Source organism: Notechis scutatus, chromosome 1 (assembly GCF_049901735.1).
Source record: "Notechis scutatus isolate UNSWTSFEM ecotype Mainland chromosome 1, rNotScu1.2, whole genome shotgun sequence".
Lineage (NCBI taxonomy): Eukaryota > Metazoa > Chordata > Lepidosauria > Squamata > Elapidae > Notechis > Notechis scutatus.
Genome location: NC_142009.1, coordinates 20,574,098 through 20,642,692, shown reverse-complemented (window position 1 = coordinate 20,642,692; position 68,595 = coordinate 20,574,098). Strand labels below are relative to the sequence as shown.

General features: G+C 41.5%; 2 protein-coding genes and 1 long non-coding RNA gene across 7 annotated transcripts in view; 2 read left to right on the top strand and 1 right to left on the bottom strand.

Moving 5' to 3' along the window:
- Positions 1-8,202: 8,202 nt before the first annotated feature.
- On the top strand, positions 8,203-39,648 carry DTX2 (deltex E3 ubiquitin ligase 2). Of its 4 annotated transcripts, none has more exons than XM_026672434.2 (10): positions 8,203-8,315; positions 13,521-13,903; positions 16,630-17,248; positions 21,825-21,883; positions 26,600-26,731; positions 33,204-33,274; positions 34,786-34,944; positions 35,895-36,056; positions 37,051-37,140; positions 39,169-39,648. In XM_026672434.2, the coding sequence occupies exons 2-10, from the start codon at positions 13,624-13,626 to the stop codon at positions 39,391-39,393; spliced, it is 1,797 nt and encodes a 598-aa protein (XP_026528219.2). In that variant the 5' UTR covers positions 8,203-8,315; positions 13,521-13,623; the 3' UTR covers positions 39,394-39,648. The 4 variants fall into 4 exon arrangements, with proteins under 4 accessions (XP_026528219.2, XP_026528220.2, XP_087814081.1 ...); XM_087957943.1 differs by having other exon boundaries at positions 8,241-8,362; XM_026672435.2 differs by lacking the exon at positions 26,600-26,731.
- Positions 39,649-47,664: 8,016 nt separating this feature from the next.
- On the top strand, positions 47,665-64,201 carry LOC113415108 (uroplakin-3b-like). The gene is made up of 6 exons (XM_026672350.2): positions 47,665-48,173; positions 50,994-51,143; positions 53,340-53,562; positions 58,322-58,398; positions 60,391-60,520; positions 63,697-64,201. Exons 1-6 carry the CDS (start codon positions 48,119-48,121, stop codon positions 63,857-63,859), a joined length of 798 nt encoding a protein of 265 aa, XP_026528135.1. The 5' UTR covers positions 47,665-48,118; the 3' UTR covers positions 63,860-64,201.
- Positions 50,722-68,595, bottom strand: part of LOC148132691 (uncharacterized) — a 17,927-nt gene continuing 53 nt past the window's right edge. The window contains exons 1-4 of one of the 2 annotated variants that reach the window (XR_015748083.1): positions 68,125-68,595; positions 65,671-65,711; positions 55,462-55,619; positions 50,722-50,893 (exon numbers count right to left, since the gene is read on the bottom strand). The exon at positions 68,125-68,595 is cut by the window's right edge and continues 53 nt beyond it. This is a non-coding gene — a long non-coding RNA (uncharacterized LOC148132691). The remainder of the gene's footprint in view (positions 50,894-55,461; positions 55,620-65,670; positions 65,712-68,124) is intronic. The other variant, XR_015748081.1, reaches the window with a different exon arrangement.

Sequence of the window (68,595 nt, the reverse complement as noted above, 5' to 3'; positions counted from 1 at the left end):
TAATCCTAACATCTGATCTTTAATAGGCCACTCCAAAGATATTTTTTCAAGTGAAAGATAGGGTGATAACAATGCTATTGATTTATACATCACTGAACATCTAAGAACATGTTTAATGTCTATGGAGATTCTCAGTCATCCAGGTCATACTTGTCCCAAAGGTGCTTTTTCAAAAGGCAACTGGACTTTGTTATTGTTTTTTATTGTTTATTTTAAAATAAAGTCCAGTTGCCTTTTGAAAAAGCACCTTTGAGATAAGAACATGTTTCTGTGAAGAGACTCCCTTTTCTTTGTTGGACTGAATCTGTTGCAATGAATTTGTTATTTAATCTGTAGACCCACATTTTGGTGAATCACACAATTACAGTTTTTGGTTATGAACAGAAAGCTTAGCAAAACCAATTTCTAGTTCAAGCTATGTCACCTGATAGAGGAGGGTGCTCCTGAATAATTACAGATCCATGTGTATCTGTTTTCATATAAGTTGACTACATAATTAACAGGTAAATGACATAACTCTAGAATTTCTGGATGATTGTGACTATTCTGATTTTTAGTTCCTTAGTTTCAGACTACATTTTAACTTGCTGTGTGTCTTTTTGGTTCATGGCTGGCAGATGCTAAAATTGTGATAGCACATCATAAGCTTTCTTTGTTTTTGCCTCAGTGTGTTGCGTGAACTTTGATAATCTGCTAATAAATAATTTAGTTTGTTGTGTGAAAACCCAGTCAACTATGTCTTATTAAGTCAATCTAGGTTTAAGTGACAGAGTGTGATTCTCTAGGGAATGGTTCTATTGGCTGAGTTTTGACCCTTCTGCAATTTTTAAAATCCTCTAAATCATGGAACTCTAAACAGCTTTATGGGGTTTAGGTGAATTACTAATCCAATCCTGAGTAGGTAATTTGAAAGGAGCATATGTGTGTATGTTTACATATATGTATAGGTACACACATACCATACATACATCATACACCCACATATAAGGATTTCAAAACCCATCTAGCAGAAATTCAACCCCAATCATTACTGTTCACAGGTAATGAGGATGGTAAGAATGTTAGCTGTAATGTAATTAAGCATTTAAGCATAATTCACAATTAAGCATTCAATCTTTCTGTTCCATTTCAAAATGCAATCAGAGGGTTAAATGCTCAATTATCCCTATCAGAAAAGGGAGGAATCCTAACTGTTTAAACAAATAGATTTGGTCTACGTTACAACTAATCAAATACAAGTATACATAAACATCTAGAGATGATCTCACCTTCAAGATTCATACTGGTAGATCCAGCCCTTCAGTTTTGCCTCAGAAGGTTTGACTCCAGATTTCTCACTATTTTTGTTACCTTTCTATAGTTAGTCAGCTGGTTAAGCCTTAAATGGTTTTAAATGTATGAAAATTCAACACATACCCATTTAACATTCTTGGAAAATTGAATTGAGAACCTGATTCCAAGAATTCCAATAAACATTCCTAAACTATACTGATATTCAACTATTAGAAAATGAGAATTGCTTTGTTGGGATCAAATGCAATACAGGATAAATTGATAAGATTGACCTGTTAAATGTCACCTCCAGCGACAAATTATTTCACAAGTGAACAATGTTTTCCTATGATGAAATGCAACCAGTGTATTTTCAATACTTATTTGCAATTATTATGTTTAAAATATTTTTAGAAAAGTAAAATATAGTCCAAGATTATGGAAAATTAATACTCATGCTAAATATTGCATATCAGTTCTATTCCTTTTATGTCCAACTCTAGCAGTAGAGATACCTTGTACTCAGGACATGCAGAACAGCTACTTTTTCTTATATTATATAAGGTAGTATTTCCACAAATGTACATTTTGAAAGAAAAATTTGTAAAGGTCACCTACCTGTTTGCTATTCTGTTTTCCACTGTCGAAACATCAGGGTTATATCCCAAAATCTATGAAGATTGAAGGAAAAGGGAAAAAAGCAACTCATAAAAATATATTCTTGAAGGGCAGTCTGTATGCCAAAGAAACCAACCCCTTTTTTTTGTCCTTTTTCTTTCCTTGCAAATTCTGAAGAAGCATGGAGAAAAAAGTCTCATCTATTGATCGCTTGGTTCCAGTCTCTCTTGTGGAAAAGCAGGTTAATTAAGGCTTAAAATTAAATTGTATGGCAATCATTTTCTTTATGCAGGAAGCCATCTTCATTTTAGTTTTTTCAGAAAAAGGCCATAACCATAAGCAAAGAGGCAGTGATTGGGAAATATTTCAGCAGAGACATCTCTAAAGGTACATAATTCTCTGATGAATGGGTCAAATTTCCAGAGAGGGCAAAAGAAATGCAAGAGGTGTTTTCTCAAAGCTATTGATAGAAAGTGAATGCCAGATTAGAAATTCTTTGGAGAAAAATATGGTGCTGATGGTACTGTTGCTATTTTGGGCGGAGGCATCTTTTTTAAACAGGAAGAAAATCTAAATTGGGAGGAAGTTGTTAATGATCATTTGGCTGCAACCAGCTTGGCTGAAATTTCTTGCATACCAATCTCATGCCAGTAAAAAAAAAAAGAGAGAGAGAGATCTCCTATTTTCATTTGGGAGTTTATTTTGTTTCACTTAGACTGCCTGCCTCTATGACGGGTAACATAGAAAGAGACTATGAAATTTGGAGCCAACAAGGATTTAAACATTGCAATAGTGGTGAATAGGATCTAATTTTCTGTAATCTATTTTTTATTATGTAACTGTTGATTAATACCTACTCTAACTTTGACTTACAACTACAATTGGGACCAGAATTTCTGTTGCTAAGAATTTCTGTTTGTTATTAAGTGGGTTGTTGCATCCAATTTTACGATCATTTTTGCTATAGTTGTTAAGTGAATCATACAATTGTTAAGCAAATCTGGCTTCCCTCATTGACTTTGCTTGTTGGAAGCTGGCTGGGAAAGCACCAAATCACACAGGACACCTGAAAACCAATTGGGAACCAGTGCAGGGCCTACAGCACAGGTGTAATGTGCTCATGCTATCCTGTGGAAATTAACATGCAGTTTGCTGTACTTTGCACCAATGGCTAAAATCAGCTGGGAGACCATGCTTAGAACTCTTTAAAGCAGTGGTCGGCAATCCATGGCTTATGGATCACATCTGGTCTGCCATCTAAAATCATCCGGTCTATAATCCCCAAAAGAAATATATTCATCCAGTCTGTTGCTTCCTCAGTGGTTATTCTGAATTCACCAACCACCTCAGCATCAGCAAAAGTCCTCTGCCTAGCACTAAGACATGAAATGGAGCAGGAGGACAAAATGGCAGCAGTAGCATGGCCTCCATTTCCTTTGCAGGAAAAGGTTGCCAACCCAACTGCCACTTTAGAAGATCTTGCACTCAATGCAGTTTTGGGACACGTGGCCTTCACGTGGCCTTCACAGTGTTGGCACCTCAATTAAAGGCAGGAGAAACCTACCTAGTGGAGAACAAAAAATAGGAACTGTTGAAAGAAATATCCTTCTGGGTTCAGTTCCAAGTGGGGAAAAAGACACTGGAAACATGGAGGCTGTTTGGAAGGTTTAACATGGCCTGGAGTGAAAAGGAAGAGACCAAGAAAGAAGGGACTGAGGTGCTGAGAGTGTCTGGTTTTATATCCTCTGTTGGGATTTGAATTTGAGCTTGTATTCTGATTGGTTGTCAGCCCCCCATGGGGCCATGCAGGGGCAACTCTGTAGGCTGTCCTGAGTTCCAGGCTTGGTTGAGCCTTGCTGTATGATTATGCCCTTAAAAGGGCTTTTGCCAATTGCTATAGCTTTATCTGGAGATTTTTGTTATGTAAAGTATTCTGGCCCAGGCCTTAATGGCCCACCCATTAACAAAGGTAGGGGTGAGTTTCTGCTTCTGAGGTGAGTTTCTGCTTCTGAGTTTCTACTCTTTTTAGAGGAAATATTCTGCCTTTTTAATATTTCCTAGGCTATTTCAATTTTCTAGGAGAGGGGTGGGTGCTAAGTTCCTACAGAACAAAAAACCCAGTATCTCCCTATAAAAGAGTCAGTTGGACAGAAGCCAATACCTCCCTTCTAAACATGCTTCGTTCCTACAGCAGAGCTATTATTAAGGGGTCAGAAATGTTCCAGAAGCCATGTTTTCCATGCTTTCCTTGTTATTGTAAAATAATTATCTCTAGCAGTGGCTGCCATAATGTCATCCATGAACCAGATTAGCATAGAATTAGACCATTCTAGCCATTCAACTTTATGGTCTGTCCCAGTTTTACATCAGGGTGAAAAAAGTTAAGAAGAGAGACATTCTAAATAAAAGCGTTTTTCAAGAAATACTTCCTGCGGCTCCTGGGTAGGCGAAGTGGCTTTTCTTAACCAGAATGGACGTCAGGGGGAGTTGATAAATTCCTGCTTAAATTTTACTTTCTTTTTTTCTGCTCGTGAAATCCTGAATATTTCCTCTGGTGTTGGAATAGCTGCCAGTTACATGACATTGCAAAAAAGTCAAAATACACTTCTAGTTTGTTAATAAGGTTAGCCTTTCTCCGCCACTAACGCCCCCTCTCCCAATACTTGTGGCATTTTTCCTTGCCAAGTGTAGTCTACGTGCAGTTTCTGATGCTCCTGTAAGCCATATTAAAAAATGAAAAAGGGTATGTGAAGGAGTTTCAGGATGAAGAGAAATTGCCTTGCATCAAAGGGAATAATTGCTCCATCAAGCAGGCATCATCTGCCCTGACTGCCCACTACCAGTGGGGTCCACAGAGGGAGGAAAGGCAAGGCAAATGATAGCTATTTAACTCTGGTATGAGCTTCATGTTTATGCATGCATGAATAAAAGGGTTGGAGCTTGTCTTGTAATGGCACAATGTGACTTTTAATTTTTTTTATAAAAATGGTGGATTCTGCAGACATCTGTGATTACTGTTACCCAGGTATCAGATGGTTATCTTTTTTTCCTGTTCTAATCTGAAAACTGAACCTAGGACTTTCTGCACATCAAGCGTATTCTCCATCACATTATCTTAATAGCTCTGTACTATAGGAATGAAGCATGTTTATGTTAAATATGCATGACGCTGTATTTACATGTGTTACGTGATATGCAAAGTGGAGTCTGATGTCAGACTCCACTCATTGGTTCAGCCACTGGCGGGAAGATTTGAATCCTATCAGTGGCTGAAGTGTTGGACAGCACCGGCTATAAAAGCTGGCGCCTACCACGTTTGTTGGCTTTTTGATTCTGGGTTTAAAATAAAGAGTTTCTTCGCACTCCTGAGTCCTGCTCCTTCCTCATCCGCACTCATGTAACAGTTTAGAAGGTAGGTATTGGCTACTGCCCAACTGACTTTTATTGGGGGGTTGTTCCTAGTTTTTTTTCTCTCCACTAGATAGGTTTTTCCTGCCTTCAATTGAGGTGCCAACACTGCAAAGGCCATGTGTCCCAAAACTGCACTGAGTGCAAGATCTTCTAAAACGGCAGTTGGGTTGGCAACCTTTTTCTGCATAGGTCAATGGAAGTCATGCTACTGCTGCCATTTTGTCCTCCTTCTCCACTTCATGGCTTAGTGCTAGGCAGAAGACTTGTTCTGCTCATACTGTGGTTAGTGAATCTAGTAGGTGAATAACTTTATACCTCAATCTGTTTATTCCAACACTGAATACAACAGAGAATATAAAACACAATTAATATAAGAAGGGTGTGATAATTTGAATTTATCTCCCTTCTCCCCAATCTTTAGAGCTGCTACAGGCTGCTGCTACTGTAGTTTAAACCAATATCGGCTTTCAATAGAAGAGAATATATGTAGCTCATGGTTGAACTTACATATGTCAGTATCAACACTGCCAGGGCAACCTATTGTATATCATCAGGGAGCACATCCAACACCTACTAACACTGACGATGATATAGTATCTAGTCAGGTAATGAAATATCTGCAAGTTTAATAGAGCACCAAGGACTCCACAGTATCAGTCTTTGCAACTTTATGGCTCATGTCTTCCTATGCTTTTTATTGGAACCAACAATTGGAAAGGTGGAATGTAGCTCAAATAAATGCATAATAGATTAAATAAATTATGTTCAGAGATTATAATGCATTTGACAAAATATTGAGAACAAATGGTTAATTTACTTTAAATCTCAGTGCTAATTGATGAAAATTAAATTCTCCCAGTGCACAAGTTTGTATCACATTAGGATAGCTGTCAGTTCAAGAGACAGTGAAATCTTTAAACATTTCTAAAAACATTTATTAGCTTCTTGTGCACTGGTAGGTGGCCCTCAGTCTGCTAATGCTTTTAATTGCACAATACAAGTACTGCATAGTTTCAGACTAAGCTGCTTAAAAGAGCAATTAAAGGGGTTTAGCATAGGAATATATTGGAGAAATTGATTTTGTTTTATTGTCTATCACAGGGGTCTCCAACCCCTACTGGCCCACCACCCTCTACCCCACTAATGGCTGGTTCAGAAGTGGGTCACACAAGCTGCTGGCCGGCACATTGCACGCATGCAGCTTGATTCACATGAACGCCGGGCCAGCATGCACAGCTCAACTTGCACAAGCAGTGTGCCAGGGTGTGCACACACACACACACACATGCCCGCCCACCAGTTGCAAGGGCCAGTTCCCCTCTCCCCTCTCATCTGGCCACCAAGTCATAAATATTGGAGACCGTTAATGTACCACAGCATTCTCAAACAAAAAATAATTCATATGAAAAAAAAAGAAATATTTATTTCTAGGGGAGAAATGTAACTCTTCCAGGCTTTAAAAGAATTGTAAAACAATTCTTTTGTTTCATAGATTTTTTTTACCATTATTTGATGAAGAAGCCATTCCCCCCCCCCCCCTTTATAGATAGTCCTCAGCTTACGAGCATTTGAAGTTACAACAGCACTGAAAAAAGTGACCTATGATTATTTTTCACACTGATGACTGTTGCGCCCCCCCATGGTCATGTGATCAAAATTCATACTCTCAACACATGGTACGTATTTATGACAGTTGCACTGTCCTGAAGTCATGTGTTTGCCTTTTGCCACCTTCTGACTGGTTAAGCCAAATTCACTTAACCATGTTACTAACTTAATAATTGCACTGATTGACTTAACTGTGGTACAAAAAAAGGGGCAAAAACGGGGCAAAAATCACTTAACCAGGGGTGGGATATGACAGGGTTAACTTCCAGTTTGGGATTTACGAGCTTCCCTGCATGCTGTGAGCCGCGTGTAAATCGTCATCAGCATGCTGTGTGCAGAGACGCAGCCTTTGAAACAGCCCTCTTTTCCTGCTTTTTTAACTGCAGCTGTGCCTCACTCAGCAGCTGAAGTTGAAAAATCAGGAAATAAAGATCAGGTAAGAGCCCGGGTGGGCAGGTGTGCAAAAACATCAGCAGACATAGGACCAGTTCTATGTCTGCTGCTCTTCAGAACTACCTGTTCTACAGAGGTGGACAGAACTGGTAGAAACCCACCCCTGCATTTAACCATCTTGGTTGGCAATGGTAATTTTGCGCTCAATTGTGGTCATAAGTTGAAAACTACCCCTATTGTAAAATTGCAAATCAGGATAAATTGTATTATTTCAATACAGATCTCCATGCAGTAATGTTTATATGATTAAAAATTATTTTTTGTTACTTAAAAGGCTTAACAGTATTGAAAATAAAAAGAGGGATGTAAAAATTTCTATCAATATGAATTGCCATTTGGGATGTTAGCTTTACCAGTATGATTTAAACTTCCATCCAAAAATAGAAGGTATATTACACAACCCATTAAAGTTTGAACTACAAGCAATCTGGCACTTTGTTGCTGGAAATAGCCTTGGTTAATTTGGAAAGCTAAGTATGGTTAGCATCTGAATTGGGAGCTATGATATCAAGGCTATAGGCTGGTCTTGGAAGAAATAAAATCACCTCAAACTTCTTCCACAACTGCCAAGAAAACTACTGCATAATTATAAAATCACTAGGAGGCGATTTGGTTTGAAATAAGCTTATCAACTCAGTAGAGTATAAATTTGTTAAGAGAGAAAAAGGCACAGTCGATACACCAACCCCGAGTCTATTATGCCACTACCCAAGATGCACCGCGGCAAGAAGTCCGCACCGATTCCTCGGAGGGGAATAGGCGGGACCCGTGACTTTGAAAGACTACATTTCCCGTGAAGCTCCACGCCACGTCCCCAAGCATGGGCGTAGAGCAGGAAGCGGAGGACAAGGCTGACGCGTGCGCACTTCCGTCACCTGGAGGAGGCGATGCGGGACTTGTTAAGAAGTCGCCGCTTTTTCCCTTCTGGAGTGTTTTCCCGGTAGCCACTTCAGGTGAGGCCTCGGCTGGTGGGGTTGATGGCGGATTTCTTTCCAAGGAGGTGAGGGTAGAAGAAGTTTCCGAATTCTCTGCCGAAGAAGGATCTTGGAGAAGGCTTTTCAATCTCCTTTTCAGTGGAGGTGCAAGGAAGGGGGGCTGCTTGGGCTCGTATGTTGCCTTACTTCCAAGAAACGGGGCGGGGAGAGAGAAAGGGGTCCCTGATCCTTTACCCCCTTTTTTTTCTCTCGCTCATATTTTGACAGTCACCCCATAGTACCTTAAAGTCAGCGTTTCTCAACCTTGACAAACTTGGGAGACGAGTGAACTTCAGTTCCCAGATTTCCCCAGCCAGCATGGTTGAAAGATTGAAAGAGGGAATGAATGTCACGTTGGGGTGTTTTTTTCATGATGGAGGGGGAGTTGAAGTGTAACTTTTAAGTCACCCCATCTTCAGCATGTGATGAAATGTGTATGCTTTTGTACACCACTGCCTTTCTCGAGAAAGCATAAGACAGTAAGTAGGGTGTTGGCTTCCTTCCTTCCTTTTTGCCCCTGTCTCTGGGATAATCCAGGCTGAGCATGACAGGAGCAACCAGGAACCTTAGTTTAAGAAGAAAGAAGAAAATTCTCTGTAGTGGAAATGTATAGCTAGATCAAGTTTCCTAGTTGCCAGTCATCACATTCACACTGTTATCTCCGGCCAAAAGAGGGGTGGCATGATGATGATTATATTTTTATCCTATCCATCTATCTACAGTTATCATGCATCGTTTATTATAATGAGTGGTCCTTTATTATGTCCTTTAGGTTAATTACTTAGTTTCTGGGGTTTGCTCTTGAATTTTCCTTTGTAAAACAAAATAATAAACAATTAGTTTTATCTTTATGTGCCTGTTTTAGATTTGCCCCCTTAAAAAAGGCATATTAGTCATATTTGTCTTTTTTGTCTTTATGAATTCAATTTATCAAGGGGGGGGGGGGGGGGGGGGGGGGGGGGGGGTGGGGGGGGGGGGTGTGGGGGGGGGGGGGGGGGGGGGGGGGGGGGGGGGGGGGGGGGGGGGAAGGGGAGGAGGAAAAGGGGAGGGGGGAGGAATTTATGGGGGGGGGGGGGGGGGTGGGGGGGGATTGTTTTTTTATAGTTTTTTTCGTTTTTTGTTTATCCCAAAACACTAACACCCCCTTTTCATATTTGTCTTTTTTTTTCTAAGAAAATGTCACTGCATACATTATGTGTGAGTGTGTGTGAACTCAAGGCAGCAAGACATAGCTAATATGCCTGCCTTCTCTTTTCCCCACAACCCTATGTAGTGGGTTGGACAGTCTCTTGAGCCAAAAGGAACTACTGTGTATTTGGTAATTTGACCTCTTTTGAACTCAGATCTGTTGGAGGATAAACCATTTTCCTTCCCAGGAAGGAAGCTGAATTTGTGTAAGAATGGATATCTTTTCTGTTTAGTGAAAGATGATTAAGCTTTTGGTCATAATAAGCATGTGGTATCTTGTCGGGTAACGTGCCATATCTTTGATTGTTTTCTGTAAATTATTACAAGACTATTTGATTTTATTTAAACATGCAAATGTGTACCCTATCTGGTAATTAAAAGTATGTCAGATTTTCTCTCCTAAAGTAAAGAGTGTATTTGTATATATGAGATAACCTCAATGCTTGGAGGTATTATTTGCTGCTGAAGATTATGAATTTGCCCAAAGTGGCTTTTCTTGATAGTTACAGGCCACTGGACAGTCTTCCCTCTGAACCATTAGGGTGGTTCAAATTTGATGGTAATTGTTTTATCATCAGCTTTTTAGCCTGTGCTAAAAATGCTAAGATAGGGAATTCTCTTCATTCCCCTGTTTATGTTCATATAAAAATGTAGATGTTGATAATGATGTGTAAGAGATGGGAAAGAAGAAGTGATAGATACCATGCCAACATTTTCCCAGTTCCTTCTTCTCCAATGTATGTCCTTTGTATTGTAATCTCCAGTCAACATGAAAGATGGGATACAGGGCAATGTGCATGTTTCTCTTGAAGGCTTCAGGACTAATTTCCAAAAAGTAATGGATCATAAAAATGGTAATAATGGATAGAATCTGTTGCCCAGGTTATTCATAAAGTACAGTAAATAATCAAATACTCCCTGACTTATACTGCTAGGTATCCCTGTGGAAAATCCTAAATGATTGTTGTTTTAATTAACTGATTTGGGTACTTAGTGTGAATCATTTGATGAACTCGTAGTGAACCATTAACCCACCGAGTCATACAGTGTGCTAAGAAATGGTTTGTGTAATAATGGTTCTTAAACCAAAAGCAACTGTCATATACTACAGTAATATGTGCTTAACTAAAACTACTCAGATCATACTATGGCTTAGGACAATATGACAATCTTGGATAAATGTTGATGTTTTTCATAGATTTAAAAATGGCATACAGTTATCCCTCAGCCATTGGTTTATGTATCCAAACTGTCATAATTTATAAAGTTGTTACAGCATTAATCCATAAGGCATAGTAATACTGAATTACCTTGGAGCAAGTAAGGTGAGGATTACTGTGTCCTCACCTAGTTTGCAATAACCAGGCATTGCCTCTAGGCAACCAAATGAGGAAACTAAAATGCAGTATTTTTTTCTGCTTTGTAGTGATCTGTTTGTAAGTTAGTCATGATTTATTTGTTTATGCTCATGAGGTAGTCCAAATTAGGCTAAGATCACACAACACACTGACTATGAGAGCAATTAATCAACAGAACAATTTGCCTCCTGGAATTATAGGTGCTCCGAGAATAAACTGGACAACCATTTGACTGGGCTGATATAAGGCTTCTGGATTAGAAGATCCTGGAGGTCCCTTCCAGCCCTATGATTCTATAATATGTTTTATTTTGTATTGATTTAGTGTATTGTGCACGTTACATATTTTTGAGCAGATCAATATTTTTAGAGTTGCTTTTTGAATGCTGCTATAGAGGAAAGCAAACAAACTTAAGTATTTGAACATGCAATATAGATTGTTTGCTCAGTTTGTTTGTTGGAGATAACTGAATACAGTGCCCATTCTGGGTATAATGGACCAAGAGAGATTTTTATGTAAATAACTGAGCTATAATTCTTTCAAATGTCTGTATGCTGTAAAATCTGGGAGTTGAAAGATTATTAAGAAAATGCAAACTAAAAGGTTTCAGTCCATGGGGGGAACGATGCACATAACTAGGTATGATACATTGTGATATACATGATGAATATGATGTGGCAGTTTTACTGCCAGTTCTTTAGAATATTAAAAAGTGTTCCTGGATTTTCTCAGATTAAATTAAATTAGTGCTGGTTGCATTTGAATCTTTCAGAAGTGGCCCTGTATTACGTTGCTTTTGCACCACTAAAGACTACAATGAAAAAGAATTACACGTAGTTTTCAAGTTACGATCATTCCTTTAGCAGCCATTCAAAGTTCTGAAGGTGCTGAAAAAAAGTGACAACCTGTCCTGGCACTTATGACCATTGCAGCATCCCCATTACCTGATCATGATCCAGATGCTTGGCAACCATTGCATGTTTATGACAGTTGCAATACCCCACGGTCATGTGGTTTCCATTTGTGACCTTCCCAGCTGGCTTTTGACAAGTAAAGTCATTGGGGAAACTGGCAGAGAGGGTTGCAGATCACAGTCATGTGATGTCTTGCTTAGCAACCACAGTGATTTGCTTAACCACCATGGCAAGAGTTGTAAAATTGGGAGTGGTCATGTGATGCCTCATTTAATGACCACACCACTTAACAATTTTTTTCTGGTCTCTTATGGTTGTAAGCCAAGGACCTATTTACATCAGTGTACTAGGAATGGGGAGCAGGGAACCTGCCCCTCTACATGTGTTGCTGAAATGCAACTTTAATCATCCTCCCCTCTACCGGAATGGCTAATGGTAAAGGTTGCTGGAAGTTGTATTTCAAGAATGTCCAGAAGGTCAAAGTTTTTTTTCCATCATTCTTTATATCTTGTATAAGCTGTTTGAGGCAGAGCCTGTCTTGCTCTAAGCTGTCACAGATCCTGTATTATGCTAAATAAAGTTAGTAATAGCATTTATTACAACTATTTAAAAATTGCTTTGCTGCGTGCTGAGATCTTCAAAGTATTGTACAGTTGAGAGTAACATTTTTCTCCTCCCCCAACATCAACATCTGGCATACCTGTAGGTAGTCCTCAACTTATGACTGTAATTGAACCCAGAATTACAGTTGTAAATTGTGCCAGTTATTAAATGGGTCACCATGTGACCTAATTTTATGACTTTTTCCCCAGTACTTGTTAAATGAACCCGTTGTCTGCAATGGGTGCTTTTTTCCCAAAGAAATCAGAAGTAAATCCTGGTTTCTGGGGAAAAGAAAACCACGAATCATGATCAGGTGACCCTGAGATGCTGCAGATGTCTGCAAATGCCAGACAGTTGCTGAACACCTGAAATATAATCCCATGACCATTGGGGGGGAGGGTGGCCATCAAAATGTTGGGTCGTAAGTAGCTGGAGGGAGGTCTATTGTAACTTTGAACAGTTGGTAAATAACCTCAACATAAGCCGAGGACTACCTGATTTGCTGCCAATTAGTCCAACTCTTTGTTTTCCAGATTGTTGGGCTCTGTTTGGTATAGAGCCTGGTCCCTCTAGCAGGATATACCAAATCCAACTCAACCCTATTTCTGCTTGGTCTAATATATTGTGCAAATCCAGCCGTTGGATCCAACCATAGGATAAATCTCGTAGTGCTAGGGATAGCTATTTATTTTAATAACTGTGGCAGCAAAGACATCACTTTCCAGTTCTCTCTCACTGCTACTTAGTCACCTTTCTCCCCAGCGGTGATTTGTCTGCTTAATGTTCCAGGAATAGAATAATGGGCTTAAATTACAGGAATGGTGATTATGGTTGAGTGATAGGAAAACTTTCTAGCTTTAAGTACAATTCATGCAGCGGAACTAGGATCAGATTTCTAGAGAAGTAGAAAGTACATTCAAGCAGACATTGTAGAGACAGCTCTAAGACCTAGAGAGATCATTTGTATTAACAGACTGTAGCTCAGAAATTAAAGGGCTAAATAGAATCTGTCTCGGAAGAAGTGATATTACATCCGACTTTTGCACTGTAGGTCAGCTGCTAACAGCTGAGAAACAATGGTTGATATCTCATGATTAACGTCCTTTCTCTTTCCACCACAGGTCTGTCAAGGTATTGTTGCTGAAGATGACAGTTTGGATTCTGGATTAACACCACTTCCAAATTCCTGTCCACTTTCTGTAAGTGGGCAAAACCTATTCAAAAATGGCAACTTTGCCAAGTACATCTGCTGCGCCTCCACCATCCCTCTCGGATCCAGGAGTGGCTGTGTGGGAGTGGCAGGATGAGTTTGGCAGGTGGAGGCCATACCGAAGTAGCGTGTGCAGTTACATTGAGCAGTCTTTCCAAGTTCTCATGGTAAAAGGCCGGCGATCACTGGGAACTTGGCCTGTGAATGGCAGCATACCCTTGGGACAAGCTGATTCAACTCTGGCTCCCTACATAATTGACCTACCGAGTCTCACCCAGTTCCGGCAAGATACAGGTAAAAAGCAGCTGCATTATCTCCTTATGGATATAGCTTAATAGTGGACACATCCATCATGATGTAGAGCAGTGTTTCTCAATGGTGACTAAGGAATTCTGGGAGCCCATACAATAAAGTTGCTTGGTTAAGAATAACTTTGGTAGAGCATTCTCTTCTAGGCACAGTCTGAAGTACTGAGAAAGAGCTGTAAACCTGGATTAAATCTCATTTATTAGGTTGCCAACGTTTTCTTGGCCTCGGGTTTTATTATGAAATATAGGAGAATGGTATCTCCCACAAAACAATTCTAGCTTTATAAAGTAATAAGGGCAGACTTTGTTTGTTTACCCAGCCGACTAAGCCATAATGGGGTTTGTTTGCTTTTGACTTAGAGTATTGTATGTGCTGAGTAAATTACGGCTTGTGAAACAAATATTGGCTGATGTGTGGTGTGTGAACCCATTCTTGTTCTCAGATAGCTGTCTTCTGAATATATCAGTGCTAGTATTTTAAATAATGCAAAATAGCTGACAGCCAACAGCTACCTTCAGGATATCAATGATGGATACCAATGATAACTAATCATAAAAGAGTCTGTAGTTCTTTTAAAATGTGGGCATTCCATTTTTTGCAGAATCCTTCCTCCCTCCTCCCACATAATAGAATGAGTTCTGTGTGATTTTTATGCAGCCCATTAACCTCTACAGCACATCAGATGGATTTTATAAAAATAAAGCAACCATCTGCAAATCATCTGAAATATGCCCTGTGAAAAAGACAACTCGGGACTCTTCACGGGAAGTGAGAGAAAAATGGCAGGAAACCACCTTTCCTGAGACAGCAGGAAGCAGCAGCTTATCTAGAAATGGGCTGTAAGCATTTAAAGTCTCATCTGAGAGCAGTGAAGATAATGGCTACATGAAGGAAATGAGGAATGTTGGTGGCGTCTGTCTGTGTCCCTCCTGCCTGTTCATTGCACCAGTTGATGCCATTCCCATCCCCACTGGAGTGGCTTATACATGTAGTCCTCAACTTACGTTCATTCATTTAGCGACTGTTTGAAGTTATAACAGCATTGAAAAAAATGATTTATACCAATTTTCACACTTATGACCCTTACAGCACACCAGTGGTCACATGATAACAATTCTTGGCAATTGGCATGTATTTATGACGATTGTGTTGTCCTGGGGTCACATGACCAACTTTTGTGACCTTCTGCCGACCAAAGTAATGGGGGAAACCAGATTCACTCAACAACCCTGATACTAACTTAACATCCGCACTGATTCACTTCACAATTGTGCCAAGAAAGGTTGTAAAATGGAGCAAAACTCACTTAACAACTGTCTTGTTTGGCAGTGGAAATTTTTGGCTCAACAGCGGTTATAAGTTGAGGACAAACCATATAAGAAAAATGGCTTTGTTCTTTATGCTGAATAATGTAATTATTTGTGACAGACTTTGGTGCCTTTGGGGGCACATTTCAGTCAGTCTTCACTTCTGGCAATCGCCTGGGCAAGTCCGTGCATTTTTCTTGGCAACATTTCAGGTTTGACTTGCCACTGCTTGCTTTTTAAGGCTAGGAGAGATTGACTGGTCCAAGCTGTCTTCGTGCTTCCTATGGGACTAGAATTCACGGTCTCACAGTTTCTGTCCTGATGCCTTAACCACGTCACCAAACTGGTTTAATTTATGACAGTATTTAATGCTTAAAAAATGAATATAGGCTGCACTGTTGAGACAGTTCCTGTCCTCAGTCTCCAGCTATAAATAACATGATACAAAGGAAAAAGGAAGGAGGGAAAAGTGAAGCGAGCATTGTTATATTGTGTGTATTAAAATAACTCATAGGTAAGCAGTTAGCTTTTTATGCAAAAGAAGGTAAAGCCCTTTGATTTTCATATTACCTTATCAATTCAAATACAGTGGAAGTGGACCAATTTCAAACTCGACTTTAACTTTTGAACCTGATTCTCAAAGAAGGGATCCAGTGGCGCTACCATGAATGCAAATGATCCTTGGTAGAACTTTGGGCATTTCTTCTGAAAAAAATAATCAGATAGCTGGTGATTCAAAAGATTTTTCTATGTCTGATCTACTGGAGGGACTGCTGCAAAAATTGAATGATCAAATTTCTTGCCTAAGCAGGGGGTTGGACTAGAAAGCCTCCAAGGTCCCTTCCAACTATTCTTGTTCTATTTTATTCTATTCTATTCTATTCTAATAATGCAGGGGTGTCAAACTCAAGGCCCTGGGGCTGGAGCTGGCCCATGGGGCTGCCAAAGAAATAACAAAGGACCGGCCCGCGATGCCTCTGCTAGTGAAAACGGAGCTCACGAGGGCTGTGCACGGCCCTCCCGAGCTCAATTTTTGCTGACAGAGGGTTGCAGGAAGCTGTCACAGCCGAAAACAGAGCTCAGGTACCCGTTTTCGCTGGCAGAGCGCTCGGGCTGCCACAGGCGCCTGCCCAACACCAGTGATATCATGCTGGTCACACCCATCTTGGCCACACCCACTCTGGCCCTCAGAGGTCAAACACAACCCTGATGCGGCCCTCAATGAAATCGAGTTTGACGCCCCTGTAATAATACATCCCGCCATTTTTTTTCCCCCCTTCCTAATCTAATGTGAACGGGAAATATCACTACAAATAATACTCAGTTTCCTGGACTATGCAAAATTTAGTTTTAATTTTGACGTCTACTTTTATATTTTGATTTGTCATGATTTTTCCCTCTTAGGGACCATGAGAGCCGTGCACAGACATGTCTTTCAGCTGGATTCGGCACCTGGACAGGGAGTAGTTTGGGAGTGGCAGAATGATGAAGGAAGCTGGTTTCCATACGAGATGAACATTTGTGTATATTTGGAGCAAGCTTTCTCTCAGTGTAACCCTCAGGTGGATCTTGGGCCCTTTGGTTACAATTATGGGATTGATTTTGTATCACAGACCCAGACTAATAAGACCACAGGATACCAGCGAAGAATCCGTCGGTGTGTGGACTCTCCATATCCAGTAGCCGCAGCCACAGGGCCTGCTCACAGCGGGCCCACTTGTTCATGTCAACAGTGCTTGTCGAATAGTGGAACTGGCCCCATAACCTCACGGTATCGGCACTCAATGGTAAATCTTCCTGGACATTCATCAGGAGCGAGTCCCAAATTTGTTACCGGTATACAGGGGGCCAATAGAAACTCAGGACTCGGTGCTTCTCTGGTGGGCTTTGTGCCTTACAATAAACCAGCTCTCTCTGGAGCAAGATCGATGCCAAGACTGAACATGCAGAGTGCAGGGTCAGCATCACAATCGGCAGCCATTGGTGGGTCCAGCTCAGTGCATACAGCATCCAAAGGAGCCAGGTATGCTTTCCTAAGGGCCTTCCAGCTTTGCTGGATGTTACTGACCAATCCATGAGTAGGATTATTTATAGACTTACCTGCAGTATTTTTATCTTGCTACTCAGACACTTATTGACTCCGAGAAAGGCTCATGTAGATAATAAAACTGAAGAGTCATTGTGCCATCAGGAATCAGATCCCTTGTGCTCAGCTGTGGCTGTTTTATCATTGTTTGACAGTGTCCTTCCTTTAAATAGCACTTGGTAGCTCTTGATTCTTTGGCAAGTAGAAAAAGCCAATGGTCCGAAACTGCTGGTTTTTTTGCTGATGGATTGGAAAAATTGCTTTTCCTCTTTTTTCAATATCATTCTAGAGAATTCAGTTTCCCAGTAGCTCCATATCCTGATGGGAGAAGCAAAATTGCAAATTTATTTTGCTTTTCAGGCCCAGGGAAACTGCCACTGAAGTGAGAGAGTGTCCCAATGTTTCAGATTCATTATTTCATGAGGTCTATAATGTTTACAAGTGCATTATAGAGAGATGGAGGCTTTATGAATGATGTGGATATGAGAGCTAGTATTCTCTTCTGTACGGGCCAAATGTTATGGCAATTGTTGGTGCTGTAGTAATTGTTGATATCCTGAGTGTAAGTTAATACTGCGCTTGACCAAAATGAAATAATATTTACCTGGCAGAAGGTATAATTAGGAAATTTGTTGCCAGATGGTATTAATGATCAACTCGGGTGACTTTTTGAAATGGAATAAATTCATGTCATCTAACACTTAATTGCCATGTGAGGCCCTGGTTTATATATTCTAAGGCAATGTTTCTCAACCTTGGCAAGTTTAAGACCCAAAAACTTCAACTCCCAGAATTCCCTAACCAGCATAGGAGTTCAAGTCCAGGTGTCTTGTCAAGGTTGAGAAACATTGTTTTAAGGACAAATGGGCTTCTTGCTTCATTTTGAACTTCTCAGTGACATCTGGCCAGCCAAATTTAGAGGTAGTATTGAAACACATAACCATTTGATAGCACTGATCGATTGGCCCTTGGGCCATATCAAAGTGCAGAATTCCAGAAACAAATTATTATTGAAATTTGATAGAAGCAATTTAAAATGGAACTGGATAAAATACAATTTAAAATGAAAATGGAATAAAATACAATCTAAAATGAAAATGGAATAAAATACAATAATTTAAGATATAGATAAAATATGATAAAATTATATTTCAGTGTCACCCCTACAATCTACCAAGCTTCTCATCCAAGAAGCTTCTTCAGTTCTGACTGAATGGTGGAGAATTGATTATAATTCCTTCCATCCTCCACCGTTCAGTCAGAACTGAAGAAGCTTCTTGGATGAGAAGCGAAATGTCTTCAAGGAAAAACAAAAGAAGTCCAGTTGCCTTTTGAAAAAGCACCTTTGGTACAGATATGAATATTTTATATTCAGGTGATTTAACTTGTAGTTATGAATCGGATTTGGCAGTTGGGCATCCACTGTGCGTTGAGATTCAGAATTTACTAACTATGAGATTTTTTTTTTATATTGCAAGTTCTAAACAGAGACCTGTTTTTTGAAAGCTGTGCTGATATTTCAGAACAAGGTATAAGCTTAAGCCAAGGAAAGGGCTATTTCAACACCAGGAGACAACATTAGACAGCTTTTGTTTCTATCTCTACATAACAGCACCCCATCGGAAGCATGTAATTACTTCTGTCTGGGCAAATCTAACCTACACAATTAGTAGAAATCTGAGAAGGAAGGCAGCAGTAGCTCCAATACTTGGGCTAGGTTAGTTTCCTTGCCTACCTTTTCTTCTATCTGTGTTTCAAATTAGAGTAATTCTCTTGTATTTTCAGCTGGCCAAAACAACTCTATTTTGTGTTACTCTCTGCTTCCTGTCTATATATCTTCTGCTGTGTACTTACATGGAAGCATGAAGGGATATATGTGTGGAAAATGCAACTGATTCAGAGTAAGTCATAGTGCTTATTCTAGAATGGGTGTCAAACTGGCAGCCCGTGGGCAGGATGCGTCACACGCAGGCCACGCCCATCCCAGCTCCATGAATGGGGAAAATGTCATGTGACAGCAATGTGACGCGGCGAGTTTGACACCCATGTTCTAGAATATTTGATTTTGTGTAGCTGATGGCAAAGAAGACTTAAGATGAAACAAACATGGTTCTCCAAACACCAAATAATTCTCAAAGGAAGAGAGTTCCCATGCAAACTAGATGAAGTGCTGACACTGAAGTGGAAAAATACCAAGGGATGCGTAAAAAGTACCAAATTGGTCAAGCCTTTCCAAAATGATAAAAATGGATTGTAATTCAGAGCTATCATATAGAAATAGGTGCTGGTGCATGATGGATTTCCTGCCTCACTTCTCCTAGAATTCAAATTTAGCCAGTTGGTTGAACTCTGAATTATATATTGGTATATATAGGTATGATTCCAAAAGTGATTAGGGTTGTAAACCTACTTTTGTGCCTATACAGTACTAAGAATAGTATGCAGCATTGAATGTGCTATAAATACCCTCTTAATGTCTGTTTCTCTCTAATAATAGTACTTACAAGACTTTGAACCTTTGCTCCTACCGTAGTTGCACTTGTGTGAATAGGGAACACAAAACCTGTGTGCAGCTATCAAGAGTATTGTGTGCTGGACTACAATTAAAGAATGTACTTTATGTTATAATAATGTATGAAAACAGGAAATTCAGGTAGTCCTCAACTTATGTCCACAAATAAACCCAAACTTTCTGTTGCTAAGTGAGACAGTTGTTAAGTGAATTCCCCAGCCAACCATGCAGTCTTAAAGTTGCCAAGGTTGGACACTCCTGATTTAATTGTTTCAAGCTTGCTTAAAATTAACTGTTTCTCTGGGGAAGAGTGGCAAACCACTGAGTTAAATCATCATCTTCCCCAAAAAATCATCTGAAACCTGTATTTTTCCTTTAATTAAAACCAAGCTATTTCTTTCCTGTGTTTATCCTGTTTTGACCTTGAAGAAGTTCTCCATTTTACAAATAATGAAAGTTTGTGATTAGGAGTTTTAGAGATTTTGTCATCCTCCCTCACCAGCTTGGCTCCTCTCCCAGAATTTAGCAAGGACTGGATACAGCTCTTGTCAAAAGCAGATACACCTGGAATGCACAGTAAAACCTCCTTAAAAAGTTGTTAAGTTTGAAAAGTATTGAGGGGGGGAATAAACTGCCTTGAAAGTCAGCACTATTCTTTTAGATCTACGCCTGCTAAGAAACCAGGTGATTTCTGTAAGCTTTTGTGTGATTTATGTGCTGCTTTGAGTCAATGTTGACTCCTGGCAACACCCTGGACAAGTCCCTGCAGAGTCTAATCTTTTGCTGCTTTATGCTTTTGAAAAGCAGATTCTATTCCTCAAGTAGGTGATCCAATATCGGCTGAAAATCTCAAGTTGAAACATAGCTGGCTGGGTTTCATTGCCTTTCAGGAGGTTCAGGCAGACACTGAAATAGTTAAAAAAAAAAAAAAGGGCACCTGACTTGCCCATCCAAATAATGGGTGGAGACAAGACAAAACTGGGAAAGTCGAATACTGATTAGCCAATTGGGAGAATGGGCTTCCTTCCCAAGGGGGCTTTTATATAGGAAGGAAGGAAGGCAGTCGCCATTTTTTTTTGCCCATGCTTTCGGTTTCTCTTTCTCGGCACTTTTCCCGCCAAGTTTTCGAGAAGATGGCTGAGGGCCGGTAAGAATTAAAAGCGACATGAATGAATGAACGAATGAATAATGAATGAATGAGGATAGCAAGCTGGGGTCAGTATAATAGCTGAGATTTTATGGACTGGAAACTGTTCTAATGTGCGTGTTGGTGAGGGAAAATCCTAGGTCCAAGGTGGAGAAGAGTCAACCTTCTTTTAAAAAAAGCCTTGATTTATTGCTTTTCTCCCTTTTCCTTTCCTTTTTCCAGATCTCTGGCCTCGCTTTTTATCATAGAGGTTTAAAAGTCTTTATCAGAGGTTCTCATTTTGCCAAAAAGGCTCTAGCCTCTTCAGCATACTCAGACTATGAAAAGGACAGAGAGGGGTGGTGTAAAATAGTAAATCAAAGGTGTAAAATGACACTGGAGTAAAATTGCTGCTGTGAGCTACTTGGTCCTTTTCTCCAGGAGTTGCAGGGAGGATTTGGAGACCACTCATAGCAATTAGTGGGGCCTAATCCTCCATATCCTGTTTATGAGGGATCACCACCCCTATAAAACCTCCAGTTTCTCATTCAGGATAATTTAGAAGTTGTGGCTGCTCCATCACTGGAGGCTTTTAAGAAGAAACTGGACTGCCGCTTCTCTGGAATGGATGGAAAGTTGGACTGAGGACCTCTAGGGTCCCTTCCAAGTCTGTTTTTCTGTTATGATCTGCTATTCTCTTATCTAATTTCTGCTTGTTTCAGAATTTAGCCAGCTTTGGGACAAAATGTGCATTGCCTCAAAAAAGAACTTTCTCCCCCCCCCCTGCATAAAATTCTCATTTCTTCTTGTCCTGATTCTCTATGCCTGCCCTAATGATCTTTTCCAAAACTTCATATATATTTTTGTTTCCTCAGCGTCCCAAGGTTACCAGTGACCATGCCCAGGCCCAGCAAAGTGAATGAAGCTCTGGCAGGTAATGCCCTTCCATCTTTTTTTTTTCTCCATTTCACACAATCCTACAGTGTTTTGCTTTGGGAAACTAATAGTCTGACTTTTTTGTAATTTTCTACTTGGTCCAGCACATCTTCCTGAATAAGGATGCTGACTAATTTTTAAGCAATGATTCATCTGAGGTGAAGTCTTCACAAAATGTCTTTGTCTCAGGTGAATCTGTTTCTTAAGGGATTCTGCATTTCCAACAGCTGCCTTGACGAAACAACTCCATCCTCTGACCTTTGGATTTGCAAGGTAGCAATAGAGAGGAATTGGATTATTCTCTTGCATACTTTTATGTGCTCTTACTAGTCTTCATCTAGTCAGCAACCCTTTACCTCCCCTGGGAGATATCTAGGATCTGATATTGCAGGGCCCTGCTCTACAACTGAAGTATGGTATCTAGTCAGCTACTATTTTGTTAACCTACCCTTTCTGAATCTTAAATTTGATCCTTATTTTTACTTGTGTTGATCTGTTTTCAATTCTATTTATAATGTATGCTTTTATTTGTGTATTTATACTGTTCTACTATAATGTTGTATACTGCCCAGAATCTTTTTGGTGATATGAGCAATGTAGAAATGTAATAACTCACTGGTTCCTGCAAATACATAAATTGCACATCCAGTTGCTTATTCTGAAATGGTAAATTAGTCATTCTCACCAGTTTTGTTTTAGGAAAGATCTTTCCCAGTCCTTTAACTTGAAAATCTGGAGACTAAACATATTTGCATAAAAACATTGATATTCTAAGATATTCTAAGATTCTAGAGTGATATTCTATCACTCTAAGTTGATATTTGACACAGTGGACAAGCTTGAGGCAAAAGGCTGTAAAACTTGTGATTCATTTGCTCAGGATTTGCATTCTTGTCCTAGGCTTTTTAATTAATCTGGGATTTTCTGCAGCTAAACAGCATTTTCTAATATTAGAAAATCCAGAGTCAGATATGTAAAAAAAAATCCTCATAAAGAGACTTCTTTCAATCTGGAATCCTTTTGTTTTTACATAACAAAAATCCCATGAACAAAAGGGAAGGGGGAGCACTAGTTGTGATAAAAAGATGTTCCTGGCCCTTGGTGTCACATTCTTTTTTGCCTTTCTCCTGTTTTGAGCTGCTGCCTATATTTCCTTTTTATATCCTCATCAGATGATCCAGGGAAGAAGCCATAATTTCTGTAAATCTCATAGAGATTATGGGTTTTTAATGTGCTTTTTCACTGTAGCTAGAGTCTGCCTTAAATGGCTGCAATCTTTATTACAGTGAAAATACTGTAACCTAAAATAACCATAAACAATAAAAACAGGAATTGTATAGCTACATATTCTTGTCTTTCTTCTTTTATTGTCCTTTTCTCTTGCTTTGATAAAATGGTTTTCTAATGCAGAGAAGCCTTGTTTTTTGTGACTGAGATTTCTAGATTCTCACTAGGATAATTCCACTCCCACCATTACTGCTCCAAGTGCAAGGTATAAATATAAATATTTGGAAAGTAACTTCCTATTTTATAGACTTATAAGTCTATAACATATCTTGGAAGTCTTTTAATCCAACCTTTTGATCAAGAATCAGGTCAAGAGTCTTCAGACCCAGAAAAATGTCCAAATATTTGATAATTAATAAAGCAATATTATAGGGACTGTTTTTAGGTTTAGTATTTTGGATTTCAGAAATGGGAGATACCTAAGGAAGCCACCCTTGGAAGGTTTTTTACAAGAAACTCCCTGTAAAAATAGCTAAAATCAGGATTGCTAACTATTCTTAAGCTGTCCCCACTTAGCATATGAATATGCCAAATTCCACTCTATCTGATTGCAACCTCTTATGCAGTGCTCCTCCTATGAGAACTTAGAAGCTGATTAAGCAGCTCTAGCAATTGTTTTAAAATGCTAGATGATCTAAATTTAGTAGGAAATTTAGTATGTCTTAATGAAGCAAACATCCTAGGAATCTTAGCATTCATATTTTAAAGCGCATGTTTATAATCTTTAGTGTTGAGGACAATCCTCAGTGAGAGAAACTGAAATGGTGCCTGAATAAAATACCTAGTGCCTATGGGAAAGCACATAGTGGGTTTCCTTCTCACTAGGCCATATAGTGGTATACCATATACTGGTATAATGAAATACTGTCTACAAATTACAGTTTGATTGTACATGACAGCTACAAAATTTAGCTGTTCCTGGTCCACTTGTTTTAATGTAGAGAGCAGACTGCAACATTTATGGAAGCTTGCCTTTAAACCAGTGATCCCCAACCTTTTTTACGCCGCGGCCCGGTACCGGCATCAGCTGGGTGCCGCGGCCCGGTACCAGCATCAGCTGGGCACCGGCATCTTTTTTTGATGAAAAAGTGCTTCCGGTGAGCTTTCTACCCGGAAAAGCTCACCGGAAGCACTTTTTCATCAAAAAAAGATGGTGGCGCCCAGCAAGCCAGCGGCCCGGTAGGACTTGTTCCGCGGACCGGTACCGGTCCACGGACCGGTGGTTGGGGACCCCTGCTTTAAACAACACTGCTGATTTTCTTTGTTGTAGCATATAGGGCAGATTATGTCCTGAAGAAATGCAAAGTATGCTCTGGTTCTCTCAGCCATCAGGCAGGTTTTACATATGAACAAGCTTTTTGCAGCTAAGAAATTACAGAGAAGCTCACTCAACTCTTTCTCACAAGGGAGGGGAGGAAGGGCTTCAATCAGTACAGGGAGTGTTCTGTTATTAACTTGTGTAATTGAGTGCTTCTCACTCATGGGTTTTTGGAATAAGATCCGCAGAAGGGATTAGAATTTTTTTATAATTTTACCACAAATTATTTTAGACCTCAAATTCCTTTCTACATGCTGTATTACTTTTGCAGGAAGGAATATTATAATTATAAAAACAAAGATTCACCTCTGAGCACAAAGCTATCTATAAAGACAGCTGCATTCTGAAATAGTGATGCTCTATCTAGTCTACCCTTTTTTCACCCTTTTATTTTACTCTTTGTCTTCAGCTCCACCAGCAGTCAATATCTGTTTCACAACAAAACACAATTTTTGAATTTTGCCCAAAAGCCTATTTCCCAGTTACTTTCTCCAATTATATTTTTTGCTGTATAGTAAGCAGGTTTACAATGGGAAGTTGACCAAAGAGCAGTCGAGGCCAAGGTCCTTGGAAACCTTACAACTCCTACTCAAGATTTCTGCAATGCTTGTAGACATTGCCCAGATGCTTTCCCAAGTATCTTCATATCCATAAAATAATGGATGTGAAATTTTGAAAGAAAAATAAAGTTCCTAGGAAGCATAGCTGAATTCCATGATTTTCCTGCACTTCCATGTAAAAAGAATATCATGTAGCTTTATGTCAGCAATTTATAACTGTCTTAAATATCTGTATAATATTTCTCTTTTTTAAAAAAATAAATTTTATTAAGTTTTCAAATTTTAAATAATTTTTTTAAAATAAATTTTATTAAGTTTTCAAATTTTAAATATCTGTATAATATTTCTCACTGTACTGTAACATCCACTAGCCTGCGTGCAGGTGACAGACAGACTGACTGACTGAGTGATTGAATGAATTGAAGCAGAGACTAGGCGCCAGCAGTGTACATGGGGCTACATTTCAGAAACATAAAAGGAGGTTGGTTTTTGTTTGGTTTTGCAGCCTCTCTGGTGTGTTTCTTTGCTATTGCATTTCCAGCTTGTTTGTGGTGAAAGGACATTTTGTGATGAATTGGTTGCACATAGCATATAATATGACAAAAGTCTGTTTGTGGTTTATTGTAATTCAATCAATAATATTGCAAACACTTAGTTTAGCACAGGAATAGGCAATTTTTTGGTGATGGGGAGACCTACAGAACATTTTTGGCAGGGCAAAGGTTGCGATGAACAGGATTTGGGGCTCGGTTGCTGCTTTTCTGGAGGACTTCAGAGGTGATTCTGTTAAACTATGTTACGCCACTTAGAGAGCAGTTTCTTATATATTCTTATATGTTTCTTATATATAAGAAACACTGCAGTTTCTTATTTATTTCTAGGCTCAAAATGACAGGGAAATGCACTAACAATTTTTAGCAGGCTTCAGGAGTCACAAAAAGTTTGAAAGTAACATGCCATAGGGAGGGGAGGGGGAATGAATATGGCTATTGTATACATTTGAGGGTCCATGGTTTTTGTTTTTCCACATTGCCTATTAACTTTCTAATTATACTATTGTATAATGATATATATTAGCTTTCTTAAGGGCGAGAAGTTTTTGTCTTAGGGGATGTCAGTGTGGAGCACTATGGAAGTCAAGCAAATGTTGCAGTTCCTAAAGTCTGCATTTATAAACAGCTTTAATTCTAAATTGAACATAGGAGGTTTTTCCATTTTCCTCAAGCAGAAGGAAAAGAGTTGAAATGCTGCCTTGTGTGGCTTCACCCCATCCTTGTCTCTCCCAAATTGAAGAAAGAAAAGAAAAAGCTTTTCATTGTGTCTGCCTTCCCTTGCCTCAAAACAGCCCACCGTCATCCCTGTAACGTGTTGCTTGCTTTCCTTTGGGGTTTGCTTCGTCACTTGTTTTTGAAACCAGCATCGAATCAGAGGTTCTTGAATCGAGAGGGATGGGTTTCTTTTTTAATCTTACAAATTGTGTGATGCAAATTTTCTTTCCACCCCTTCTCCCTTACCTGCCCTGTGCATGACTGTCTCATGTCCCTTGTAGGCATGATGGCCTTTCTGATGTCAGTCCCTGGATTTCCTGTGCACCTCACCCAAGCGCCTCAGCCTGCCCGTGCCCATAGAGCCTCTAAAAAACTCTGCTCAGTTAAGGGAAGGAGGAGAGTGGTCACCAAAGGTAGCTCTCTGACTTGCTTGGACTCTCCGGGAGTCTCCTTCAGTTGCTGCTGCTGCTTCTGTTGCCACCTTTGTCTTCTCTTTCTTGCCCTGCATTTCCTCTTTCTTATTTTCTGACTTCTCCCAGAAACAGTTCGATAAAAAATGGCTTTGGTTACTCTTTCTACTAAGGCAAAGGTGTCAAATTCTTTTTCATTGAGGGCTGCATCAGGGTTGTGTTTGACCTCGGGGGAGGGGGGGCTGGGGTGTGTGTGGCCAGCTTGACATCACTCGTGTCGGGGTGTGTGTATGTGTGTGTGTTATTCCGAGCACTCTGCTAGCGAAAACGGGCTCCTGAACTCCGTTTTTGGCCGCGACTGCCTCCTGCGGTCCTGTCAGTGAAAATGGCGTTGGGGGGGGCTGCACACAGCCCTCCCAGGGTTCATTTTATCTCACAGAGGCACCGCGGGCCAGTCCTTCGCTGTTTCCAGGGCAGCCCTGTGGGCCAGATTCGGCCCATGGCTTTGAGTTTGACACCCCTGTACTAAGACCTAGCTTTCCTGTTGCCCAAGAATTTTGACACAATTCTGCTTTATATGCTGCTGCTTTGTAGGTCTTATTTTTCAGCATCAGCACGATCATTTTAATAGTTATGAAGACCACCCACATACCCACCTAAATAGAGAAACCAACTGTGGCAAGGGGTTCCCCCCCCCCCACACCAAATGAAGAAGTATGGTAAGGAGAAGATGTGACAGAATAGTGACTATACAGGTGTCCCTTGCTTAAAAACCACTCGTTCAGCATCTGTTCAAACTTGTAACTGCATTAAACAAGTGGTACTTAACAACTAGTCTGAGGAGTTTTTGCTGTTACAACATCCCCATGATGATGTGGTTGCCATTGTCTTTTGCAGCCTTTCTTATCAGTTTCCAATGAGTCAAATCAATGGAGAAGCCAGCAGGAGGTTGTACGTGGCAGCCACATGACATCCTTGCTTAACAACAGCAGTTGGCAGTGCTGGAATTGCCATTGCTAAGCAGCACTGTCACATGAGACTGCACTTCGTGATTGTTTCGCTTAGCAATGTCTACTCCAGTTCCAGTTGATGTCAGTAATCAAGAACTCCCTGTATAGACTACTAATGGATATTCACATTGCATTTTATTAAATTGTTTACGTCATATATATCTTCTATACAGTTGGCACCTTGAAGCACTTAAAGCTGAATTGTAAAAAAAAACAACGGGAAAAGATTTTAAAAATGGGGGAAAAGGAAGGGTAAACTATTCATCCAACATTTGTTCATTGAAGGCATTGATGAAGAAACATGACAACTGTAGATTTAATCAGTACTGGTTATATCTGGTATTAAAATGTTGTTAGGGTTTGTAGTTTTTTGAACTTACAATTTTAATTTTTCTTAATCAGAATCTTAATTTAAAAAGTAATTTTGCACCAGTCATTGCCAAATCCTCTTTATATGACTTATACACTTTCTTACATACTACATTAATTAACCTGTGGATTCCTTACCCAACATCTACCATGTTTCTCACAAAATAAGGCCGGGCCTTATTTTTTTGAGCCCCGGCTAGGCCTTTTCTTCCGGTGTGACTTAATTCCCCTTGCATCCTTGGGCGGGCGGGTGACGATGGCTTGGATGTTGACCTCGGTGTTGGTGGAGCACTTCGTATCGGGAGACCTTCCGCCACCGTTGCTTTCCCTTCTCCCCGTGCTGCCGCGGTGTTTAGAGCAACGCCGCGGCGTTTGGCGCAACCAGACGCGGCCAGCCAGGGCTGCTCCCTGCAACCGGAGCCCGGCGGAGACACTCGGCTTCAGGCGCTCCTGTCGCCGCCTTCCCTTCACCTTCGAAGGCAAAGGCAATTCTTTTAAAAACGACTCCCTACTACCAGTACGACAAAGCCTCCCCTGCCCGAGAGGGCAGCCCAACCCCACGTGGGGAGGCGAATCTCCCGTGGCTGCAGCACAGGATCGGACCACCCCCGGGAGAAGCACCCAGCCACCATCCCTGCCTGGCGCTGGGCAGAGCATGAAGAGCTTCGCCTGGGGCGCCCAGTGCAGCTGACAGGTGGGCCCTCCTGCCCGGTGGTGGAGCTCTCACCAAGGCAAAGAGCGCCTCCCCGCTGGACCCTCCGCTCATCCTGCCAGGGCCGTACCAGAGCTGTGCGGGCTGGGCAGAGCCGGGAAAGCGAGCCGCGGGTGCGCGCCCACCTGCCAAGCGAAGGAGCTGGGCCAACCCAAGCTTGGCTTCCTTCCTTCCCAAGTCCCTCCAGCCCGAACCCAAAGGGGCCACCCGAGGCAGTGATAGCGCCCACCCATCCGTGGACAGGGAGGCAAGACGACGGCCTGTGCTGTGTCCTCCTCCAAGCTGAGCCCCGCCAAGTGAGCCGATGCCCGTGCCGCTGCAGCGTTTGGAGCTGCCGGCGCGTTTGGAGATGCGTGGGGACGGGCTGAGTGAAGGGTGGAAAAGACAGGCGGCTTTGGGCTCTCTCCGCCAGACCTGCTGGCCAGGGAAGCAGCGCTGCCGTCGCCTCGCCTCCCTGTCCGCGGACGGGTGGGCGCTATCACTGCCTCGGGTGGCCCCTTCGGGTTCGGGCTGGAGGGACTTGGTAAGGAAGCCAAGCTCAGGTCGACCCGGCTCCTTCGCTTGGCAGGCGGGTGCGCACCCCCGGCTCGCTTTCCCGGCTCTGCCCAGCCCGCACGACTCTGGTATGGCCCTGGCGGGATGAGCGGAGGGTCCAGTGGGGAGGCGCTCGCTGCCTTAGTGAGAGCTCCACCGCTGGGCAGGAGGGCCCACCTGTCAGCTGCACTGGGCACGCCAAGCAGGGATGGCGGCTGGGTGCTTCTCCCGGGGTGGTCCGATCCTGCGCTGCGGCCCCAGGAGGTTCGCCTCGCCATGTGGGATTGGGCTGCCCTCAGGCAGGGGAGGTTTTGTCGTACCGGTAGTAGGGAGTCGTTTTTAAAAGAATTGGCTTTGCCTTTGAAGTCAAAGAGAAGGCGGCGACAGGAACGCCTGAAGCCAAGTGTCTCCGCCGGTTGCAGGGAGGAGCCCTGGCTGGCTGCGCGTGGCTGCGATAAACGCCGCGGTGTTGCTCTAAATGCCGCAGCAGCACGGGGAGAAGGGAAAGCAACGGTGGCGGAAGGTCTCCCGATACGAAGTGCCCCACGAACACTGAAGTCAACTCAGGCAGCACCATATCTGGGTATGCAACAAAAGTACTTCCTAACGGCAAGCCCCCCGCCAGCCATTCTTCCCCATTTCGCATGTTTGATATAGGCCTTAATTTGGGGGAGGGGCTTAATTTGATTTTATGCCTATAAAACATGCTGGGACTTCCTATTGGGGGAGGCCGTATTGTTGGAGAAACACTGTAGTGATGGCCACTAATTTGGGTGGCTTTAGGGGATTGAATAAATTCATAGAAATCAGGACTGTCAAGGGCTATCGGCTCTGAAAACTTGGTGCTACCCTTAAATTGGGGATATTAATGTGTCAAAATACCAGTTGTAAAGAAAAAGTGGAAGAAGCTAATGAGATGGCTGCTTGTGACTATGTCAAATGCTTTTGATTGGCTCTTAAGAGAAAGGGAGGAGGAGCACCGAAAGTGTTAAAAGAGTTACTTGGAGAGGTTAAAACTAGATAGATAGCCACCCATGTATTAATAGTTAATACAAGCAGCTGTAAGAAGCTGCATTGGAAAAAAAGATATTAACAGACCCTTTGAGTCTGATTTTTGGAAAACACCATTTTTTAAACATATCGCTAGCACCATGGCAGAATTGAATTTATTGCTTAGAAGTGCAATTTGGGAGCTCTACTTTCAAGTCATGCTGCCACCACTGCAAAATAATCCATTTAAAGTTCTTATCCTGATGTTAATCTCTCTCAGCTCTTTTCTTGATTGGTGGCATAGCAAGTGCGGGGAAGGGTTGGTGGTGTTAACTTCTGTGTCTTATTTACTCAGATCACCAGTTTCTAAAAAGTTAAAAACTAATACTTTTATTTGAATTTGGATATGAGGTATCCAATTTAGAGATACAGAACTCATGTTTGTTTACATAATAATTTACTGTGACGTAAGGGCCACCCAAGTCCCTCCCTTCTCAAAGCTGCTCTTTCTCTCCAAGTTCCTTTAGCTTTCTTCTCTTCTTTCCTATACAAAAGTGTCCAGTTAAAACATTTTTCCACATCAGCAAAAGGCAAATAGCCTACTGTTTTGTCACAATTATATTGGCATTTTCTTGTCTTTGAGAGTAAGTGGTGAGGGACAGCAATGTGTTTGTGGAAGAGTACAGTACATTCTATCCCCGTTAATCTGTGTTTATACATTAGCAGATCCTTACTTTTTCTTAGATGCAAACCACTATGTTGTAATGAACAAATTTGAAATCCTTCAGCGCAGCACAGTGCCCCTAGGCAGCTTGAAACGTATACATGCAATCACCCACATGGCATCCAAAAGACTTCAGAATTGAGCAGAATTATTTATATGTAGAGATGTAACATTTCTGCAATCTCCTGAGTTTTCAGCCCTTTAATATATATTTTTTCATGGCAGATCTTGGGGGCTCTTCCTTTGAATCCCACACAGGCTACCAATGATCCCTGAATCACAGGTTGGGATCCATTTTGAAAGAATCCCTCTAGCCTACTTATGGTTGTGCTTCCCCTGGCTCTGCTGCTATCACATAATAATGTCCTTAGTTTTAGCATTCATGGCCTGATCTATGGAAGTGGAACACTCTTCCTCCCCCTCCCCACCCCAGAAAACTATACATGATTAGTTTGGTTAAATCTAGAAAGCCTAGTTTGTCACCTGTCTGTAAGGCCAGAGATAAGCATTTGCTTTTAACTATCAGGCAAGCTATAGAAAGAAAAATAGCACAGTACTCAGAACTGCCTTGTGAAATTACATTGTTGAGATCTATTCTAAAACTGCTAGAAAGTTTCCATTTTTTTTAAAGGCCTCTTAAAACAGATTTCAACTTAAACTGGATGCTGGAATCGACCACCAATACTGTTTTTTCCTTAGGGAACATGGTCATATATTTTACCAAATATTTTTCTCTTTGTATGTGAGTTTAGTGAAAACTGAGTACGAACCTGTTTATACTTTTTAAGAATATCGTACAGGTTTTTACTTCAGCTACTTTTATGTTTTGGAGATCATTATGCTGTTATAATTCTTTAATTCTTTTAAAATGCATAAACCTACAGGAGAAGCACTCAGCTTGCATAAATGACCATTAATGTTTCTCACTCTGTTTATGGAGGTGTTTTTGTATGCTGCTCAGGAATTAAGTCAGCCAATAAATTTAAATGAATAATAACTAGCTGATCACTTTCAAGTGACAGCACAGGGTTGGCTTTCAGCATTCATTGACATAATTGCGTGCAGAACATAATGCAGCATGGCAGACCATCAGATGTACATAGGTGGATCAAAAAAAATCTGTTTTATCCTGGGGTCTATTACTCACTTTCTCAAGCTTATTTTAAGATTTTTTATTATTATTTTTTCACCTCAAAAGTGCATCTCCAAATTATTGATGGTTCCCTGATTATACTGTTCTTCAATAGATTTCACACATATCCATAATTCTTCTCCCTGATCAGGTCCTCAAACCCAGGTAGCCTTACGTATTTGGAAGGAGCGAACTGGACTTCTGAGATCAGTCTGTTGTTGGGAAAGCCATTACCCATTACCTCCCTTCCTTGCCTTTTGATTTGTAGACCCAGAGTAAATTCACAAATAACTTCAACCATTTTCTGAAATGAATAGGATGTACATGAACAGAGGTGCTCTTTTGTGAGTTCACAAATTTCGGTAGTTGGAGAAAAAAAAAAACTGGATTTCTGACCATGTAGGTTTTTGCCGCTATGACAATGTAAATTTTCATTAAGGAGAGACAAGTCATGGCAAGGACATTTTCAAAGCTTCTTCACCCCAAATGTTGTATATCGGATATGGACTTTAACTCCCCAGCCAGCATGGAAATAAAATGGGAATTAAATCTTGAAGCCTCCAAAGGCAAAACCAGCTTCAAAGTTAAACTCCATTTTATTTCCAAACTATATAATAAACTAGAAGAATGTTTCTCCACCTCAGCAACTTCAACAGGTATGGACTTCAATTCCCAGAATTCCCTAGCCTAAAGTAAAATGACATCCTTAGCCATAGTTGATCTTCTAATTCTTTTTCTTACCCATAGATGCCTTTGCCTTTGCAGCAGTAGGAATAGCGGTATTCCTTATTTGTGTACCATTAAAACTGGCTGCTTTCAAATTGGCCATTTGATAATGACTGTGCTGGATTAATTTTCTGGAAACATCTCTTCTTCTTTGCCTGACCTCTTAACTTGCCTATGCCTCCTGCTGCTCCCCTTCACCTCTTTTCCCTCATAGTGCCTTAGTGTCGAATGATATCCCCCTCTAGGATCTCTCTCTCTCTTTCTCTCTTTTTCTTCAGATAGCAAGACCAGGCCAGAAGATGTTGTGAAGAAGTATTTGAAAGAGCTGAAGACACCTCCAGTTGACGAGGTGGGTGTAAGAGATATACATTGAGCAGTTTATTTATTATTATTACCTTTATTGTCAGAGTACAACATGTGTACAACGAGATTGGCTGAGCCTCTCTTCGTGCACCCCACACACAGAGATAACAGATAATCAGAGTTGGAAGGGACCTTGTAGGTCATCTAGTCCAACCCCCTGCCCAAGTGGAAGACCCTTCACCATTTCTGACAAATGGCAGTCCAATCTCTTTTTGAAAGTCTCAAGTGATGGCGCTCCCACAACTTCCGAGGGTAAGCTGTTCCTTTGGTTGATTGTTCTCACTGTCAGAAAGTTTCTCCTTATTTCCAGGTTAAATCTCTCCTTGCTCAGTTTCCATCCATTATTCCTTGTCTGGCCTACAGGCACTTTAGAAAATAGCTTGAACCCCCTCCTTTCTGTGGCAGCCCCTCAAATATTGTACACTGCTATCATGTCTTCCCGGTCCTTCTCTTCACTAGACTAACCATGCCCAGTTCCTATAACCGTTCTTCATATGTTTTACTCTCCAGTCCCCTAATCATCCTGGTTGTTCTTCTCTGTACTTTTTCTATAGTCTCAACATCTTTTTTATAGTGTGGTAACCAAAGCTGGATGCAGTACTCCAGGTGTGGTCTTACTAAGGCTTTATAGAGTGGTATTAGTATCTCACTTGATCTTGATTGTATCCCTCTGTTAATACAATTTAGGATTGCATTAGTTTTTTTGGCTGCTGCTGCACACTGCTGGCTCATATTTAGCTGGCTGTCCACTAAGACTCCACGATCCCTCTCACAGTTACTGCTATTGAGCCTGGTTTTACCCAGTCTATATGTGTACTTTTGGTTTTTCTTGCCTAAGTGTAGGACTTTACTTTTCTCTACATTGAGTTTCATTTTGTTAGACACGGTCCAGTGTTCTAGTCTGTCAAGATCCATCTGGATCTTGAGCCTACCTTCTATTCCCTCATCTAAGTTGTTAAGGAAGATATTAAAGAGTACTGGGCCTAAGACAGAACCTTGTGGTACCCCACTGCTTATTTCCCTCCATGTAGAAGTAGACCCACGCACACAACTCACAGTGAGGACAGAAGTCCCTAACCCAGACTCAATCTTATTACCCTATGTGACCTTGTTGTATTTATATTTCACATTTCTAAACTGCCCAACTCCCTCAAAGAGCATTGCTGAGTGGGTCACAGAAACCTTCCTTAAAGCCAAACTCTGCCAATTGAACACCTTCCCAGGAGTCGATTACAGTTCTCATCATCCCCTTGGACTAGAAGACTTTCAAAGTCCCTTTCAACTCTATGTTCTAAAGTCCTACAGAGAGATGGAGCAGCCAAAGACAATTTGAAGGCAGAAAATTGTCCATGGGGAAGAAATTAAATGTTTCTTCTCTCCTAGAGCAAAATGACATACGGTTGTCTAACAAGAGCCTTGTCTGGAAGTGAATGACTGGTTGTCATGTTATTTTCAATTGCCTGAAGCGAAAATATAAAAGAGCTGTTTGTTTTCCAGGACTGCATCATCTGTATGGAAAAATTGGGTGCCCCTTCAGGGTACAGCGATATCAATGAGAGCAAGACAATCCAACCTGGAAGTGTGGGGAGGCTGGCCAAATGTGCTCATACTTTCCACCTACTTTGTGTGCTGTCCATGTACACTAGTGGCAACAAGGTAGGGCAAGTGAGGAGGGGATTGACTGTTGCTTACCTTGCTTCAGAGCACCAGGTGTGGATGCCACAATGGCCAACTTCATTTAATGATAAACTTAGCAGTCTGGTGACTGTCTTTCTATAGGGTTATTGAGCAGTCCAGAAACATTCATGTGATGAATAGAAGTTTAATATTGGTAGTCATTAAAGCAACCAACGACCATAACATCTGCCAGAGCTCCTTTGGGCATTAAAGAAAGCCAGAAAATTCTCCCTTTTTATAATGCTTCATGCTCTGGCTTTGGGGCTAGATGTTTCACCAGAATCAGAAGCAGTAGTTTTGATACTCCTACATCCAGTAGATTCCTTGGCAGTGAAAAAGAAATTTAATTAATAACTTTATCATTTAAAAAAAGTGTAACAAAGCCACTTTATTAAAAGACTATCATGGAGCACCAACAGATGATCATAGTGGGAAAAATGAAAAGCAAAAGATGTAAAGGTAGTATCAGGTACACCACTTGAAGAGAGCATCCTATAAGCAGCATGCATCAATCAGAATACTGCATGGGTGTCATGTAGCCACTCTTGTTAAAGTAGGAGGAACTATAATAGGGAACCTCCTTTCTCATTGGCAGAGCACATGGGGATGGATACTCCTTCAGATTTGGAGGGAGGTGTTTCATATGAGAATAAATGCAACAGTGCTCATGTGTGTTTTCTATCCCTTGTCTGTGAAACGTACTCATCAAGACAAAAGTCCTTTCGCTTTTATAGAGTAAGAAGTAACAAAGTGGTTTATTAGAAGCAGCTGTAGATTGCCAAGAGCAGCCAACATTTTGTAGGCATCCAATTCATGGGGGGCTTTATGCAATTTTGAACTTAAAAAGGGGGAGAGATTTCCAGAAATCTGTAGCTTGCACAGCCCTTATTTTATACTCATTATAACATTTTTGAAAAATATTCTATCAGGATGGCAGCTTGCAGTGTCCTTCTTGTAAGGCCATCTATGGTGAGAAGACAGGCACACAACCCAGTGGCAAGATGGATGTTCACAAACTCCCAGAGTCTCTACCAGGGCACGAGAACTATGGGTCAATAAAGATTACATATTATATCAACAGAGGCATTCAGGTGAGTATGTCATATGTACTAAAACCTATCCTGAGGTGAGAGGCCTGATGGTAGAGCAAAGTTAAAAACCCGAGATGATGCTGTAGGCCAGGGGTGTCAAACTCGCAGCCCGTGGGCCAGGTGTGTCATGCACTGCCCACGCCCACTCCCGGGTTAGCGAAGGGGGGCAAAGTCATGATAGGTCACGTGACGACGCAAGTTTGACACCCCTGCTTGGAGGCCCTTGGAGGCCACTGCATTTCAAAGTGGAAGGTACTTGGCTAGGTGGGAATCAGAAAGATTAAACAGATGATTCCTTTCTTAGTAAATCTTCCTTCAAGGTGCAGGGATAATTTCTTCCTAAAAAATAACCCTAAGAATCACATGGTATGCACATCTTATGTATTTATATCCCTGGTATATAATGCTGTGATCCATAGCATTTCCATTAAAGAGCAGAGCACTAGTGGAAAATGTCCTTCCACATGCTTCCCCATGAAGCTAAATGCAACTTGGGGGTTCTAATGGGTTTTTTATTTCTCCAGAAATCTTTTCCTGATAAATGTAGAGTTGCTCTTTCATTTCACAAAAGCACATAGATACATTTAAAGAATTTTATTATACTCTGAGCAGGGTGTTCACATCAGTTTGACTTTGAAACAGTTGTCCAATGTTTGGGTGTTTCCAATGGTCCTACAAAGGATAAAGAGACATTAACCGGCATAGTTAGTACCCAATGGCTGGGTTTGTACTCCAAGCTTAACCCATAATAATTGATCAGCATTTATTGTACAATGTGTTGAGCTACATAATTTAGTTGAACCTTGGCTTGCTTTTGAAGCCTTAATGTGTTGTGCAGATCCTGCTTTTTTATTAGGGTGTGGTTCAGGAAATTATGTGAATCCAGAATGTTGATTAATTCAACAACTAAATTAAATCTATTATGGGCTCCAAGCCAGTGTGTATAAATGAGTGGATCTGCATGTATACATGTTTTCTGCCTTTATTTTTTCAGGGTCCAGAGCATCCCAGCCCAGGGCTGCCATACACTGCAAGAGGATTCCCACGATATTGTTATCTACCCGATAGCGAGAAGGGACGAAAGGTATAGTGATTCTAAGATCTTGCCTGAGTATTGCGTATTGCGATGGAATAAAGAATATGAAGTTAATTCTCTTTTTCTGCCCAATCAGCAGCTTAACTAAACAAAGGCTATTAATGATCAAAATGAATGAACCAAATCACATAAAGTATTAGTACCTGCATTATAAAGCCTTAGTAAGACACATCTGTAATGCTACATCCAATATTGGTCACCACCTTACAAAAAAAGATGTTGAGATTTTAGAAAAAGTGCAAAGAAGATTAAAGGCCTGGAGACGAAAACATATGAAGAACACTTGCAGGATTTGGGTTTGGCTAGTCTAAAGAAAAGGACTAGGGTGGATATGATGACAGTATTCCTGTATTTGAGAGGCTGCCACAAAGGCAATTTATTTTCCAAAGCACTAGAGGGCAGGACAAGAAACAATGGATGGAAACTAATCAAGGAGAGATGCAACCTGGAATTAAGGAGAAACTTCCTAACATTGAGAACAATTAGCCAGTGGAATAGCTTGCAAACAGACATTGTAGGTGTCCATCACTGGAGGTTTTTAAGAAGAGAAAGTGGACAGCTACTTTTCTGAAATGGTATAGGGTCTCCTGCTTGAGCAGGGGGCTGGACTAGAAGACCTCCAAGGTCCCTTCCAGCTCGATTCTGATATGATTGTTTAGTACTTAAAATCCAGCTTAAATCCAATTCTTCTGATTGGACTGCTTAGTAAGAACAATTTTGGAAATAGTGCCAGTTATTGAGGAGGTGGAGAGTTTCCTTATGCAAGCAGAAGTTGGAGAAGTCCTACAGAGCAGTGGTCCCCAACCTTTTTGTACCAGGGACCAGTTTCACGCAGAAACACTTTTTCAAGGACCGGGTGGGGGAGTCCGAGTTTGGTTTTGCTTGCAGACGTTTCATTACCTGACTAGGTAACATCTGATGTTGTTACCTAGTCGGGTAATAAAACGTCTGCCAGCAAACCACCAAGTTCAGGGAGCGCCAATGCCTCCTCATTGCAACCCTGAGCGACAGATATTCTCTTCTATTGGGACATTTAAACGGAGGGTTTCAGCTGCAGATTCAGGAACTCCGCCGGGCTGAGGAGCGCCTTCAAAACTGAGCGCTGGGCGGCGGCGCCCACGGCTGTCTCCGCGGCTCAGGACAAGTCCCTGCAGGACGGCTGAGAAGCCCCGCCTCTCGGCCCTCCCTCCCTCAGCCTCATCCCTCAGGTGTCTGCCTCGTTCCTCTCTCAGTCGCTCTCTCGCTCCTCCACCAGCCCAGGAAGAAATTGCTTCAAAGAAGCCGGCAGGGTGGCTTTTCCTGTTGGCGCAGCTCCTCCGGCGCCCGCTCACCTCGCCGCCAGCAGGTTCAATCCAGTGCTCCGTTCTGCCTGCCTGCCTTCGTTTCTGGTTGTTTCGGAGCAGCTTCGCTGAGTAAAAGAGGCGAATAGTTATTATTCTCAGCCGACGCTGCTCAAACAACCAGAAACGAAGGCAGGCAGGCAGAACGGAGCACTGGATTGAACCTGGATTGATTGGCGGCGGGGTGGGGGTGAATGGGCGCTCGGGGAGCTGTGCCGACAGGAAAAGCCACCCTGCCGGCTTCTTTGAAGCAGTTTCTTCCTGGGCTGGTGGAGGAGCGAGAGAGCACTGAGAGAGGAACGAGGCAGGAGGAAACCGGCCACTGAGCCGGAGAGCAGGACAGTCTTTGGTTGCTTCCTCCCTCCCTCCCCTTCTTTCCTTTGTGTCCTTGATCCCTGATCCCAGCAGCATTCACCGAAGGCGAAGAAAGCCGCCATTTTTTTATTTATTTTTTTTATTTTCTTTGCGGCCCGGTGCAAAGTGATCCACGGACCAGTACTGGTCCGCGGCCCGGTGGTTGGGGACCCCTGCTACAGAGTGCGTAATATGGGGACCTCAGGGATGTCTTCCAACTTTTCACGTGGGATGGAAGTAGAAGTTAGATTTCAACAAAATTGGAGTCTTCTGTTTGTGGAATGTGAGAAGCTTTGTGTTAGCCTCTTTCTTTTCTTTCTAGGTGCTGGAACTTTTAAAGGTGGCATGGAAAAGGCGCTTGATCTTCACTGTAGGAACATCTAGCACAACTGGCGAGAACAACACTGTGGTGTGGAATGAGATCCACCACAAGACAGAGATGACCTCCAATGTCTCAGGCCATGGCTACCCAGACCCTAACTACCTTGACAATGTGCTAGCGGAGCTGGCAGCTCAAGGGGTCACAGAAGATTGCCTGAGTCCATGAGTTTAGCCTCCATCTTGGGCCGGAGCTGCAGTCAAAACTGGAGTTTGTCTTCTCCATGACTATGGCTGCCTCTCTGTTGAGGATGGCAGCTACAAATCCCCACCTCTGTTGCCTTATGTTTGCTTGCCCTTTTGTTGAGCAATAACACAGTCTCTGGAGTTGGCCAGTATGACTGTGAGGAGAGGGTATATATATAGATGTGTGTGTTTTTGGTCATATACAATAAAGCTCCCTTCCATTAGATAAAACACAAAAGGATGATGGCTTAAGCCTCATATTGGAGCCTTCCATATGTGGTTGCATGGGGGTTTGTTCGTTCTTATTTTCTATCAATCGGGCAGATTTTTTTTTGGAAGGGATGAGATTTTCCTGCTTCAGTGCATTAACAAAATCATGTTGTTTATCAACAAAATCAGTATTAGAAACTGAAGGTATATAACAGCTTTCCACAATTTGCTGTCAAAGTCTGATAGAATATGGTTATGGCTATGACTATTCCAAATAGTATCAAGGGGCTGTAGCACAGAGCAGCTTGGATTTTAAAAGAAAGCTGAGTGAGGTGAGACGTAATTTATGTTTGCATAAGAGGCTAGGATGAAGTCTCAAGTCTCAGCTTTGGGGAGAGGGGAGATCTGAGAAGCCATTTATGTTCTGTTACTGAGGAAACTAATTGGATGGGGCCAAGAGGAATTGGGTTTGATTTAGACTTTCTAGGTTTCTTTCTAGTCAGTGCAGGAAAGAGAAGGAATAAAAGTTGTAATTCCACCAGAAGAAACCAGTTTGGAAGACGGATAGGGAGAATTGTCACTTTTATGCAAGGAATTGCATAAATTAGGAGTTCTCCAGTAATTCTAGCTGGTACCTACAGTTCCCCAAATAACATGCAAAAATTAATTCAAAACAATGTTGATGCAGTCATGTGCGTCTTCCACTCACGCAAACCATTGGGCATTCTCGCCTGAAATTTTGTGAATCTCATAGTTTGGTAAACTAAATTTGTGATGAATTTCTTTTTTGCTGTTCTTTGGCATTAACAATCATATTACAACCACACAGCAATGATCCACACTTGAGAACATTGCTAATGAATTCCAGAATTTTTCAGTATCTGCTACTTTTTTCTTCTATCCAGGCCCTTTAAAATAACTTTTCTGTATTCCCATTTTACAGATCTTTTGAGTGTGCAAAGTCATCCAGCAAGATCACAGTTGGGTATATGCTTAAATTTAGGGCTGCTTGCTACAGCTTCCAAGACTAAAAACCTGAAACAATTCTGCTTTATGCAATTGGAGAACTAATCTTTTCTTTTAAAAAAATTGTATCAGCAAAAACTGGATTCTGTAAATTGCATAAATTCTTCATATTGGATAACTACGTTTTGCATAATCCACTGCTGCTTATTGTGTTCAACATGGACAGAAGTAAAGATTGAGGCAGAGTCCTGAAATACATTTTATACAGTTTCATTTGGGATTTGAGCTGTGTTTGTTTGTTTGTTTGTTCAGAAGTATTTTGTCACAGCTGTAACGAGAAACTTTCCTAAAAGAAAAACTTCTGAAAATTAAGGTTCTCAGAAATCTGAACTTAGTGACTAGTGCCATATTATATACTAGTTTGATTACAGAATTATAGCCCATAGTTTATAGGGTGAAACAGGTGCTCCTTGACATGAACTTCAGCCATTAAGCAATGCAGTCATTAGATGGGTTGCATCTTAACATTGCAACCTTTTTGCTACCATCATCAAATCGCATACCCAGCTTCCCCCATTGATTTCACTTATTGGAGCTCCCCTGTCAAGGTCTCCAATGATGAGACCCCAGAGTGCTGTAACCATCATAATTGCATGCCAGTTAGCAAGCACTTGAATTTTGTTCATGTAACTACAGGAATACTGCAACAGTTATAAGTGAGAACCTGTCATAAATCACTTAGCAAACATCACTTAGCAACCACTGACTTACAGTAATAACCAATTCTGGCTCAATAACAGTTGTACATCAACTGTTATTATATATGAAAGAGTCTGATATCTCACATTTCCATCTACATGTTGAATTTCAAGCATTTTTAACAATGTAACCACAAATTCCTTTTTATCACTAGCAGCTCTTCAGTACCTCCCTTGACCACCTTTAGTCCTAAATCGCTAACTTCAAAATATTCAGACCCAAAAATATTTCCTGAGTTTTACATACCAGTTCTATGCTTAATTTTGAAAAACGGCATAAACATAAAAATCCTTAAGTCCCTTGCTTGGAGCATTTTGCTCAGTGAAATTGACGACAACTGACTGGTAACCTGGTCCTGCCTTTTCCCATTTTTGTTCAATTGATTTTTTTAAAAAATAAAGAAAGGAAAGGATTTTTAGTCCAAAGATCTTTCACTGAGGAAAAATTGCTTGGGTCTGCAGTAATTTTCAATCTGAAGACAAAAATTAGGGCCTTGACATTGATGGTTTATCACTCTTTTTAAAATCAATATATTCATCTCTCTTTTATGTAGCAATTTTCCCACTCATCCTATAAGAATAAGCATCTTCCTGATTCTCTTAAAAGTATAAGGAAATACTTTTAAAGTAATGTCAAAAACGGGAGGGGTAAATTGATATAACCATCCTAAATTACAAGAGCTTGGAACAGTGGAATTTTTAAAGTGGGTCTGGTATGTACAATTAGGCATTGAAACAAAAAGGTGGTTTTACCAGAGATGGCCATTAGAGGGAAGTAAAGAGTCACACAAATGGGAAGTTGGATCAGATCTCCATGGGATTTCTATTCAAAAATAAAGGATCCAGCTTGCCCCATAGGAGAGAATCCTGGGTGAATTTTCTACTTTTGGCAATTCTAATTTCTGGAAATTATCTTCCAAATCTTGGAACACATATCCCAGTGCCAAGTTTGCATTTGGGGGCAGTTTTGAAAAACAACTCTTTGGCAGTCTGAATTGGGTTTGGTTTCCACTTGTCCCTCCTGATGCTTTTTGTCATGGTTATTCTGTCTCTGGGAACTCACATTTTGCTAAATGGGGAAGGAGATTTAGTAACATCTACATCTTTCAGTAAATGAAAATAAAATGGGAGAAAAATGGATTTTAAAGTGGAAAACAAGCTTGCTCAAGTAACAAATACAGTGTATGAACTTGAATTAGAATGGGCAAGAAAGATGGAAGCAAAATCACTTCAATTATAACAAAGATAATTACCTACATGCACCTGAGATGCATCTCAAAGAGTTTCTTCACCAAAGTGAGTGGCAATATGTCAGTGAAGATTCTTAGTCATCCAGTTAAAGTCTGAAAGTTGAATCATGGCAACTGGACTTACTTTATCATGCTCAACACTCTAGTAACCACACATTGCTATGGTTGCTGTTTCCCAACAACTTTCAAGGATAGTTCCACATATATAACTTGAAAACCTTGCCTTAAGATTCAGGCCATATATCTATGTTTTAACTAAAATTACTAAAGTGTAGGAAGCTTCCTGTTGATAAAACATGAGAGAACATTGGTCTAAACAGGTCTTTTCGTTGGCTGCAGTTTCCAGCCTTTTCACGATCTACACATTGGCTATCATTCAATTCCATTATAGATTTGAAGTAAAAGTGATACTAATGATCAGCTTTCCTTTGCTTTACAGACCTGAAAAGATCATAAATGCAACAACTGGTCATATTATTTTTCCATCACTGTAATAACTGAATGGTCACTAAATGAGGCAGTCAGTAAACAAGGACTACCTATACTGTGTAAATAGTACCTGTCAAGTGTATAATAGGCAGACAAAATGCTGGTATGTGAAAATGTTGGCCATAAAAACAGCTGCTCCCCACAAAAAAAGGAATCAGAAAAGCAAGGGCTACTAAATGTCTAGAGATTCTCAGTCGTCCAGGTCAGGTGCTTTTTCAAAAGGCAAGTGGACTTTCTTTGTTTTCTCTTTGAAGATGCTTTGCTTCTCATCCAAGAAGCTTCTTCAATTCAGAAATGAGGAAGCTTCTTGGATGAGAAGTGAAACATCTTCAAAGAAAAAACAAAGTACAATTGCCTTTGGCACAAACGCTACTAACCACAATCTCCAACTTTCATACAATATTGGAGATGCCGGGTCAATGGGCAGGAAATCGGATCTTCCTCTAGGCTGCTCAGAGAACTGAGCCACAACCTAGGCTGCACTGTTCTGAGTGAGGAGGATGAGAGAGGAACAAGAGGAGGAAGGCTAAAGTATAAAACAACCAACTGATGGAAGAATTTATCTCAGAAATAGCTGCCAAAAGGCTTGGAAAAAGCCATTTGAAATGTTCAAAGAGATTCCACCTTAACGAATTCACTTTTAAGAGAGGTTGGAACATTCTCATCATTTCTGTAATTTGCCACTGATTCTTGCAATAACATTCCTTATTCAGCTCTATTTGATTCTTGCTTCACTGATTGACCCGGAGGTATGGGGCTGGATAGCTGACACATTACATGTTCCAAATTCCATTGTGCTTTTGGTCTCAGGTATGCATTAGCAGTTGGCCCTTTATTTTATCTCTATCCTGTCTAGTTCATAATTTTGGTTTCAGTGCTTCAATCTTCCTTCCTCCTATGACTTTTTGGAACAAGTATTATGAGATGGAGAGAGGTGATCAATGGAGTTAAATTTGTGCAGTCAGACTTGTCCAAACTGTCCCATGTTTTGAATCTTAAGCAAATTCAGAAAATCACGGACCCATATTATAGATGTGTTCACACAACTTGCTTTCTTTTTTTACTAAATTTAAATTAGTAAAACTAACCAGCCAAACAAGATTTGGATGACATCCTAAGGTTGCACTCCTATAAACTATAAACAAGGTTAAAATGAACTATGCTTAACAGTGTCTGTGAATGTGATCATTACTGACCTGGTTTAAGAATATTGTGTGAATGCAGCCAGTGGAACAACAGGTTATGCAAAACAACATAGGCTATTTTAAGAATCCTATCAGTCAAATAATACTAACAACATGTGTTAGAAGAAAATGTGAGAAAACTGAAGTCAAACTGTTAAGCTTGGTATTAGATGTAACTTCTTTTAATCAGCCGAGCCCCTAGCACCCTATATGCCCTTGTAGCCAGAAGGAGAGAATAAATATAGGAAAAAATGCAAATCATGTTAACATGAGAAGTAACCATATAATGCTTGATTCTATGATACGTATATAAAAAGGCACCTTGTTTGTGTCTGAAAATTGTTGTGGATAATTTTAGATTTAGTTTGCATAGGGGCAATCCTTATACCCAGATCAGAGCAAGTAAACACTCCCTTCAGTTCATTTCGAAACAAAATAGCTTAATTGTTATTTATTAAACACCAGGAAACATCTAAAATTGTTAGCTAGCTAAAATGTGGAGAAAGGCAGGCAAAAGCTGTGACGGAGAAAGACATGGGAAAGCATAAAGGTAGTTCTTGACTTAAAACAGTTTGTTTAGTGACCGTTCAAAATTACAACGGCACTGAAAAATAAGACTTCTGACTGTTTTTCACAGTTACAACCTTTGCAGAATCCCCAAAGTCATGTGAATAAAATTCAGATGCTTGGCAATGGGTTCATACTTATGACCGTTGCTGTGTCCCAAGAACATTGTGATCATCTTTTGCGACTTTGACAAGCAAGGTCAATGGGGAATTAACTTAACAATTAGGTTACTAACTTATCAACTGCAGTGATTCACTTAACATCGGTGGCAAGAAAAGTCATAAAATGGGGCAAAACTCAATAAATGTCTCACTTAACAACAGAAATTTTGGGCTCAATTGTGGGGTTGTAAGTTGAGGACTACCTGTATTACAAGCAAATATTGGATTGTTTAGTTTCTACGTGTGATGTGCTTTCCATTTTTAATTGTATCTCTCATTGGGAATGCATAGGATATGGGAAAAGGTGCACACACCCACATACCCAAGACCTGTCCAACTACAGCATAACTCTCCAAAGTTACAGAACCTGTTCAGAGCATTACCTGTTTTACCTGACTGTAACCGGTATGGCAGCTAACATGGCTACGACTTTTTCCCATGCCTGTTTAATGGCATTTTTCAAATTTTTATTCTCCTATCTCCCTTTGCTTTTTCTGGGGCTCTCCAAGTTCTATTGGCCAACTGGGGTAATTGATGGTTCCATAAAATTTGTTGAAGCTTCCACAATGGACTTGATGGGCCATGGCACAGAAAACCTCAAATAAAGTTAAACTAAGGTCTAGTTGATGTCGTTCTTCTTAGTTACGTTATATCCGCCATTCTTCTGTGATCTCAAGCAACAAAAATTGCAGAGAGACTAGCCCAAAATCAGCCAGGGAATTTTAGTAGTTGAGTATAGACTTCAGCCTAAGTCTCTTTGGTCCTAGTCTAATGGCAGAGTCACATCTCTTACTGACACAAAGTAGACCCATTAAGCAATGGAGCAGCTTGTCTTTGGGAGTTGTGGGTGATCAATCCCTGGAAGTTTTCCAGAAAGGATTGGACAATCATTTGTCCAGGATGGTATAAGGACTCCTGCCTTGGGCAGTAAGACTAGAAGACCTCAAAGATCCCTTCCAATCAGGGATGGGATTCTGCCAGTTCGCACCTATTCGCTAGAACCAGTTGTTAACATTCTAAGCAGTTTGGAGAATTGGTTGTTAGAAGAAATTACTGGCCTAATCCTGTAAGGAGGGCAGGAAGGAAACATTCTGGTGTTGCTTATAGACTGCCTCTCCGTTAACCCTTATTACATTCTTGGAAGAACTAGACTTCTGTCTCAGGAACTTCTCTGGAGTTTTTTCCCCCCTCCTTTGCTGGTACTTTGCTTGTGTGGAGTGACCATTCAAATGGCACTGAAAAAAGTGACTTGTGACCATTTTTCACACTTACAACTGTTGCAGCATCTCCACAGTCATGAGAGGCCAGGCGAGGAGATGCGTGCCTCGATATGAGTGATATTGAGTTGGCCACGCCCAGCCAAGACATGACCACCAAGCCATGTCCACCCAGTCACATGACCACCTAAGCCATGCCCACCACCTAAGCCACGCCCACAGAATCGGTTGTTAAAATTTTTGAATCCCTCCCCTGCTTCCAGCCCTATCATTCTATGTTTTGATATGAGTGCAAATCTAACACCATCAGCTACTCAATAAAGCAACCATGCCTTCCTGTGGTTGCCCAGAAACTTTAAAAATGTACAAGTATTTAAAGTATTTCCGCACTCTCCAAGATACATTTTCTGAAGGTTTGCTTTCCAAAGTACAGTACAACAAAATTATGTAGCTGAAATCAAGGAATTATTGAATCAAATTTTTGACTGATTTGATTGATTGATTGATTTGAGTAATTGAATAAGTAGTCAAAGATTACTCCTTAATCAAAGAAAGAATTCTCTTTCGTGCAAAAAATGTTAAAAACTATAGTTTAGTTAATTTAGAGATAATTATTCTCCAATGGAATAGAGGCCTGATTTTGATAACAGCAATATACAACATGGGATAAAATCATGTTAAGGATTATATAAGAAAGATTATTATATAAAAAAAAGTGCAGAGAAGAGCAACCAAGATGATTAAGCCACCGGAGACTAAAACATGTGAAGAACAGTTACAGAAACTGGGCTTGGCTAGTCTAGTGAAGAGAAGGACCAGGGGAGACATGATAGCAGTCTTGAAATATTTGAGGGGCTGCCACAGAGAGAGGAGGGGGTCAAGCTATTTTCCAAAGCATCTGAAGGCCAGACAAGGAATAATGGATGGAAGCTGATCAAGGAGAGATTCAACCTGGAAATAAGGAGAAACTTTCTGTACAGTAGTCCTCGCTTACCAACTTAAATTAATTTTGTTGTACAAGGTGCAATGACAATAAACTAAGCTAAAACTGCCTCATTTAATGACTATTTAACATTTTGATGGTGATGTAAGAAAATAGCTTTGTGACCACCAGGTCTTGCATTGTTGCAGCGCCTTGCAGTCCTGTGATCGCCATTTGTGTGCTTCACAACTGGCTTGCAATAAACAGAGATAATAGAGAAGACAGAAGTCATATTGGAAATCGCAGTCCCATGGTTTTAATTAATAACTAGGCTGATTCACTTCAAGGGAAATGATGCGTGAGCCCATCGAGGTCATGTGGTTTTCTGTTTAGTAACTGTGGTACTTAGCAACAGATTTGCTGGTTCAAATGCGGTTGCTAAGTGAGGTCTACCTATACTTATTTTCACTTGGTTGAACAAAATGCGTGGCAGTGCTCCTCATTCATAATTGTGTGAATGAGTGAAAATTTGAATCTGAGTCACCATGGTCTTAATCCCATAGTCTTAACTACTGAACCATACTTGATATTACTGATATTTTCTGGCTTACCTATCTTTCTTTTTATCTTTTGGTGTCATGTCTCCACATTCTCCAGCCCCGTGATGCCCACTTAAATTGTCCAGTTAGTGGCTGTTTTCTATTCTCTTGAGAAAGAACAAGACAAACTTGTTTGTTATTAGAGGTCAAGATCCTTACAAGGGAAGGGAAGAATGTGGAAAGTTGGCAAAGGGTGGTACAGGGGCAGTTGCTGAAGACAATGCGATAAGGAATTGGCCAGGAGAGTAGAAAAGGATGTTTTTCCTTACTGACCTTGTCTTCATTTGCACCTTGGACTCTGAGGAACATCCTTTTGTCAGCTTGGAACATCTTCTATCATAGCATGAAGAAAGTTCTTGAGAAGAATTAACCAACTTCCGTAACAATGGCTGCTTCCCTTCTACTTCTGTTCCTACTTACTTGCAAGACCACGGCTTTAGGTGATTATTATTTTATAGAATTATAAAATTATACTTGAAGGGGGTGATTTTGAGCAACTCAATACTTTTTGGTACTCTGATGAAAGGAAAGATCTATCAAAATGAGCTGATGATGCAATCTTTCCCAACCTGGTATCTTCCAAGTACGTTCAGATAGAACTGATATCGTTATTTGTCTTATTGGAAATGATGCGAGTATCGTCTCACCTACTGTATCTGTAGGAGGGCTTGGGAAAGATTGCTTAAAATGTCTCTTTCCTTGCTTCTCTTTCAATCATTGGTGTCCTTTCCTAAATTAAGAGGATCAACTACCATTTTGAATTAAACCTTCCAGGATAAAGATCCTGTTTCTTTTGCTCTGGGCATTAGCAGACACTTAGATGTAAACGTTTGGCAGTAATCTTCTTTTGTGATGAGATAGTTAAAAAAAGGAATAATCTTCCAATAATCTGGGCTAAGTAACTAAGTACAAGCAAAAACTGGGTGGCTACCTTTACATAATGTGCTGAATCTGCTTCCCGAATTAATCTAATTTCTGCATTCACAAATACATCCATCCATAAATGGAAAAAAAAAACAGGCTGGGCTTGGAATACTAGCCTAGCTTAGGCTTTTACTTGCCATGGTTAAGTGGGTTGTGTTTAAATACAAATGTCAATAGTATAAAATGAATTTGGAGAAATGTGTGGAAGATCAGCTCTGCTTTCATTTCCAAATGACATTCTACTTCAATGTCAACTCTGGGTAGGTGAGACGGTTGGCTTAATCCTCTTAGATGCTGGAAGAAGGGAGGAGTGGGTGGGTATTCAAGTGGAGACTCCAATAATGTAATCAGTCAGTCCAAGGAATGCTATAAGATTGAACAGTATCAGAATCAGAATCAGAATTGAGCTGGAAGGGACCTTGGAGGTCTTCTAGTCCAGCCCCCTGCTCAAGCAGGAGACCCTATACCATTTCAGAAAAGTGGCTGTCCAGTTTCTCTTCTTAAAATCCTCCAGTGATGGAGCACCCACAATGTCTGCTTGCAAGCTGTTCCACTTGCTAATTGTTCTCACTGTTAGGAAGTTTCAATGCTCAGAATTGATACAAGGAGAAAAGCAATCTAGAGAAATTCTTGATAGCGGATAGATAATTAATCAGTGGAACAGCTTACCTTTGAAAGTTGCAGGTACTCTAACAACTGGAGGTTTTAAAGGAGAGATCAGACAATCATTTGTCTGAAGTGGCATAGAGATTCCTGCTTGAGCAGAAAGTTGGACTAGAAGATCTCCAAGGTACCTTCCAACTCTGTTATTCTGTTATATACTAGATGGTATATAATGGTAATGTGTACTGAATGTCATTCCAGAATTAAAGAGAAGGTTTGGGTTAGGGCACACCTTTCTTAAAACTAAAAAAAATATCCATGTTTACGATGCATACGTAATAGATCAGGGGTCCCCAAACTTGGCAACTTTAAGACTTGTGGACTTCAACTCCCAGAATTCCTCAGGCAGCTATGTTTGGGGGCCTCTGTAACAGATAGACAATTTTTTCCTCTAATAGGGAGCTCCCCGACAGCCTTTCTGATTGACAGGCTATGGGGAGCACTACCATTGAAAGTAACGGGATACAGTGTCCTTTCCTTCCCACCCCAGGGTCCTCCTGAAGAATGGCTTTTCTACTGCAAGAAGGCATAAAGGGATGGTCCACGATGGCTCTTTGAGTCAGAAATGTTGACCACGATTTATATTAAGGTGCAGCTCTACACATCCATATCTTTTTGATCCATTCTTGAATATGAAAACAAGAGAGGACCTGTCTTTCTTACCTTCTGACACTCATAAGAAGAGCTTATGGAAGCCAAGCAGGCAGGTGATCATGTCTTAATCCAACGTCAGAATAGAATAGAATAGAATAGAATAGAATAGAATAGAATAGAATAATTTATTGGCCAAGTGTGATTGGACACACAAGGAATTTGTCTTTGGTGCATAGGCTCTCAGTGTACATAAAAGGAAAAATACATTTGTCAAGAATCATAAGATACAACACTTAGTGACAGTCATGGGTTACTAATAAGCAATCAAATCATACTAGGAAATAAACAAAACACTATAAATTGTAAAGATACAAGCAATATGGTTATAGTCATAAATGGGAAGAGATAAGTACTAGGAAGTGTTATTAGAATCTAGTAGTAGAGGAATAATAGTAATACAGTCTTATTTAATAAGTTGACAGAGTTGTGGGAATTAGTTGTTAAGACACATACTCCTCTGAACTTCAGGTGACTAAGCTAGCTTAGGATGCACAAAGCAGGACATGAGATACATCATCTGATCCCTCACCATCTCCACTTTCCTTCTCATTTCTGTTCTAGGACAGTTGTTGTCCCACTTTCTCTAATGGTACAGTGGGCCCCAAATAAAAGGCAGACACCTTCTGTCATTGTGTAGTGTGGGAAAACACTACATGTACCTCCCTCTCTGAAAGCCATGCGCCATATTTAGAGGAAAAAAAACTGCAAAATTACTTTTTTCAGGATAGCAACTTTTATAGGTCATGCAGGGTATATATTATTTGTTTATTAAAGTTTCAAAGGAACCGAGATAACATGCCCACGTCATCAAGAGAGGTCCTGAAAACGTCCTGCTTTTTTGTCTTTTATTTCTAACTGCAGAGGCTCTCGCGCTGTCAGGTCAAGGGGTACAGGCAGTGTTCACTCTTGGTCCAGAAAGCTGGAAGAAAAAACACCAGAATGTTGTTTTTATTTGTTGTTGTTTATTTGTTTTATTTGTTTAATTTATTGATGTTGATGACTTCTCGATGTATTTTCAGAGGTGGTCCCTTATACTCCTCGGGTCTCAGACATGAACATGGCAGGAAAAATCACCGTTAGTACTTTCTCTTTAGAATGGCCAAAGTGTGTCTTTGACTCATTTGTCAGTGCCTCTGACAACATCTGGTTGGTAATCACCTTCGCTAATGGTGAGTGAATAGCCCAAATCCCAAGGCATTTTATGAAGAAAATAATTGTATTGTTTTCATTGGATTTCTATCTGTTAGCTCTAGAATAGAGGGATATCAAACTCGATTTCATTGAGGGCCGCATCAGGGTTGTGTTTGACCTTGGGGGGGGGAGGGAGGTGGGCGTAGCCAGGGTGGGCGTGGCCATCTTGATATTCGTATCGGGGCACCTGTGGCAGCCCAAGTGCTCTGCCAGAGAAAACAGGCTCCCAATCTCTGCTTTTGGCTGGGGCAGCCTCCTGCAACCCTCTGCCAGGGAAAACGGAGCTCGGGAGGGCCGCGTGAGCTCTGTTTTCACTGGCAGAGGGTTACAGGAGGCTGATCCAGCCAAAAACGGAGATTGGGAGCCCGTTTTCTCTGGCAGAGGCACTGTGGGCCAGTCCTTCGCTGTTTTAAGGGCAGCCGCACAGGCCAGATCTAAGCACCCTGTGGGCCAGATCTAGCCCACGGACCTTGAGTTTGACACTCCTGCTAGAAGATAGACCCGATCAAGAAGCCAACACCCCAAGAAAACTATAACTAAACATTATTGAGATAGGCTGTAGTAACAGAATTTTGCAAGTCTTAGTAAGCTTCTCTCTTTGTCATATATTCCACTGACTCAAGAGGAGCCAGCCTGTCTCTTCCTTTCCCAGGCCTTAAAGCATACTTCTGCCTACAATGTTTCTGTTACAGCGTCCGAATATTCCCTTCCAGGCCATTTCCATTCTTTTTTCATTATCACCTCTGAGGGGTCTTTGGTGCTCTTTGACCTTGGTGGTTTTCTTAAAGATATTTCATTAGGAAACAGTTTGGATAATGTTTGTCTGCAAGAAAACCACCAAACTCAGAGAGCTCCAAGGACGACTCCTTTCCACCCCAAGCTACACTTATTCACCTTTATTTTCCATCTTTTTGATTGGGAACTCAAGGCATAGGGAGGAGGTTCCCTCTTATTTTATTCCCAGAACGCCATGCCTGGAAGGTGAACCTCCACAGAAGCTTTCTGCTTTGAGTAAAACTAGGAAAGCAGCATTGTTCTACAAGCCCTGCCCCTTTGGGTCTGCACACAATGTCCCAATGTGTACAATAGACGGGTGGAGTTTATGGTGCAATGCTGCCTTTGTCATTCAGCCCCACCTTTAGTTGCTGCTGCCTGTGAGATAGGTTGAGCTCAGAAAGAGGGACTAGTCCAACGCTTCCATGGCTAATGGCACACGGAACTGGGGTCTTCCCAATCTTAGTCCAACACATTAACCACTGCATTAAATGGCTTTTCTGCCCAATTGAAGATCGAAAGACCGAGAGGAAATTTGGGCAAAGCTGGCAGAGTGTATGAGAGATTTTAATTAATTCAAATTTTAGTAATAGCACCAGCACTTAGACTTATATACCACTTCACAGAGCTTTACAGCCCTCTCTAAGTGGTTCACAATGTCAGCATATTGCCCCAACAATCTGGATCCTCATTTTATTGACCTTGGAAGGATAGAAGGCTGAGTTAACTTTGAGGTGGTGAGAATCAAACTGCTGGCAGTGAGCAGAATTAGCCTGCAATACTGCGTTCGAACCACTGCGCCACCCACCATGGCTCTTTACTTGCAATTACTTGCAGAATCTTGTTTCTCAATGTTAATAAGGATGCTGCCTTATTTTACTCCACTGTTTCTCAACCATGTCAAATTGAAGAAGTGTGGACTTTAATTCCCAGAATTCATGCTGACTGAGGAATTCTGGGAATTGAAGTCCAACACTTCTTCAAGTCGCCAAGGCTGAGAAACACTGTGTGGGGCTTGAATGCTAAGCAGTAATTATGGCAAGTTAATAGATAGTTTGACAGAGTCAAAAGGTGAGGTGCACATTTCGACGGTTTCCATAAATAGATTAATTGATTAAAACACTCAGTGGATTAATTACTGGGGGAGCCATTTTAACATCTTTGTGGCTTGTTAAGAAGAAAACAACTGGAAAAGACTGATTGCTTTCAAGTGTTGGAATTAGTATCTGGGAGGCACCTGGCTGTCTATTGGAAACCATATGCTGGGTAAATGGCAGGTTCCCCAAGCTATGGGCCTAACAGGGTTCATATGAGATGGATGAGCTATTAAACCATTGATTTTTGATAAGATGAATTCGTCTCTAGGTGACTCTCCTTGCCTTGTTTTTACATGTGCACAGCCACAACTAACTTCAAGAACCCTACATCCATAGAGAAAATTCCACCGTATGAAGATTTATATACCACTTTCGCCTTCATGACAATGAACTCCACCCTCTCCCAATACCCATGTACTAAAGGCAAAGAGACGAACGTGCTCCGGGTCGGCAATGAAGCATCCTGCAAAAATGATGACAGCAGGACCTACTGCAATGGCCCTCTGCCCTCCGCTGGACCTTACAGGTAAAGGGAGGATGGCGAATGGCCCTCGATTTGACCCTCTGAACCAGTGGTGGGATTCAAAAAATTTTATTACCAGTTCCGTGGGCGTGGCTTGGTGGGCGTGGCAAGAGAAGGATACTGTAAAATCTCCAGTCAGAGGTGGTATTTGCTAGTTCTCCGAACTACTCAAAATTTCCGCTAAATTTCCAGAACTGGTCAGAACCTGCTGAATACCACCTCTGCTCTGAATTCCTTGGAGGGAACCCTGGCAGGTAGAGAGAGCATCCACAAGGGAAGGGATGCCAGAAAAGTCAAGATGGCAATCAGGATGCAAGTAAAAAGGGGCGGGGCTTTGATTGCATGGTTGTGGCCACCATCTTGAGTTGTTGTTGGTTTCTTTACCGGTGATCACCTCTGAAGGCAAGATATAAAATGGACATTGTACTCTCAAGATTGGGATCTGAAAATCCTTAAGAGCACCCAAGCGAAATAATAGTTGTAGTAGTTGCAATATAATTATTAATAATAATATGACTCTGGCAAAAGAAAGCAAAGGTGGTATCAATAGTAATAGGCAATTTGGAGGCAATCCCAAAACACCACTTGAACACCACCAGAACTGAGATATTCACCATCAGTCAATTGCAAAATGCAGCTTTACTAGGAACAGCTTACATCCTGCGATGATAGCAATAGGACTTAGCACTTAGACCAGGGGGGTCAAACTGGTTTTCTTCAAGGGACGGATCAGCATTGTAGTTCTCCTCTGTGGGCCGGCCAGGGTGAGAGATAGGATGGACATCTGCAGCACCTCTGGCATCCAAAATGGGGAGCAGGGGGCTGCTGGCCAAAACAGGGCATGGGGTCCCCATGTGAGCTCCCCCCCATGCCCCGTTTTCAGCCTGGATGGCCACCTGCAGCATCCTGCTAGCCAAAACGGGGCATGGGGGGCACATATCGCATTTTGGCTGACAGAGTGCTGCAGGAGGCTTTCCAGGCCAAAAACGGGGTGCCAGAGGCTTTGCTATGTCCAGGTCAGCTCCATGGGCCAGTATCCCACAGGCCAAATCTAGCCTGTGGGACTTGAGTTTGAGACTCCTGACTAAGACTTATATACCGCTTCACAGTGCTTTACAGCCCTCTCTAAGTGGTTTACAGAGTCAGCATATTGCCCCCAACAATCTGGGTCCTCATGGTACTTTTAACACCATCAACAATAACACCTGCCTATCTCAGGTCCTTGGGAAAGAATCAGTTGTGGATAATGATGACAAATGCAATCTAAAAGTATGCAACGAACCATAATAATAATAAAAAATAATAACACAGGGAAGGCCTCGCTAGGTGGACAAAAATGCCAAATCCATTCTAAACATCTGGCTGACTGTGTGACCAAGCATAATAATAATATCCTAAAAGAAACCAAGACAGAAAATGGATAAACATCCCTTCCTTTCCACTTGGTTATCTAAGTCAACAGACCTATTGGTGTCTCAGATTGCATCCAGTCACAAATCTGCACGGCATGTTAAGCATAATTTAATCCTGACTAGGTTTGTTTTTACGGATGCACATGGCTTACCACATTGGCAAAGCTGGTTTCATTTACAAGCATGGATAAGTGTGCAGTGCAAATACATTCTCAAATTCTCTTGGAAGCTGTTGGATCTGACTGGCCATGAATTTTTTGGGGGGTGGGGTGGGGGGAAGAGAAACAAAAAACATTGGGGAATTTGGGGAACCTCATTGTAGTAACCATTTATTTGGAAAAGGAAAGGGAGGCATATAATGTTATTAGGAAAGTGAGAATGACAATGGCACTTAGACTTCTATACTGCTTCACAGTGCTTTACAGCCCTCTCTAAGCAGTTTACAGAGTCAGCATGATGCCCCAAAAATCTGGGTCCTCATTTTACTCACCTTGGAAGAATGGAAGGCTGAGTCAACTTTGAGCCTGGTGAGATTTGAACTGTCAAATTGCAGGCAGCCGGCAGACAGCAGAAATAGCCTGCAATACTGCACTCTAACCACTGCGCCACTGTGGCTCAAGAGTGATAAGTTTTCGAGTCTTTTGTTTGCTGTATATGAAATAAAAAGCAGGGAAGTTTCCTTAATCGTGGGACTGATGTAAATCAAAGAATGATATCCCTAATTTTAGGAAGGGCTTTTCTCATTTCTCCTCCCTCTTTCCTTCAGTTTGAAGGCTACAAGGATCAGAGCAGCAGTGCAATCTTTGGCTCTTTCTTTTTGGAATTTTGCAAGCTTGGGAGAATTAAGACAAAGCGTGTACATTTTGCTACAGAATTTCAGCAGCACCCTCAGGGATGGTAGACAGAGAGGTTTGAAGAAGCTGTACGAATAGCTTCCTGTTAAAGCAGGGGTCTTCAAACTTGATAGCTTTAAGACTTGTGGACTTCAGCTCCCAGAATTCCTCCTCCAGTCATGTTAGCTCGGGAATTCTGGGAGTTGAAGTCCACAAGTCTTAAAATTGCCAAGTTTGAAGACCCTTGTAAAAGGATAAATTATTTATTTATTTGTATTCCACCTTTATCACTTACTAGTAATAACTCAAGGTGGAAAACATATATAACACATCTTCCCCCTCCTATTTTCCCCACAACACCAGCCCTGTGAGGCAGGTTGGGCAGAGAGAGAATGACTAGCTAAAGTCACCCAGCTGGCTTTCATGGGTAAGACAAACTAGAATTCACAATCTCCTGCATTCTAGCCTGATGCTTTAACCACTAGATCAAACTGGCTCTTAATGCAATTGAGATATTTATTTTTAAGTCATACGTGCCTGCAGAGATACAAACAAAACTTTCTACAGCATTTTAAGACCGAGAGACTTTGATGATGTTTTATTTTTAAACCTCCCTGCTCCTTATAGCCAATTTTCTTAACCAACTCCATTCATTGATCTTTTTCTGTAAATTTCCAATTGGAGAGAAATAAATATTTGAGCAGTCACCTCTCCAAAAACTTATTTAGAGGGAAGGGCATCAAAAAAAAAAATCAAGTTGATGGTCGTAACTCTGTGATTAAGCCCCAATCCTTTTTAGCCATGTCAAAAAATCAAGATGGCAGCCATAAACATGCAATCAAAACCACATCCCTTTTACATCCATCTTTGATTGCACGGTTATAGCTGCCATCTTGACTTTTTTGATACCCTGAGACACTCAAGCCTGCATCTGCCTTACAAATTAAAGAAGAATGAAACCAAATGTCAGAAGAAGAAGAAAAAAACCCTATTGATTCTGAAGGCGGAGGTATAACCAGTTTTCGGCACTTGGGGGCCCATCCCTTGAGAGAACAGCCATGGGAATGCAGACCCATTCAACCAGACTTTCCACCCTGTAAGGGAATGGAATGAAGTCGGAGTCAGGAAGGTTTTGCAGGCTTGAATAATACAAAAGGAAGTTACAGCTCTAATCAGATAATGATGGGTTTGTAACTACAGAGCGCCAGAGGGCAGAGGCGGGGGCATGGGGAGCGTGGTGTTTCTTGTTCTGGTTCCTTCCAGGAATCTCAAAGGATTGCATGACATCCGTAAATGGCACGAAGGCTTCTGATATTTCAAAAGTTGTTATTGGACTGTTCATATTTTGTTTGAGATTGTGAAAGTTTGGGTAAATTCCATTTTTTTTTTTTTTTTCAAATATCCATCAATCTTTTCCAGGGAGACTTTCTATTTTTTTTCTTCATACAAATTCAAATAAAATCATGGAAGGATTTTTAAATATACACATTATGTGTTAACATAGTCTTTAATCAATCAATCAATCAATCAGAATACAGCTGGAAGGGTCTTCTAGTCCAACCACCTGCTAAAGCAGGAGACTCTGACCATTTAAGATAGGTGGCTGTCCAGTCTCTTCTTAAAAACCCCCAGTGATGAAGCACCTATAACTTCTGATTAATTGTCCTCACTGTTAGGAAATTTCTCCTTAATTCCAGTTGCTTCTCTCCTTGAATAATTTCCATCCATTGTTTCTTATCTTGCCTTCTGATGCTTTGGAGAATAAGTTGACCCCCTCTTCTTTGTGGCAGCCCCTCAAATACTGGAATGTTGTGATCATGTCACCCCTTGTCCTTTTTTTTCTTTTCTTTCCTTCCTAAATCTCTAATATCATTTTGTTATTTTTTTCCCTTCCTCTGTTTACCAGCCAACCATTTCCCTGATTTGTTTGCAAATTGTAATTTTTTTTCTGCTTCACATAATTTAATTTAGTCTCTATTTCTCTAATGGTTAACCTAGATATTTGCTGGTATGAAATAAAATAGGGAAAACGCCAGGTCCTGGTGAGCTATCAAATTCATATTATAAGAATTTTCAAGACCAGCTTCTACAACCATTTAAAATGTGCTGAACTCTATTTTGCAAGGATCTGCTATGCCAGAACCTTGGAAAGAGGGTAATATTGTACTTTACTTCCAAAAGGACAAGATTTGTCTTTAACCAAAAATTATAGAAAACAATTTCATTGTTGAATAAGGATTATAAAATATTTAATGCAATATTGGCTGATAGCTTAAAAAAGATTTTGCAGCTTTTCATTCATGATCAAAGCAGCCCAAAATAGACGAGCCCTCTGTTCTCTTACTGGACGTACCTCCCTGTTTTGTTCATTCACCATTATGCCCAACATCTTGACAGTTTTGACCAAATTCTGTGGACATACCTGGTCATTAATTGAGCTGAAATGCATTTGGAATATCACTGATATTTCTTTCCATTCCTTCCTCCTGTATTTTAATTTCACTATATACTTTTCAGAGTAAAATTCCTCGCCATGAACTCCTCGGGTTCGAAAGCAGAAACAAGATGGTCTTCTCCAATCTGGCTGACTAAAGGTATACAAGTAGTAGAGGAACTTGCGGCCCATTAAAAAGCTGAGAAATGTATGGTACTGTAAAGTTTGTGGACCTGGGAAATGATGGAAGTTGCATTGGGTTGGAAATGGCTGTTCTGGGAGACAGAAATAATCTCCATCATCCAAAAATGGTGGAACCTCCCATCGTGCTTTGATTTTCAAATGATGCCAAGAGCAGTGCCATGCCTATAATCCTTCTAGTTCTTTATTTATTTCCCTCTTTCTCCATGCATTGAAAAAAAAACACCTCTGCACAAAAAGCAAGTGCAGTGTGATTTCTACGTAGGCAAAAAAAACCTCTCTTGTTCAAAACTAAAAGCAAACTTAGTTTTCTAAATTGTATACATCTGGAACAAGGGCTCCTTGGTGCTCTCTGAGCTTGCTTGTTTTCTTGCAAACGTTTCATTACCCAAACTAGATAACACCATCATGCTGTTGATGTTACCCACTTTGGGTAATGAAACATCAGCAAGAAGACAACCAAGCTCAGAGAGCACCAACGACCTCCCGTTTCAACCCTGAACTACAAATATTCTCCTTTATTGCTCACATCTTAAATCAGAGGTGTCAGATTGGATTTCTTGGAGGGCCAGATCAGCATAGTTGTACTCCTCCACAGGCCGGCAAGGCCAGGGGGAGGAGATAGGATGGACACCCTCCTGCAGCACCCTGCCAGCCAAAATGGGGCATGGAGGAGCCTCCCGCACACTGGTGCTGCAAGAGGGCGTCCAGGCCAAAAACGCACCCCATTTTTGCTAGCAGAGGCACTGTGGTCCTTTGCTATTTCCAGGCTGGCCCCGCAGGCCAGATCTAAGTACCCCGCAGGCCTGTGGGCCTTGAGTTTGACATCACTGTCTTAAATGAGAAAGAAACACATGCAAAGGGGAAAGAGAAATATTTGCAGGTTTGGAGGTCTGGCAGTTTTCAGAAGCATACCCCCCAAAAATATTAATGGGCAAAAATACTTTTCACAGATAGCAGGGCTTTCAAAATGATGGTTAGAGCAACTTTTCCCAAGCTTATGCCTTCTGGATGGGTGAATTACTGCAGCAATCTCTTCATTCCTAGCCAAGATAGTTAGGAGAGCTGTAGGCTAACACATCTGGAGAACAAGTTATGCAATTCTGAATTATTTGGGAAGGAAGGAACTCAGATGAGAAAAATAAAATAAGTGGAATTTTTTTTATCACTTATTAGCTAGATAGGACTCCTCATAACATCTCTTCCAACTACTGGGCCATGTTCTTTTTGACATGTATGTTTTCATTCTGTAATTTTTAACCCACCCACTCTCAAAACTACAATTAATATATAGAATAAGAGACCTGCTGTGATGTAGTGATGAATGTGTTGCACAAGATCTAGGCTCAAGTCTACTCTTGTATTTGGAGCTCACTATTCACTGGAAGATTTTGTCTTCCTTGTAGGGTTATTTTTATGAGGATAAGATGGAAGGAGATCCCTATGCATCCATATATGTCTGAGAGCAAAGGAAGAAATGATCAGTCGTGTGTCCTAATATAATGATGCAATCCTAGGGTTTACATATTAAGTTGTGTCCAGTCTCAGGCATGTGTGTGAAAGGCATGTGTTTGCACTGTGACGTTACCACATGCATGCTGTCCATTTTTTTGTCATCGTGGCCAACTATTCTGTTTTATGTATGTAAGCTGCTTGATCCCCAGGACCAAGAGGAAGATCACAATCTAACAAAGAAACAAACGCAGCCAAATGGAAAGAAGATTAAAAACAATACTTTGAATAGAGCTACATTGGTTAAATAGAAGCCACGATCACATCAATGCATCAGCCTTCACATACACAGATTATGCCAGGCACAAAGAATGCATATTACATAATGTGGATCATCTACATGATTATGTCCAAACATATGTTATCGCTCCCCCCTTCCCCCAGATATCAGATACCGATATCATTGATTAATAGTGTTATATATTATCATTCTTCTCAGCTAAAATCTGGAGCACAATAGACACTTGGCCTGGACGACGTAGTGGAGACATGATTGTCATCACTGTCATTCTCTCCGTTCTCTGTGGAGTCGTCACCATTGGGTTCCTGAGCACCGTCTGTTACGAATGGTAAGTACCCACACCTAGAACCTTGATGCTGCAAAGAACAGCTGATCATCCTATCTACACTCAGGGGTGGGCTTCAAAAGTTTTAGCAATGGGTTCTCTGCTCGGTTCAGAGGTGGTATTCAGCAGGTTCTGACCAGTTCTGGAGAACCGGTAGCGGAAATTTTTGAGTAGTTCGGAGAACCAGCGGTAACCCTCCCCCAGGAGTGGGATGGGAATGGAGATTTTACAGTATCCTTCCTGTGCCACGCCCACCAAGCCACACCCACCAAGCCACGCCATGCCCACCAAGCCACGCCCACAGAGCCAGTAGTAACATTTTTTGAATCCCACCATTGGCTCGGTTGCTGGGTGGGCATGGCCATAGTGGGCGTGGCCTAGTCAGCCTCCTGTACCGCGAGGGGGGGCATTTTTGCCCTCCAAAGGCTTTGGAAAACGGCTTCTCCGGGCTCCGAACAATCTCTGAAAGTTGGAAACGGGCCCGTTTCAAGCCTTCCCAAACTTCCAGGAGGCCCATTTTTCACCCTCCCTGAGCCCCTGCGTGTGGCCTGCACTTACCTGCATCCAAAACAGGCCACATGGGGACTCCTGGGAGGAGAGAGACGAGGTGGGCGAGGCCAGCCAGGAGTGAGATTTGGGGGTTCTCTGAACTGCACAGAATCTTAGCTAGGGGCTGTCCCGAACCCCCAGCAGCCCACCCCTGTCTACACTCAGAGAAAAAGGAGGGAGTCCTAAAAATAGACAAGATTGAAGGGTGAAAACAATACTTGAACACAGTGACATAAATATAGTGGAGGCAAGGAGGCCCACCAGCTCTCGGAAGAGAGTTCTTAACTTCTGGCTCATTCCTTCCTCCACACTTTTCATGTGGGATAGGTAACATATCTGAGCTGCAGAGATCCAGCTGACCACCAGATGGTGGCAAAGACTTATCTATATACAGAAAACTCTGAAGCCCAAAGGTCAACCCTTTAAGGTAGATCAGGTTTGAACACCAAATGCAGGAAGACTAAAGCTACCTTTATTATAAGGTTACAATGACAGAATCTTGCCAGTCTGAAAACACCTTCCCTTCCTTCCTTTATACTGAGAAGAGAACTATGGAGGGTCAAGTTTGAAGCATTTTCTTTACCTGAATTCCTTCCGTGTGGGCTGAGGTTTCTCTTTCTGACTGTTGCTTAACAGGAAGGGAAGGGACCTTGGAGGTCTTCTAGTCCAACCCCCTGCTCAAGCAGGAGATCTGATACAATTTCTGACAAATGGCTGTCCAGTCTTTTCCTAAAACATTCTTTCCAATATTCTTTCTTAAAATCCTCCAGTGGATGTTCCAACAAGGTCAATTCCAGTGGTCAATTGTTCTCTCAGTCGGGAAATGTCTCCTTATTAGTTCTAAGTTGCTTCTCTCCTTGATTAATTTCCATCCATTGCTTCTTGTCCTGCCCTCAGGTGCTTTGGAGAATAGATTGACTCCCCTCCCTTTTTTCTTCTTTATGGCAGCCCCACAAATATTAGAATACTGCTATCATGTCATCTTCCTTATTATCACCGCCCATTACACCAAGTGAAGAGGTTTTGTGAATGGGGAGTTGGGTGGCATCTGAGGGTCCCTCTTAACTCTAATAGAGGAGATCATTGCAAGGTTCAAGGCCACTTCTGCACTGCTGGCAGGAGAAAGAAGCACCGATGAGACCAGGTATCTCTCCGTGAGGGGAATCAACGGAGCCACATGCTAGCTAGGACTGTCCAAGTAGTCCTCGACTTACGACCACAATTGAGCCCAAAATTTCTGTCGTTAAGTGAGACATTTGTTAAGTGAGGTTTTGCCTCATTTTATGACCTTTCTTGCCACAGTTGAATCACTGCAATTGATAAGTAGTAAACCAGTTGTTAAGTGAATCTGGCTTCCCCATTGACTTTGCTTTGTCAGAAGGTCACAAAAGGGTATCACACGACCTTGGGACCCAGCAACAGTCATAAGTATGAACCAATTGCCAAGCATCTGAATTTTGATCACATAGGGATGCTGTAAAGGTCATAACTGTGAAAAACGGTCATAAGACATAAGTCACATTTTTCAGTGTCATTTCAACTTTGAACCAGAGGTGGTATTCAGCAGGTTCTGACCAGTTCTGGAGAACCGGTAGTGGACATTTTGAGTAGTTCAGAGAATCGGTAAATACCACCTCTGACTGGCCCCGCCCCCATCTATTCTCTGCCTCCCGAGTCCCAGCTGATTGGCTGGGTCTTCTTTGGTTGCCCTGCACAGGAGAACGGAGCTGGAAAGCAGGTTAGTCGGGTGGGATTTTGCAGTATCCTTCCCCTGCCACACCCACCAAGCCACACCCACAGAACCAGTGGTAAAAAAAATTGAATCCCACCACTGCTTTGAACCGTCACTAAATGAACTGTGGTAAATTGAGGACTACCTGTATAATCTGGGGCTTTGATTATTTGATCACTCCTATACAGCGAGGGTCTCAAAAGATGGGGACCATAGCAGTGCAATTGAACCCATTAAAAAAAAAGTTAGGGCTTTGACCATCTTGACTTTTGGACTCTTCTGCACACATCACTGAATCCAAGTGAGAATTAAATCATATTCCCTCTGCCACTTGTCCATGATTGGAAAGATAATACGGTATAGAGGTCCCAGGACTGAAGGAATTGAGGTCACATTCGTGTTAGATCACTGGATGGCTTTAGGCAACTTTCAGCATATCTTAGCTCTCTTGAGCAGTGGTGGGATTCAAACATTTTTACTATCGGTTCTGTGGGCGTGGCTTGGTGGGCATGGCAGGGGAAGGGTACTGCAAAATCTCCATTTCCTCCCCACCCCACTAACCTGCTTTCCAGCTCCGTTCTCCTGTGCAGGGCAACAAAAGAAGACCCAACCAATCAGCTGGGACTCGGGAGGCAGAGAATAGATGGGGGCGGGGCCAGTCAGAGATGCCAATTCTCTGAACTACTCAAAATGTCCGCTACCAGTTCTCCAGAACTGGTCAGAACCTGATGAATACCACCGCTGTCCCTGATCCCTTGTTATGTGGCAGGGGAAATAAAAGCACAGGGACAAACATGGGACCTCCATCTGATGGAAAACTCATGGAAAACTCAGGAAATAAATTAACATTCAGCTGCTTCCCTACTCAAGCCAGTTTCTTTTTTTCTTTTTTTGACAGCTTCAAGCGTTGGCGCCCCGGTCCACCTGAGAACCAAGAGGAGCAGGCCCCGGAGCCTTTCCAAGGCAGCCGCTATGACACCCATCACATTCCCCCTGCCCCACCTGGGCCCCCTCCTCCACCACCTGCTGCAGATATTCCTGGCCCTCATCACGCCCTTTAGTCTTCATAAAGCCCACAACTATACCAACAGTCCCCTAACTGGATCTCTATGTCTTTCCATGGCAGTCAGACCCCCAGTCACACCCACAACCTTGGTGGTGCAGTGTGGTTAGAGTGCAGTACTGCAGGCTAGTTCTGTTGACTGCCGGCGATTTGGCAGTTCAAATCTCACCAGGCTCAAGGTTGACTCAGCCTTCCATCCTTCCAGGGTTGTTAAAATGAGGACCCAGATTGTTGGGGGCAATAGGCCGACTCTGTAAACCGCTTAGAGAGGGCTGTGAAGCACTGTGAAGCGGTATATAAGTCTAAGTGCTATTGCTATTGCTTGCAGCTACATGCAATAAATGCTCTATGCATTGTCATCTCCTTGGCTTTTTGTAGAATTCTGGCCAAGAGGATGCCATACAATCAAAGCTGGCTCTGCCCAGTCAGGAAATGCATTTACAGGTAAAGTCCTTGACTTGCAATTGTTCAGCAACAATTCAGAGTTACAATGGCACTGGAAAAAATGACTTACGGCCAGTTCTCAGACTTACCACTGTTGCAGCATCCCTGTGGTTGTGTAATCAAAATACAGGCCCTTAGCAACTGGTGTGTATTTATGATGGTTGCATATGTATCCTGGGATCCTATGATCACCGTTTGCAGCTTTCCCAGCCAGCTTCTTAAACCGCTTAGAGAGGGCTGTAAAGCACTGTAAAGGGGTATATAAGTCTAAGTGCTATTGCTATTCTGACAAGCAAAATCAAGGGTGCAGATTTGCTTAATGACTGTGCCAAACAACTGCAATGATTCGCTCAACAACTGTGGGGGGAAAAGTTCATGAAATTGGGCATGACTTATTTAACAATCGTCTTGTTTAGCAATGGAAAAGCTGGTCCCCGTTGTGTTCTGAAGGATTACCTGTACCTTAATATGAGGTTGGCTTTAAGAACAGCTGGGTTGGAGCCAAGCCTTTGCTTGGGCAACCACGAGAGTCTGGCTTTGCATGGTTGGCTCATACATATTTCCATCACTACCTGCCCTCCTCCTCCAGTTTCTGTGTGGGTCTGCCAACTGACTCTCACAGGCTTTCTGCAAGTGCTGGCAATATGGCTGCTTCCGAACTCCCATCTTTTGCCAAGATTATTGTTTCTCAGCACTGACAACTTTAAGATGTGTGAACATTAATTCCCAGACACAAAGAGAAAATTATGGCTTAAGGCAGTGATGGATAACCTTTTTGTCGTCGTGTGCCGAAAGTGTGCACATGCACACACGTGTCTGCACTCATAGTGCAATGTGTGCGTGACCCCCCCGTGCTCCCCCTGACCCCCTGGGCATGCACGTGTGACCCACACACACACACCTGCCCTCCTGCGCATGCGTGCGGGACCCTCCATGCTTCCCTGCACATGCACATGCACACGTGTCTCCCGCATGCACCCCGCCCCCAACGCATGCATGGCAGATACTTGAAAATCAGCTGACTGGTGGGAGGCGTGCGCACATGTGCAATGGAACTGAGCTGTGGTGATGGCTCACGTGCCCGCAGAGATGGCTCTGCATGCCTTTTCCAGCATGCGTGCTATAGGTTGGCCATCACAGGCTTAGGGCAGGACTTCAAGGGCAGTGTTTCTTACACTCAGCAACTTTACATTGCGTGGACTTCAACTCCCAGAATTCCCAACCTGGCATGCTGGCTGAGGAATTCTGGGAGTTAGCCCATACATCTTAAAGTTGTCGAGATTCAGAAATGCTAGTCTAGTTTCGTTAAGCATGAAAGTCAGTTGGATGACTTTGGGCAGCTCATTGTAGCTCACTACAACATACCTGACAGGGCTGCTGTTGTAGACAAAATAGGAGGTGGGAACCTTATGTGTGCCACACATACACAAATAAAGCAAGATATAAACAAAATAAATAAATCAGATGCTTATTCTCCTAACATAATATGTTAGGTTTCGTTGATGTTTCTATATGTATGAATCATGAGGGCAATGGATTCTGTACATATTTCCATTGTGACTGTGTATACCTGTATATCTCTTGTTCAACACGTTTTAAAATCAGTGGATTATCTTGTTTTAATGGCACACCTTTACAAGCCAAAGCAAAAAATAAAATAAAATCCCCAGAAATCATTTTCTGTGATAAACATATTATATCAGAGACTTTACTTTCTGGAGTCTTTCCCACAATTGAGTGAAAGCCCATCTTTGAGGAGAACAACAAATAGAGATTCATAAATGGCGCCATATTCTCTTTATAATGAAAACAACATTTTATTTATGTATAGACATATCAAGTTTGGAGATCACCCCTGTCACTCACAAAGTTAAAACACAAAACATAAAAACCATATAAATATCACATTCATCCAGGCGTGGGTCTTTAAAGGTCATAACCAACAGCCTGAATTAGACCCGGCAGCAGAAGTGTGAAAGGCATCATTTGTGGGGCACCAAGTTTTTGCTACCTTCAAGTTGCCTTCAGTTTAATTTGCTATGTGAGCCTGTAGATCTCTCCAGCTTTCCATCTACAAGGAATCCATTTCTACACAATGTCTACTTTGGGTTTATTTTTTAACCCCCGGGTTAAAATAGGGAGTATGATGCATTTCAGTCCCATCCATATATATATACATATACATATATACACATATATACATATACATATACATATACATCATATACATATACATATACATATACATACATACATACATACACACACACACACACACACACACACACACACACACACACATATATATATATATATATATATATATATATATATATATATATATATATATATATATATGGTGTTAGGCTTAGTTCGGTATTTTCCCACGTCATTGTAGTTGTTCTTTTAAAGTTGTAGCAACGTTTCAGCAGAATCTCATCTGCCATCATCAGGCTTCTGTATTGTGTCCGTCTGTGAGTCAGACTTTTCAGTGGTTTCAGATTTGAATTTGGGGCAGCCTATTGCTGTGCCAGAATGGTTTTTTCTTCATCCTGATTGGTTGGGAGTCTTGGTCTGTGTTTATTGGTCTCGGAGTTTGCTGTGTTCTGCTTGATTGGTGTCTCTAATATCTTCTGTCTGTTTTTTGGCTCTTTTTGTATCTTGATTGGCTGGCAGCATTGTGTTGCTTTAATGGAGGCCTTTAGTGCAGCTTGGCTTCGGGTAAATGGACGGCTATCATTAGTTAGGAAGCTGGGTTTCATCTGGGTGCCTGGTTGGGATGTGTTTGAGCTGGAGGTATCAGGGGGATCTGTTTGTGCCCAGGTGTTTGCCTGGCTTGTGGTGTGGAGATTTTTTTTGTGTAGTGCAGGCTTCCAAATGATTGACAGCCTGGTGGAATCATCTCTTCTATTCATGCTTTCTGGTCTTTTTCAATCTCTATGGCTTCTCTGATGATTCTGTGATTAGGGTTATCTATAGTGGCCAGGGTTTTGGTGCCATTGAAGTTGATGCTATGACCTGTGGCTTCCATGTGTTGGACTAGTGAGGAAGTGTGTTCCAGCTTTTTGACTGCATTTTTGTGTTCATCCAGGCGGGTGCTTATTCTTCTATTGGTCTGTCCAATGTATGTGGCCGGGCATGATGCACAGGGGACTTCGTATATGCCTTGGTTTTCCAGGTCAATTTTATCTTTGGGGTTGCTAAGGATGGCTGCTATTTTTCTGTCTGTTTTGAAGGCAGTCCTGATGTGATGTCTGTGTAGTACCTTACATCACATCAGGACTGCCTTCCATGTAAGATTGAGAGCATCTTGGAGATATATATATATATATATTAGCCCTTATCAGAAATGAACTCCACAAGAAAAGATTCCTAGACCAAACCAACAGAGAGCTACTCACACTCCATCTCAAACTCAGCAACAAAATCCACCCAGCACTCTGGGACAAATCCAAACAACTAGCCTTCTGGAGAGCCGAAACAGAAACCTCCCACAAGACAGACACACACCAAGAAACTCCACAGACTAGAGAAACGCCAGAAACCCAACCCTTTCCCACAACAACACATGAAACAAACAGTACACAACATATCAGACAGAACCCTCACCATAGCAGAAACCAATGTCCTTTCCAAAGGATTCAACTTCGCAGTCGCCCCCAAACACATCCCCACTGAAAACATTATATGCGGAGTTTAAGCTAGCCTAACCAAAATCAACCCAGATGCAGCCAACAAAATCAGACTTGAAGTCACCAAGGTCCTCTGCTCCAGCAACCCACCCAGAAGCAACCTACACAGAGAACAAAAAGCACTCACCAACCTGAGGAAAGACAGCAACATAGTCATTCTCCCAGCAGACAAAGGCAACACCACTGAAGCAGTTGAAAAAGAGTATATAAAGCACTTTTCATATAGAGCATATAAAGCACTTTTTATATTTAGCACAGGTCAACAAGTCATATTTAGCAAAGGTCCCAGTTTCCCATAGCTTTGCTTAACGTAACATTGTGTAAACCCACAATATTGCTGAACTCAGGAACTTGAACTAACCACGTTACTATAAACAAGGGTGAACATGGAAAATAACTGATAGTGTAAGATAACTGAGTAATCAAAAATGTACTTGTTGTTTTCTTTTTATGCTTCCTTAATAGACATGTATACAGTGTTATCTTTATTTGGTAAAATGTAGTAAAAGGAACGCCCAGGTCGGAACTGAGGTCATAAAGAGTATAAAAATATTGTCTCAGGAAGAACTGGGGGTTCAGAATTTGTCATATTAATGCT

Bases quoted from the DNA above. Each gene is read 5' to 3' on its own strand.
- LOC113415108 (XM_026672350.2), top strand. From the start codon at position 48,119: ATGGCTGCTTCCCTTCTACTTCTGTTCCTACTTACTTGCAAGACCACG. The intron at 53,563-58,321 runs GTAAAGGGAGGA...TATACTTTTCAG, and splicing joins CCCTCCGCTGGACCTTACAG to AGTAAAATTCCTCGCCATGA. The intron at 58,399-60,390 runs GTATACAAGTAG...CATTCTTCTCAG, and splicing joins TCCAATCTGGCTGACTAAAG to CTAAAATCTGGAGCACAATA.
- DTX2 (XM_026672434.2), top strand. From the start codon at position 13,624: ATGGCAACTTTGCCAAGTACATCTGCTGCGCCTCCACCATCCCTCTCG. The intron at 13,904-16,629 runs GTAAAAAGCAGC...TTTCCCTCTTAG, and splicing joins CCAGTTCCGGCAAGATACAG to GGACCATGAGAGCCGTGCAC. The intron at 17,249-21,824 runs GTATGCTTTCCT...TTGTTTCCTCAG, and splicing joins ACAGCATCCAAAGGAGCCAG to CGTCCCAAGGTTACCAGTGA.